The 60,948-nt window shown below is 55.3% G+C and overlaps 1 protein-coding gene across 1 annotated transcript; it reads left to right on the forward strand.

The window, feature by feature from the left end:
• Window positions 1–47,721: 47,721 nt before the first annotated feature.
• LOC144720407 (olfactomedin-like protein 3) lies at window positions 47,722–60,445 on the forward strand. Its single transcript, XM_078597165.1, has 7 exons — window positions 47,722–48,101; window positions 51,931–52,068; window positions 53,576–53,883; window positions 54,474–54,580; window positions 55,349–55,712; window positions 57,115–57,278; window positions 58,862–60,445. The coding sequence occupies exons 1-7, from the start codon at window positions 47,961–47,963 to the stop codon at window positions 59,284–59,286; spliced, it is 1,647 nt and encodes a 548-aa protein (XP_078453291.1). The 5' UTR covers window positions 47,722–47,960; the 3' UTR covers window positions 59,287–60,445.
• Window positions 60,446–60,948: the final 503 nt, after the last annotated feature.

Genomic DNA, 60,948 nt, shown 5'->3' on the forward strand with positions numbered 1-60,948 from the left:
TATATATATAACATTTATATAGTTGTTCAGCTGGAACATCACGTTGCCGACAGCAAGACAATTAAAATAAAGTGTCAGAAATAAAGCGAATGTTTTTGGAACGTAATACGAAGATCAGGAGGCTCTGAGAAAGAGCGATCGGCTCGCAATTTGAAGGTTGTGAGCTCAAATATTGTCTGGCACGTGGACTCTGCACATCATCCATGCCGTAGGAATGTGGAATTTCCACCACTGGATTCAGGGATGTAAACAGGAGAGGAGCACTCCCTCCACGCACATTTGAGCAGAAACCCGTTTTGACGTTTGACCTTTTGAATAAACAATGGGGGTTGGAGTGGTGGCGCAGTGGTTAGCGTATTGCACTCTGAACATTGCAACCTGAGCTCAATTCCCGACCAGATCCAACATCAGTGGCGAGTCATATCTGAAGGATCTTGGTAGCACCGTCCCCCCCTCTTCACTAGTCCACATTGGCCAGCATGATGAAGGACGGTCATGCAATCCCCTTAACCACCGCACCAGCGGTGGAGTGATCAAGGATCACAAGTATACACGTCACTAATAGTGCCCAACAAAAACCAGCAACGCACCAAGCAGAGTATTAACACGTTAGTGATTATACATTTGGGCAGGGGTCACGTGGAGGTTGCGACCTCTGACCCCACGGTGGTCATTAAAGCGCCGCGTCGCACGGAGACGGGAGGGTAATGAGTGCGCTGCCCACGCCGTCCCTCAATCAGGCGAGCGGCAACACCGACCGTGACGTGGGCTTCGAATCCAGCGGGGAAGTTTGATGGGTCACGCAGAGATCGGGACAAGATGTGCGAGATGCAACCCGCCTGCACGGGCAGTAGAGTAAGTAGGTTCGTTGTCTGAGCCGTCTCGTGTAGAGTTCCAGGCCTTCCTCCACCCCTCAATTCGTGTGCGGGGTTTCTTCGGGCACTCCCAATTCCTCCGATCAGCATGCGGAATGGATACACGGAGAGAGCACAGCAAAACCACGCTCTTTAAAATTGTATTCTATTATTATGTTGTCTTTCCCCCAATGCTATTAGGATCGCGCTGTCGGCGTCGCGAGACGAGAATCCATTTGGAAATCTCGCACGGCAGTGAGAGCCTCCGTGTTGGGATGGGTCACACAGGAGTTGTATCTGGAAGAAAAAAAAAACATCCCATCTGGGATTCAGTGAGGCCCCCGTGGCTTAAGCGCATCGTTGTTTAGAGCAAAAAAACAATCATGCGTTACAGAATTAAACGGTATCAGCACTTGCAAGCTTCAGCTGTCATCTTAACACGCCGTTTAGCTGGCGGTCATGTGGTAATTTGGGCAAATGCGTCGAATCCGGAGAGGCCTCGCGTGACTCGCGAGACGGCTGAGCGATGGCGAGAGGCCACGAGCCGTCATCCTGGCAGGCGTGGAGTCGTCCCTGGGCTGCCTCACAACGCACCGCAGACTGCCCCTTTGATCAGCGCTTAATTTATGTCTGAGAAATATTAGTACGAGTCGCGGGTAGGGACTGGAGTGGGACGAGACTGATGGTCGCGTGGCATCAGAAACAAGGCGGGGAGACAGCCACAATAATTATCCCTGCTTTATGGTCCTATATTTGGATGTTTGGCCCAATCCATTAATTATTGTCTTGTACACGAAGCTGGCTAATCACAGCGACACTGCTGTGCTTTGGGTCCGTATATAAATGCGATCTTGATGAGACAGACAGAAAGCGTATCGCCTTGGCGACTTGCCCTGCCCTTGGCGACAGGCAGAGTGGCGCATTTCCGTGAGGATATTGGACGCGTTCTGGTCACGGGCGCGCAACTGATTGCATCTTAAGAGGCACGTGTAATCAAGTAGCCTTGACTCCACCAACATTGTATTGTATTATCCACCGAGGAGACGGAGCGATTAAATCAGTTCGTGCCCCGGTGCTAAGAGAGATCGTTAGATTGCAGGATCGTGAGAGGCGGTGGCAGCTTTGGGGAGGCCTTCATCCAGCAGGGGATTGACCATGGCTGACGATATTGATGATTGTATTCAATGTACGGTTGCATCTTAAATATCAAACATCTTCCATCGGGTAATTGGCCGTGCCGTTGGCGGCTTGTGGTTGAGGGGGTGGAGCGGTGGCACAGTGGTGAGCGCACTTCTCTACAAACTTGCCCCCCCCTCCCCCCCCGAGTAAGAGTCTCAGCCACGACCGGTGGTGTGCGATAGCTGCACGAGCTCCTGGCCCTGCCTGCAGCAGCACGGTGAAGTATGGCCGAGCAACTCCTGATGGATGCACCGGGGCGGGGGGGGGAGGGCTGCAATGATCGCCTTGGGCCCCTGCGTCTGTCTCTGTCTGCTGCCCCTGACCCAGCCAGCCAACACGTGCTTCCCTCCAGTCCCCTCCTCCTCTTTCCTGTGTGGGGGCAGGGGGGCAGCGGGGGGGGGGGCAGGTGGACTGGTTTATCTCCGATGAAGGAAGTCGTCTGGATGTAGGTTGGGGGTTGTCATGGAGACGAGGTGACGAGAACGAGGTAGGAGTAAGGGGCGGGGCCCACCTCCACTCCCTGTCATCGTTAGAGCACACCACGCTGATTGATGCGAATTAGCCGAGCTAAATTATTGAACCCTTTCATTAGGAGAGAGGGAGAGGAATGGTGGGGGGGGGGTGTGAAACAGAGCGAGCTGGCGCGCTCCCCCATTCATCTCCATCGTTCTCCCGGTGTGAAAAATCACCTGGCGCGGACACTCTGACCTCCGCGTCTGGAGCCCTTCACACGGAATGGGGCGAGCGCCGTGCTGCTGCTGCTGTAGCTGTAGCCCGTGTAATTCCACCAACGCCGCTGCTGCTGCTTTATGTATATTTTAGTGGGATGTCTGTAAATACCGCGGCCGTGTAGAGCCGCCTCGGCGCTTGCTTACAAGCAGAGGCTTGTTTGGTTTATTGAGCAGCTTTGTGTTTGCGGTGCTTCTGTTGATCTGTGTATAATTCATTCGCCGTGCAAGCTGGTTTATAAAATTGCAATGCGTCTTGACTCTTGAGCAATGCCCAGATGAGTCTCACAAAGAGGCCGCATCCATCGATTTGTCGGAACGTTGCGGCTGATGTTGCTACTGCTGCGGATGCTACGGCTGCTGATACTACGCCTGATGATGCTACTGCTGCGGATGCTACGGCTGCTGATGCTACTGCTGCTGATGCTACGCCTGATGATGCTACGGCTGCTGTTGATCGCGTTCTCAATTGTATGGCTTTCTGCTGGGCTTAATTTTTCAGTGAACATTTGTGTTTTCAGATATCCGGAATACCGTGGTACGGAACTAGTAGCCGCAGCTTTCGCGTGGAATATACTGGATGTGGTGTGCCGGATGTGTAAATATGTTTTTGGGGTCGTCGACCCACATAGAGCCGGCTGAAATTAAACCTTGGCATTCGTAGACGATGATGACGAGTAATGACATCAACGTTCGCTCTCTATGCATCCTCCTGTGAAGTAATCCGTGTTTATGTTGCTACAATGGTTTGACACGATACGCCAATCTTATTCCAATTGTGCTGTGGGCTTCATGTCTTGAAGTGTCCGTACGGAACTCTCGCTGAGTCGCGAATCGTGCCACGTGTCAGCGAATGAATGGCCCGGAGATGCCACCTAACTACTGCCATGCTAAGGAGACATGTTCACATTTTTAGTGGTGCAATTTGGACAAATTAAGTGAATGATCGAATGTAATGTGCGCGTACGCCTTGGTGCACCAGGCTGAGACTGCAAACTCACGGCACTCGAGACCCCAGTTATAAACCACAGGTGGCTGAAACCTCGATTCGAACTCAGCTTCTCAGCGATGTCAGTTGAGAGCTCGGAGCTCCGAGCCACTGATGCCACCTCCCATCATCATCGTCGTCAATCTGTTCCTCATCTAATCCTTCTGTCCCTGTGTGTGCCTCTCGGTGTATTCTCACCGTGCAATGTGGCTCTGCCCAAGCCCACTCTACTCCCCTTTACAATCAAATAGGATGTCTCGATGTGCGTTCTCTGCTCCACGCGTCCCCCTCTTTGCTGTGTCTCACCGCACTTCTCAGCGTTGACGTTTAATACACCGAGTTGGAACAACAACAGCAACAACAAAAAGCAATTTAAATGTGCCGTGCGGAAAAGAAGTTAAGAAAGTATCTGGCAAACGTGTGATTTTGTATCGGAAATGTTCTCAGCAGCAGCACTGGGAGGCGTGCGAGTTAGTTGGGGGTAATGGAATGGATGCCACTCGCGTGTGCGATGAGCTACCACCTGCTGCTGCTGATGATGATGCATGAGTGCGGATCGCTGGTGGTGCATGCACATGTGCAGCGCACGTGTCAATCCAATTGTTGTGTGACGGCCTCCCAACCGCACTGACCGCGCTGGTCAGTGCGGCTTGGTGAAGGCACACAGACGTGACATTAGTAATAGGAGTACAGTACAACAATTGATTTTGCACCCACTGCTGTGTGCTTCACGCTACGTGCCCCCCCCCCCCCCCGCTTCAGCCTGTAGCAACATGTGTGTGCCCTGTGATTGCCCATCCATATACTGTCCAGGCTCAAGGACGCTTAGCTTCTGAGCCCAGGCCCATTCCGAGTGATCTATTCATAGGATTATTCTACAGTAATTTTGACAATGAACTTGAATTGTTAAAATCTGCATTCCGCGCGACGCGCATATGTGCGTAATGACGTCACACACACAGCGTATTCGTGCGGGCTGACGTCACGCCCCCCATTGGATCGCGGGTTGGCAGTAGAATCCAGGAAGGCTGTGAGCCACGTGCACTCGAGGGGTATTTTTGGCCTGTTCTTCCATACCGGCCAGACGTTTTGTCCGCGCCCGGTAGATCTCGCGATGGTTCTGGCTGTGAGAGCCAAACGCCACCGACTTCAGTCTGCCAGCGGCAAGCAGAATGTGTCGATGCCTGGCACACCACGTCCACTATATATACCACTGAGCAGCGCTGTGGCTACGACTCGTCACGCGCTGTCTCATCACGTCTTACCAGCGACCCTTTATTGTGGAGGGTGAGCGGCGGGGGTGAGCAGGGGGAGGGTGAGCGTAGGAAGTGAGTGGGGGGAGGGTGAGCGGGGGGAGAGTGAGCGAGGGGAGGGTGAGCGGGGGGGAGGGTGAGCGGGGGGAGGGTGAGCGGGGGGAGGGTGAGCGGGGGGAGGGTGAGCGGGGGGAGGGTGAGCGGGGGGGGCTGTGATGCTCCTTAACGAGGGAATGCTCCGTGACTCACGTCGCCCTCAATCATCTGTCCCGTCAGCCGCATGACTTGTGCCCTCAGTGCAACAAACTCGACCAAAACGTGTTTTTACGTAAAATAAAATAGCGTTCAGATCTGTCTCGGTGTTTGTGTTTTCATCTCGTGCAAGGCGAATATGACAAATATTAAAGAGGGCATCGCCAGCTCTCGACGTGGGGTTCCTGCATCGTGACGGATGGATGATTTCCTCATCAGGTATTTGAGTTGTTTAGCTGCACGTCCCCGGGAGCCGTTCCTCATAACGCACCGAATGCCCAACTCCTCAAGACTCCAATTGGCCAAGAAACCCCTCAAACATCCTCCCATCTGTCGCCCCCCCCGCACCCCCACTACACCCGCCTCTTCCAAATCTCTCCTTCGTCCGCACTGCCAACTCCACCATCCGCACTCCCCGCGGCGCCCCCCCCCAACTCCCCTCCGTCTACTGCCCGCCGCCGTCACTCGCGCATTCCCCCGGCACCTCCGATTTAGAGCCCCCGCCGAAGAAGACGACGAAGAAGACGTCAACACAGCGGCGATGGTGAACTCTGCAGTGCATTGTGGTTATTAACGCCGACGCATCAACACGTGTTAGCGCTGTCTGGTGACGTGGCCACTATTCAAATATAATTGGTTCTTTCGGTAAAGTCACGTAGAAGGGAAATAATAAAGTAATAATAAAATTCTCACGACGTTTCGGCCACAACGCAAGCAGCCGTCGAGACGCTGTCTTTCCGACAGCCCTGTTCGTCACCTGAGGACGGCTGCTTGCGTTGTGGCCGAAACGTCGTGAGAATTTTATTTTATTATGTTTTATTTTATTTATTTTATTATTTCCATTCTACGTGACTTTACCGAAAGAACCAAGAATATGAATATCTGCAGTCACGAAAGCTTTAATCGATCACTATTCAAATAGTTGTGCTCGTCGCCACTTCGATTCAGCTTTACATTTCGTACGTGGCATTACAATTCGGAACGGATATAACCAAGGGGGCTATAACGTGGGAGAGGTTGACATCATGAGGAATCGAGGGTAGCGAAACAGTCAAGGAAAGCTATTGAATAGACAAAGAGAGGGGACCCCCCAAGACTTACAGCAGTCGTGTGCCCCCCTCAATCCGGCCCTGGCCCCACATCCGTACCGATACTGCCCGTTCGTGCACGCGTGTGTTTGTGTCGTTTCAGCACTTGCCCCTAAAGTCTGTGTGTGGAGAGAGATTGTGCAAGTGGTTCGGGCACTGCACTACGAAACCGGCGACTTGCGTTCGATTCCCACTCATGGCTAACATCGATTACGAATACATGCACTATGTCATGGGCTTCCCCTAGGTTGACTCAACCTTTAACGAGTACCTGGTTCGAGTTCGTACACATGAGCACTGGGGAAACAAAGGCGGCCGGGCCTGGTGCTGAACACCTCACTCGTGTACCGTGCCGCCCTCCATAGCTGCGTGCTAACAGCACTTGCCCCAACAGTCTGTCGAGGCTATAAGGGGGGGCCTTTGTCTTTGTCTATCTTCACCGCGGCTGCCGAGCGCATCCGAACTTCATGGGGACGAGCAGACCCAGCGCTGAGCCTCGCTGTGGACCGCGCCCCGTGGTTGACGCTGCGCGTGACCTCACACCGCTACCTCCTCGCAACCTCGGGACGGCGCGGCGTCGAAAGGCGGCGACGCGGCCTGGATCCAAATCGCCTCCTGCTCGCCCCCCCCCCCCACCATCTCCGCCGTGTTTACATCGCCCCCCCTAACTATGGTATGAACACATTGATGTTGAACGCCGCAGGGATTCGGCAGGCTGACGCAGTGGTCAAGGTGGTGCCTCACGGCAGGAGGTGCCCGCGGTTCGATTCCCGACTCTGGCGCGTCTCCGCGTGCGAAGTTTCTGTTTCGTCTCTCTCCGCCTGCTCTGCCTTGGGTTTGCTCCGGGTTCTCCGGGTTTCTTTCCAAAGCTGAAAACTCATTCAACGTCACCGGCGTTGGTCAAACAAGTCCGGTCGCTACGTCCACAGTGCGGTGTGCCGCTGCTCCAGCCTTATGGAGCACCGTGAAGGGTCGAGACTTGTATTTGATGAGCGTTCAGATGCCATAGAATCTGCAAACAAGCCGCAGCACAATCCTGGTCCATGGGAGTCCACGAGCCACACCGCGACCCCCCCCCCCCCACATCTCCCAGCGAACTTGCAGCTGCGTAGCATCGTGAGCAGTGGCCACACACGAGGATCTGTCGCTGAGACAAGACGCGCCGAGACAAGACGCGCTGAGACAAGACGCGCTGAGACAAGACGCGCTGAGACAAGACGCGCGTGGCTCGCGCAGGGCGCTGCGCACGCTGCGTGCGCGAGAACGACCCACGGAAGTGGATATATCGCCTCTGAGATCACATTCTACACGACTGCACTTTCCCACCCGCCCTGCGATAGGCAACAATGCTCTTCATGTGGAAGGAAAATAGCTGCAACTTTACCAAATTAAGTGCAGCAGAAAATGTAATATGATATATAGCCAATGATGACATGGCTCAGACAATCATAAACTCACTCCACTTGAGAAACCCGCTTCAATCACTGGCGCCTCTGCCTGATTCGAACCAAGAATCTCGGCGGTGAAATCATTCTGCATGGCGTGTGATGGGAACTTTGTCGCTTTCACTGAGAATGGGACTGGCGATGTTATATGCCCGCAGCGGTACCTCGTTATATTTTATTAATATTATGTTTTAGCAGCTCCGGGGTCAATGGGGCCCAATCTCCGAACCATCAACCACCTCCTTCCCTGCTCTGTGGATACGGAGCTGTTAGCCCCGGCGGTAGGCACTCATTCATAATCACTCATTCATAATCACTCATTCATAATCACTCATTCATAATCACTCATTCATAATCACTCATTCATAATCACTCATTCATAATCACTCATTCATAATCACTCATTCATAATCACTCATTCATAATCACTCATTCATAATCACACCAAGCACGAGGCAGATACAACAACAACAACAACCGCCATTCGCCACTAAGTGGCGGTGACGTCACCACGACGCTTGTGCCAGGCCATGTGCACCTTGAGGCCACGTGAAGTGTCGAACGCCCGCTGGCAGGAGGTCACGGGGCAGACCCAGGTGCCACGGGTCGACTGACCGAGATGACCGAGATGACTGGCTGATGCACCACCTGTGCCCCCTACTGTGCCAACTTGCTGTGCTTTAGCCACCCGGCGCTCCGCTCGTTGTTGTGAGCGTCGCTCCTCCGCCCTCCGTTGTTGTTGGAGGGCGACTGCCTCCAACTGCCCAGTAGCGTCCTTCACGAGCCTCCTCCACTGAGGCCGATCTTGACACCGCTGGTACCAGTCATCGGCAAGTCCACTCAGCTCCACGTCCTCCTGTACCACATCACTCCATCTCTTCTCTAGCCCGTGCCGCGCCCGTTTAGCCCCCTCGATCCGGCCGAACAAAAGCTGTTTAGGCATGCGGTGGCTGGGCATGCGGGCTACATGACCCAGCCAACGCAGCCTTGCCTGCCGGAGGAGCTCACTGATGGGACTTTGCCCAGATCTTTCAAGGACTTGTGAGCTCCTCACACAATCCAGCCTGGTTAAACCCAGGATGGATCGTAGGCAGGCCAGCCTAAATGTTTCCAACCGGCGAAGATGCTCCACTAGGGGGGTCCACGTTTCGCAAGCATAGAGAAGGGAGGGAATGACCGTGGCCGAGAAGACCTGAAGCTTCGTGCGGAGCGACAGACCAGGTAGCTTCCACACAGCGTTACGCAACCGATGAAAAGATATTGCCGCTCGACTGATTCGGAGTGAGACCTCTGCTGATAAACTGGAGCCGGTCATGAGCACACTGCCCAGGTATGGGAAACTCTCTACTCTCTCCACAACTGCCCCATCACCGATTGGGAGTTGTGGGGGCGGAGTGCCCGATGGTACAAAATACCCAGGCAGGTGCTTAGTTTTGGTGGGGCTGATGGTAAGGCCCCACCTCTTAGTGGCACGCTCCAGTCTCAGCAGCAGCGTCTCCAACTCCTCTTCTGAATGAGCAGCTATTACCAAATCATCGGCATACATAACGTGGTTGACCAATAGGGAGCCATCCCTTGATCGCACCCGGGCGTCGATCAGCCTCCCATTGTATCTGTACCAAATGGTAATTCCCCCGGTACAGCTATTGAAGGCTTCACGAACTACGCAGTCGAAATAGATGTTAAATAATGTGGGAGCCAGAGGACATCCCTGTCGCACCCCAAGGTGTACAGGGAAAGGCTCCGACTCCCGGCCACGTAGTTTTACCCGGGCCCGCTCACCATCATGAAGGTCCTTAATGATCGTGAGCAGAGGGTCAGGGACTCCGAAAGCACGAAGAACAACCCAGAGCCCAGTCCTACTGATGGTATCATAGGCCTTGACCAGGTCAATAAAGCAGAGATGTAGGTCTTTTTGGAATTCCCTACACCTCTGCTGTAGCAGACGGACAGAAAATATGGCATCTGTGCAGGACCGCCCTTTCCTGAAACCACATTGGGGCTCAGCAAGCCTCTCCTCAGCATGCCTAGCAAGGCGATGTTGAATAATCCTTGCCAGGACCTTACCCGGCACACTGAGGAGTGAGATGCCCCTGTAGTTGTTACAGTCGGTACGGTCCCCCTTCTTAAAGAGGGGGACCACCAGGGCATCCTTCCAGTCCTGCGGAACCCGTCCAGTGGTCCAGACTGTTGTTATGATGTCATATAGGGCAGTTTGTGCACAAACGCCACCCTCCCTCAGCATTTCGCCTGGGAGATCATCTCTGCCCGGTGCCTTCCCTGGTCTCAGACTCCGGATCGCCCTCAGTACTTCCTCAACAGCCGGTACCTCAGCCAGCCACTCACAGGGGGTGACCTCTTCCAATATTTGAGGCACCGCAGCCTCAGCAGGGTTATCCCCACTTTGTGCCATGATGTTTTCCTGGCTGAGAGATTTTCCCTCCCCCAGGACCTCACAGAAATGCTCAGCAAATCTGCAAACCTGTTCCTGGGGGTCGGAGATTGGATCACCGTTTTTTCCTCTAATGATGGTAATAGGTGTGGCGCTGCAGGTTACTTTTTTGATGGAGTTAAATAGTGATTTGTGATCGCGGGCCACTGAGGCAGACTCCATCTCCTCAGCAACCCGCGACCACCACCCATCCTTACAGCGCCTCACGGCTCTCCGAACCTCCGAGCGAAGACTGCGGTAAACCTCCTCATTCTCTGACGTGGGATGCTGTAGGCGATGAGAGTGGGCCTGTCGCTTTTTCTCAATTAACCTGAACACCTCCTCTGTCAGCCAGGGTTTCTGGGGAGGTCTGGACCGCGTACCCAAAGCAGCCATTGCAGCTGCATGAGTCACAGTCTTAAACCTCGCCCATTTACCCTCGACATCAGGTGGAGTGGGGGACGATGCCAACCCCAGCTGCAAGCGATGATGAAATTCTCGCTTGCAACTTTCATCAGCTAACTTAGACCAGGCCACTTTTGGTTGGAATGGGATCCTGGGTGTACACCCACCACCGGAGTGGAAGAATGGCAGGCGCATCTTACAGATGACTAGTCGATGGTCAGAGGGCAGATCAGCTCCACGGTAGGTCCTGGTGTCAAGGACATGGGCTCGCATCCGCTGGTCCGTCACTACGTAGTCCAGCAGATGTTCTTGCTTGGACCCGGCATGCATCCATGATGTTGTGTGGATGCGCCGATGCCGGAAGAGCGTGTTAGTAATTACAAGCCCATGGGCTGCACAAAAATCTAGCAGCCTCCTACCGTTATTATTGAGCTGATCTGGCCCATGCCTTCCAATCACTCCAGACCAGGTGCCAGTATCATGACCAACTCGGGCATTGAAGTCACCCAACAAGATGACTCTGTCCCGAGTGGCCACTTTAGCCAGCACCTGTGACAGGAGGTCATAGAAAGCGTCCGACTCATCGGCTTTGCCTGCATCCCTCCACAGATGTTCGTCTTCGGTGGGGGCATAAGTAACCACGACCACCACTCCTCGCCTCTGGTTGATGGGAAGGCGAGCCCAAAGTATCCTGGGGCTTACAGCTTCCCACACCTCACCGCCACGCTCCCACGCCCCCTTCATTCTTTTGTTCAGAAGAAGAGCCACACCCTGTTGTTTGGCAGTCTCCTGCCCCGAGTAGAGGACTGTCCACCCCTCATGATGGCAGGAGCCAGAACCGGTCCACCGGACCTCCTGAATGCCACAGAGATCCAGGCGGTACCGGTCCAGCTCCCGACAGAGGAGTGGCAGCCTCTCCTCCGCAGTGAGCGTTCGAACATTCCACGTGGCCATCCGCAATGGTTTTTCGTTGTTTCTGGAGGAGCCCCGAGGGTTAAAATTCAATCTCCTGGCTCCGCCAAATGGGGTTTGGCCAGGAGACGTCATAAAAGCCTGACCCCCCGGGGCCTCCGGCACAAGCTTATTAATTACAGGTTTATGTTTACTTCGTAGTTTAGTGGTGGTTAATTGAAGGTGGAGGGGTTACCAGCCCCTCGCACCCGTCCAGAGCCCCCGTTTAGCCACTGTGGTGGTCACAGACGCCATGAGGGGAGAGGCCAATGGGCATTGGCCCTCCCCCCACAGCACTGCCCACGACAGTGTTGCCCGTCCGGCACCGCGAGGAGGTAGGAGGTTGTTTTGCCGGAGGCAGATACACACACACACTCACACACACTCACTCTCACACACTCACTCACTCACTCGCACACACACTCACTCGCACACACTCACTCGCACACACTCACTCTCACACACTCATTCATAATCACATCAAGCACGAGGCAGATACACACACTCACTCTCACACATTCACTCTCACACACTCACTCACTCACTCGCACACACACACTTGCACTCACTCCCTCGCACTCATTCATAATCACACCAAGCACGACGCGGATACAGACACTCACTCGCACACACACACTCTCACACACTCACTCGCACAATCACACACACTCACTCACTCGCACACACTCGCACACACACACTCTCACACACTCACTCGCACAATCACACACACTCACTCACTCGCACACACTCGCACACACACACTCTCACACACTCACTCGCATAATCACACACACTCACTCACTCACTCGCACACACTCGCACACACACACTCTCACACACTCACTCGCACAATCACACACACTCACTCACTCGCACACACTCGCACACACACACTCTCACACACTCACTCGCACAATCACACACACTCACTCACTCGCACACACTCGCACACACACACTCGCACTCACACACTCACACGCTCCGCGACAAGCGACAAACAATTATCGCGCGTCGCCGTGCGTTTGCTCTGCGGGGCCCCCGCGCGAATCGCGCGGCCTCCGGGGGAGGATGCCCGGCGCACGGGGTCAAACGGGCCGCTGATGGGGGTCGCCCCTGCGAGCGACGCGTCAGCCGCCGCAGAGGCGCGCGTCTTGGCGCGAGCGGGGCCATGAGCGGCTCAGCGGGGCACGCCGGGTTCGTGGCGAAATTAATTTATGGAGGGTGCAGCAAATATCACTCCAAATCTGGGTATTTACCGTGACAAGCCAATTAACACGACACGCGGAGGGAGCTCTCCCGCCTCTGTCTGGTCTGTATCTCACTTGGCGCACTCCACCACGCGCAGTCGATATTTGTCTACAATTCTCTTATCTCACGACCTCTATATATTCTGCCCTCTCGCTCGGAGTGTATACATTTGAAATGGGTTTTGGTCCGAGTATAATGTCTTTCAGGGCTCACAATGGACCCCAATGGATCGCCACGGGCCCCCAATGGGTTGGCACCACCACTGTGCGTGGGTGCCGCTGCTGTCGCCAGGCAACGTCTGAATGCAAAGGCGCAGCCCTGCAATTTCTGTCTCACGCCGCTGACATCATGAGCATGAGTGGTTCCCTCGCCCTTGCCCCACAGGCGGGGTGCAAGTGCGCCCATTGGGAGATCGCTGTACGTGGAAGGCCTTGTAAAAGTTTGGATGCATTTTTTTTTTAATAACAACATCAACAGCAGTAACGACAGCTTCAGGACGGCACAGAGCCAGAGAACATGGCATCCAAGCGACGCGCGCAGGTCACAATGGCTCCCAGCTGTGAACCCCGGAAACAATGGGAGAGCGAAAACAAGGAAGAGAGAGAGAGCGAAGCAGAGGAAGAGGTGGAGGAAGAGAAGGGAACGGTAGTGGTGAAACTAACGCAGTGGTCCCCGACATTCAGAGACTCGTGAGCCACAACGACAGCAAGGACGCGTTGGTAAAAAAAACAATTGCCACGTACGCTCATTACGCTTAGGTAAAACATCTTGATATATACAGGACTGCAGCGCTTGGGCATTGCTGGTAGCGCCGGCTCACCGCCCGGCTGCAGGCTGCCGGTGGCGCTCGTGGTGGTTCCTCGGCGATTGTGCGACGCAATGCGGAGGACGATGCCGCGATGTGAACAAAAGTAAACAAACAAGCGAAACGCTTCCGCCACGCACGTGACGCTTGGCCCCGGGAATCGAGGAGCTCGTGAATCGTCCGCGGCGATGGCGCGCTGGGGCGAGTCACGAATGGAAACGCCGAAATCACGAGAGACGGAGAGAGAGAGACGGAGAGAGGAGGAGACGATGTCGCAGAGATATGTTTACCACGGTCGGCGTGTGATCACTGCGCTATGTCGCTGTTCACCGAGGCAACATGGACATTGCGATCGGTGGGTAGCGCTGGGGGGTCCAGGTCGGCAGTGCGCACCCCTGCAAGCGTGACCTTGTTCACAAGTTGGGGGAGGGGGCATTGCAGCTCGCGGGGGCTACGGCACATTCGACGGTAAACCCGAAACAGAATGTGCCACGATGCCATCTGCTTGTGCCCATTGTGCATTCAACTCCAGCTGTCACCCCCCTGTGTGCACGGGCAAAGTCTGCAACGCTCATCGTTTAACTATAGTCCAAGAATTTAGAGTGTAGGGGGGGGCTAAGTCTTTGGCGGCGGGGGGCACTCAGCCCCCCCCCCCGTGATACGGCTACACTACTGGTAGAACATCGCAGGGCATGGCATGGCTGAGTAGAACAAGGCAGGGCATGGCATGGCTGAGTAGAACAAGGCAGAGAGCTACAGATAACCGCCTCTGTGTCCACGCTGCATGGAGATCCTCCCAACAATTACCACGGCGTCTCTCTCTCTCTCTCTGCTTGGCGGAAACAACTCCAGAAGCCGCCGCTGGGATTGTCCCGAGCGGAGCTTCATGTTCTCACACAGCCAGTGGTTTCATTTGGCACGGGCTACAGTCAGCAATTGCAGAGCTGCGCCTTCAGCTCTACACTTGACGAGTTTCGCCACGAGGTCGGTCCTGTGCCCATCGCGCGGGGCGATTGTTCAACGTGTCATTCACGTGATCGTAATCATCGACAACCCCATCAGCATGATCGATTCACTGCTGGATGAAGGCCTCCCCCCGGAGTATCGCGACGCTCCACGCAGCTCGTCCCACCGCTCCATCTCCGCGAGGGGCGCCCCCCCCACCGTCCCTGCGCTGCCACTCACTCGTGCCGCCGAGTCGCTGTCACTGCGTTTGTGATTCTTCACGATGGTTTACGTCTCTAATAATGCAACCTTGTGGGTTTTTCTCCTTCTTGTTGTTGTAAGTTGACAGAGTTACATGGCGAGAATGTCGTAGTTTGTGCACGTATATACATTTCGTGGTATTGTTATTTTATTCTCGGCTTGGCCAAGGGGAGCAAATCATCCTGTGCGGAATGCTTAATGCATGGAGGGGCAGCTGGGCGAGCATGCTGATGAGGCCCAGGGTGAGTCCAGGGCCTCATAGAAGCCCCCCCAAACCCCCTCGGGGGCAGATCCCACGAGGAGTGGACCGTGAGCCGGCACCGCTGAGATTCGGGGCTTGAATAGATTCTGTGATTAAACTGGGATCTCAGGTGCTGTGAGTTGATGGTCGCAACCCGGTCTCCAGTGACCTACTGGACATCTGCGACAAAGAGCTTCATAGCTCATCGGATTCCTCTGATTTACGCAGAGATCTATAGACTCACATAGAGACCTGTAAACTCACATAGAGACCCATAGACTCAGATAAACCGAGTTATGGTTAACCTGGGCTGGGCTTCCAAGCGTATTGAGGTGATGGCCTCAGCCCAGTCACCAATCTCTGTCGACCGGCATCTGCCAGGGCACCATGCGTCTGTACACGAGCTTGTTGTCCCTTCGCTTTGCTCTGGTTTGTGTCTCCAAGCTTTGGTCAACCTTTGGATGGACTTGTCAGTCTCCCTACTGGATGAAGGTCTCACGAAGCGTGCTGGTCATGGCGATTGTTTGACCCTTCTTCACCACGCCGCTCAGTACGTTTGGTGAATAGGGGGGGGGGGAGTTCTGGTGAGATCGGGTCACCATCATCTCGCGTCACTTTCGAGCCATCAGTTCCTCAATTTAATCTCTAAAATTGGGGCACTGATCTGTGGCGAGACACCCTCTGCAGGAGCATGAGGAGGAGGAGAGGGGACATTGGCGCTCGGCGAGCCGTGAGTGTCCGTGATGAACGAGCGGTGTAACGAATAATGCGATTCGAGATGAATACAAAAAAAGACCCCAATACAAATTATGCGCTCCATCCGAATATAAATGTCAGCAATGATTAGGCTCAACGTAATGCGGAAAATAAATGTTATGCGTGTCTGTGGACTGTGCCAGGATGATTTTCGTAAATAGATTTATTATACATAATTTTTATATAAAATATGTCTTACGTAATATTTAAGTGCCAGGGAAGATGCTGTCATTTCATCCAACGCACCTCCCGCAAGCTGCCTGGGCATATACAAAGCACCTGCACCTGATGATGAGCCACTGGATGTTGAAACCAGCCCACGGTTTAATTTACTGATTCAGCATTCGGCCAATGCTGCTGAAAAAGTCAGGTCACTCTCAGAGGGCCGCGTGGCCGACAGGATGTGTAAAAGGATGCCTGCGGTCTTAATGTGGATAGACAGCGATGGGAAGGAGGTGAATTGTCTGAGTGTTTGCTACGTTGCTCAAAGACTGAGATCATGAGGTTCGACAAGACCAACACGTGCTCAGTTTTCATTTTAGGATCGCACATCCCAAGCTCGTCAGATCTCGGAAGCTAAGCAGAACTGAGCCTGGCTATGTCACTAATGAGGCTGTAATGTCACTAACGAGGCTGTGACGTCACTAATGAGGCTGTGATGTCACTAATGAGGCTGTGACGTCACTAATGTCCGCGTGTTCTCTCATCCACGTCCTCCTCGCGTCGCCTCGCGGCCATCATTCCCAGCGTGCACCTCCAGCACAAACACAGCGGAGTTCAACATCATCTCAACTCTGCAGCCGTCTGACATTTCCGTCACGTGCTCTCCGAACGCGCTGCCTCGTGACGCACGCCGCGCGTGTGGGCATGCGAGGAGCGGTGGCGCAGTGGTTAGCGCACCACGCTATCAAGTCTACCGCCCGGGTTCATTTCTCGCTCACCACCAATAACAGCGGTGAATACCTTAACACGTGATGCGCCTCCTCTAGGGCGACACATCTCTACCTGGTGCCGCGGGGATACAAAGGCGGCCGAGCGTGGTGCCTCATAGGTCTGCCGTTCTGGCATTCGTCGATGTCCGCTAACGGAATTGTCGGCAACAGTTTGTGAAGGCTGTGCGGGGGGGTCGGTGTCTTTGTTTATACGCGTATGAATAATCTGAAGATGCTTATATAACCACGCGTGAACGGGGATCTGGGAAGGTGAACGCGCGCCGTCTGTTCAATCCCTCGGCTGTCATCTCATTGTTGGGAAAGTTGCACCTTCTGTGCTTTCTGACGCACAGAGGACGTGCTCAGGTGGCTCAGGCATGCTGAGTCGGCACCGCTGAGATTCTGGGATCGGATCCAGATCTCAGCCGCTGCCTGTGATTAATCCTGTGATTAATCCTGTGATTGATCCTGTGATTAATCCTGTGATTAATCCTGTGATTAAGCCTGTGATTGATCCTGTGATTAATCCTGTGATTAATCCTGTGATTAATCCTGTGATTAATCCTGTGATTAATCCTGTGATTAATCCTGTGATTGATCCTGTGATTAATCCTGTGATTGATCCTGTGATTAATCCTGTGATTGATCCTGTGATTAATCCTGTGATTAATCATGTGATTAATCCTGTGATTAATCCTGTGATTAATCCTGTGATTAATCCGGTGATTAATCCGGTGATTAATCCTGTGATTAATCCGGTGATTAATCCTGTGAATAATCCTGTGATTAATCCGGTGATTAATCCTGTGATTAATCCTGTGACTAATCCGGTGATTAATCCTGTGATTAATCCTGTGATTAATCCTGTGATTAATCCTGTGATTAATCCGGTGATTAATCCGGTGATTAATCCGGTGATTAATCCGGTGATTAATCCGGTGATTAATCCTGTGATTAATCCGGTGATTAATCCTGTGATTAATCCTGTGATTAATCCTGTGATTAATCCGGCTTCTCCAGCATCCCGACTTAATAGTATCGGCCCTGGCACGAGCGACTGTACTAAAAACAACCCAAAGCGCTACATTCATTATGAACTTCACTTGGCTAAATGCCAATTCTGGGAATTGAAACCAATCTCCCTTTGACTGCCAGGCCACGAGAAACTCGATTGGATGCTTCGTCTCAAGACAACGGGGAGAGCGTCTTTGAACAATTTACAGCCATGGAACGCGTCCGAGAGAACGTGGCACCGGGAGATGGAGCGATGAGATCAGTTAAAGTGCAGGAGCCACATTGAAGATTAACATCGCAGGATGGTGAGAGGTGCCAGTGGCTTGGGGTGGCATACATCCAGCAGTGGATCGACCATGGCTAATGATAATGGATGGCAGTTCCCTTACAGTGTTCTGTGGGACTCAACACTTACCACTTGGGGGCCCCGGCCACACAAAGAAAGAGGCAAAGATACCCCCTATAGTCGTAGCAGACTGGTGGGGCAAGTGCTGTTCGCAAGGGCCTATGACGACCGGCACGAGAAGATGGGTGGTCAGCCCCACCATGCTGATGTTGACACACCCCACCAGGTACTCATTGAAGACGGAATCGACCTCCTGGAGGAGGCCCAGAACACGTTCGGATATTTCATTATCGATGTTGGCCATGAGCGGGAATCGAACTTGGGTGGCCGGGTTAGTAGCGTAAGTGCGCTAACCACTGCGCCACCGCTCCTGGCCTCGCGCACACACAAATACAAAGATTCCCCCGTGGAGATGTTCACGGACTGCTGGGGCGAGCGCCATTAGCGAGCGCCCACGACGGCCAGAACGGCGCACGAGGGGGTGGCGTGACCAGCACGAGAAGCGCGGCGGTTCGGTGGTGACTTCGAGCGAGATTAGCCCCCCCACCCCCCTTAGACCCCCCCCCCCTTAGACCCCCCCCCCCCCCCGCGCCCAGCCTGGCGAGGAGCCGCTGTGTCTCTCTGCAGGGCGCGCCGCCGCGTAAATCTCCTCGCAACATCGCTCGCTCGCCCGCGCACTCCACGATCGCTCCACCGCCTCTACCGGCACCACCGGCCGATCGCCAACACATTTTCACATTTCGCTCAATGGGCGGTGGGAGTAGAGGGGAGGGGGACCCTCGTAAAATAAAAATATAACATCTCATGTGAGAGGCGGGGGAGGGAGTATCTCTTAAAGAAAATAAATACCGCGCAATTCTAAGCTCGTCCACCACGGAGATGGAGCGATTACATCTTCTCATGTCCGCGCTTGGACTTATACCGAGATGTGAAGAGGAACGCAGCGATTAGAGGGCACGTGTAAGTCGGAGACGTCACATGGCCTCTCCATGGTGAGCAAATGGGTGCCATGAGGCCACGTCGCGAGAAGGAGTGGCAGGCAGAGGGGGCGCAACGCGGCGGGGAGGGAGCGTCCGCCTGCCGGGTGTGTCCTCCTGTGTGTCCCCCTGTACCCCTGTATGTCCTCCGATGTGTCCCCCTGTCCCTCTGTGTGTCCTTGTGTGTCCCCCTGTCTCCGAGATGCGGCGGTGGAATCGGCCCTTGTCGATTCCACGTTGCATCGCCGCAAGACCGCGCGCCTTCATCGAGCGGCGGATAAATCACGGCTGAAGGTGATGGATGATAACGATGATATATTCCACCCTAGTCCGCCGACGATGTCGGCTCTCCTTGGACGCGGCCACTGCGCTCCGCTCTGCTGTGTCGGCGTAGCTCGGCGCGCACACGGCGGGGTGCGGGGAGGAGGGTTCGGGGACATTTTCCTACCGCCCGCCGCACTCACGGCCCCCTCCTCGTCCCCTCTCTCTCCCTAGCCACGCTGTGGAGCCCACATGCCGCCGTCAGGGCTGGACATGTCCCGCACGCGCCACTGACCAGCGCTCACTCACTCACCCACGCATCCACTCACTCACTCACTCACCCACGCACCCACTCAGCCACTCACCCACTCACACACTCACCCACGCACACACGCAACCACTCACTCACGAACCTACGCACCCACGCACCCACTCACGCACGCACGCACCCACTCACCCACTCACCCACGCACCCACTCACCCACTCACCCACGCACCCACGCACCCACGCACCCACTCACCCACTCACCCACGAACCCACTCACCCACGCACTCACGCTCCCACTCATCCACTCACCCACTCGCTCCCCGGGGCGCGCGCACACGTACGCGCATGGACGAGCACGGAGCCCGGGGCGCGCGCTCCATGCGATGTTTTTATTTCGCGAATGTTTACATCGTCGTCATCAGCCATGGTCAATCCACAGCTGGATGAAGCCCCCCGCCCCCAAGCCGCTATCTGCCACCTCTCGCGATGCTGTGATAGCCACAATCCACCTAGCAACTGCACGCGGGATGATGTCATCGCGCCGTCTCCTCGGTGGATGAATCCCCATGAGTTCGTCGTCTGTCTTCACCGCTAGCAGCCACCGTCTCTTCTGCCGATGCGTCCTGCCCACAGCCACTCGCTACTCGTGACCGTCTGAGCGATGCAGCTCAACCCGCGTGTGCCCTCGAATCCACGCGCTCCTCTTTCCGTCCCTCGACGCGATTCGTGTTACAGCAGGCGGTAGTTCGCCCTCCTTATTGAGGCGCCCTGCTGTTGTTGATTCTCGTCATTCTGTGCGTGTGTGTGTTGAACTTAATTCGCACCGTGCGTAGCCAACCGTGCTAATCGGAGGTGCGGGGGAAGGACAACAAACTAAACGCAAAAAAAACTGTTCTAAATAAATACATTTTTCAATTTAGAAGTGCATAGCTCCAGTGGCTGCCTTTGATCGGAATGGAAGAGCGTTCCAGACGGCCGCAGAAGCGCGTCTGAAAGCGCGCGATGCGGTGACCGCCGCCTTCGTTCGATGTCGAGCCGTGCCCATGAGGTTGAACATCCCCAAGGCCAGCGGCTTTCCTCAAGCGCTCCCACCTCGTCTCGTCGCCCTCTTTGTTTCATTACTGACCCCGACCCGCCTTCAACATCTGTCCTTGGTGCACAACACAGAGACAACGACCCCCGTTTGGCCTGTAGCACACTGTTGGGGAAAATGCTTTTAGCGAGAAGCACCTATGAAGGCCCAGACGCACACACACACACACACTCCCTCCGCTGTTTGTCATTAATGGCACGTGTTGATTGTAGGCAGAAGACATTCACACGAGAGAGAGAGATAGAGACGCACGCACACAAACGCCGTGCCGATGCGGTTGTAAACACTGTAACGAGCTCGTATTTGTCAAAGGAAAACAAAAATAATAAAACAGATGATGATGGTGATGCTGCTGCGTCAGTTTTGTTTGTTCACGCTGAGCAATATGGCGCGGTTATGTCGTTATCAGCGCTTGGACCGCGGGCTCATTAGTTTTTATGTCTCGCTCGTTACCGTGGAATATTATTTTATACATATTTATATATGTTCATATAAAGTGTCCTGCTGCAGAGAGGGCCTGTGGTCTCCCCCGGCCTGTGGGCCTTGGTGCACCCTCGATACTCGTCCGCGGGTCTCGATGTGGACGTGTGGATCTCTCTGTAGGTGGATGGATGCCTGTGCCAGTCGTTTGTGACCACGCTGGGGCCGTCAGCTCGCGACGATTGGTGACCTCGTTCCATCACAACCAAGTCCGTGGGAGTCTCTGGCTCTCTGTGCGAGTGTTCGTTTGCGGTGCTGGGCGTCACGTTGACGAGATGTCAACTACCTCGTCTGGTATACAGGAGGGTCGTGAGTTCCATCTAGACCCTGGCGACTGTATATTTGCAGTTTGCATGTTCTCCCCATGGTCACGTGGTTTTTCCCTCCACCTTTAAAATCAACACGCGTTTCGAATATGTGGCTGCTATAAGTTTCCACGTGATAAGCCACTTCGTTGAACTATGATTTTGTGGCTAGGTTGCTTCTGAAAAAGAGCCATAGAGCTCCGTGGGCCTTATTTGGTCAAATAAAATGTTTAAAAGTTTACGACGACGATGCGTTCGTATCCCTGGCGACTCGGCTACCTCTGCCCGTGGGAGCCCGGTGAAGTTGCAGCTCCTGCGCACTCGATCATTACGCCGCTGGCTGACGTGGCTGAGCAGGCGCCCGCAGGGAAGGGCGGATGGATGGGTGCGTGCAGGAGCGCAGGCGGACACAGCCCAGAGGGAGGGACGGAGTCCACCAACGCAGGAAACGGGAAAAACAAAAACAGATTTGCAATTATTGCGATTTATTGGTGCGGTGCGCGACATATCTTAACCACATCTTAGGGCGCAACGTTAAATGACAGCACAAGTATTCATGACTATGCGACGGTGTGAATAGGCGCAAGAGAGTGAGCGTGTAGAACGATACATTCATATTTTGAAATATGTATCAATATTTGTATATGTATATATTGTGTATTATGATCATGCCACGGGCAACATGATGGCGAGTGATATCTGAAATGGACCTTGAGGGAACCCTTCCCAGTAACCTACCCACATTGACCAGCATGGTGAAGTATGGCCAAACTAACCCCGTGGCCGACACGGTGTGGGGAGGCGTCGAGATGTACCGCATGGGAGGCGTGGCATAGAACATGATGATGAAGCCCTCATCCAGCAGTGGGTTGATAAAAGGGCTGTAAATGAATGCATTGTAATGATCTAGGTTGTTAATTCAGGCTCGCATTTACCCTGCGTTGGGAGGCAACGGGCCCTGTTGCATAGATAGGCGGCGAGAGACGGAGACGGCTTGGGGAGGCCCTCATCCAGCAGTGGATCTATCATGGCCGACGATGATGAGGATGCCGAATATGAGCGGAATTCGGGGTAGAGCGGCGATGCCGCCGCCGAGAAACAATGAAAAAAAAAGAAAGAAGCCTCGTGGGCGAGTCCCCGGCGCGACGGGCGGTGGTGGAGTTGCCGAGGCTCACGGCCCCCCCCCCCTCCGGCACCCAAGTCACCAGCACAAGAGGCGCGCGCGTGAATGTCAAAGTCAAACATTGGCTCGGTGGTCCACGCGCTCTCTCGTCCGGAGCAGTCTCGCAGGCAGACAACTCGCGTCGCGTGAACGCGTGCATCGCCCTGACGCGCGCTTCAGGGGAAAAAAAACTCCTCCTCTCGTGTTCCGTCACGGGACACTCCGTGCCACGCGTTCCGCTAGCGGCCACGGCTCAATTAACGGGGCGACGGAGCGACGCTCACATCCACCGTGCTCGCGCCAGTTTGGCCATCACTTCCTTCCCTCTGCCAGATCTCGCAGCTCTTGATCGGTCGACGCCACGTGATCTCCTTGGGATTACTCTTGGAGTCTCAACATCACCGCCAGGGCCACGGTTGCCACTGAATCATTTCTGTGTGATTCAAAATGGATTTAGCCACGCCCATTTATAATCAACATGCGTTTAGCATATTTGGTTGCTATAAATGTCTAAATAATAAGCTACTTGCGTTGAGCTATCATTTGTGATTGCCAGGTCGCTTGTGAAAAATATCCTCATAGCTCAGTGGGCCTTACCTGGTAAAATAAAAAAAATGTTTAATTTTAGTTTTACAGTCTCACCCTCATTATCATCGCCACCAACTGGCTCCTGGTCGTCCCCATGGTTCCCGACCTCGGGGTGCCACTCCAGTGCCCGTCTCTGTGACCTGTACCCTCCTCCGCCCTGCACACGGAAGCCACTGCGCCGTGAGAGGTCGTGGAGGTCGCAATTTCTCTTCTGCTCCACAGCCTCCAGCGATGTGGCTCGTGACTGCCTGACCTTTGGACCATAACATGACTACTTCGAATGATGAGAAAATAATATATGTTTATCACTTGTGGCAGTTATAGCAACACAAACTCAGCTACAGCCCGGGGTGAAAAGGACCATTACACATATTCTCTCCGATAGGTCAGTAGATTTCATTAATACCCGAAGGCTCTGTGCACGGAAACTTGGAACGCGTGGCTGTAATATTTTGTTTTAATGAACGAAACATAAATGCCTCTGCCACCCCCACCCCCGCCTCCTCCTCCAATCCCCCACTCGTCTCTCTCCCTCCTTTCCACATCTCTGCTCCCTACATCCCTCTCCAGCTTGTGCGCTGTGCGTGGCTTGCGGAGTGTGGACGCACGGCGCTGATGCTCGCGATATATGCGGATCGGCTGACACCGTTCCGATTGCATTCACATTGGGGCGGGGCGGGAGAGTGGTGGCGCTGCGGTTAGCGCGCTGCGCCTTGAACCAAGCGACCTGAATTCTATTCCTGAGTTCGATTGCATTTCGTAGGAGCGGTGGTGGTGCATTCGTTAGCACACTGCGCCACAAACTCGATAACCTGAGTTCAACACCTGGCCACAGATACCATCGGCAGTGAATGATATTTAAGACATATATGAACCTCTCCTGAGTCGATAGGTATCAAATGCAGTGCGTAAGCATGACTACTTGGGTCACAAAGGGCACAGTCCTGGCCACATCACCCCTTTGCGCACCGTACCGGCCTTAATAGGTGCTCGCTAACAGCACTTGCTCAAACCCCCTTATGTGGGCTTCACGGGGGATCTTTGTCCTTGATTACGTGCGAGAGTAGTGTGGGTCGGGCTTTCAATTCGTCTTGACTGCGGCACGTGCTCTCCAGTTCAGCTCGTGACGTTCTGCCAAACATCACTTCGAGGTGACATTTACACGGTTCTTTAGTAAATACATCGACAGGCTTACGGCGGGAAATACAGAGTTCAAACAGGTTTTGTCTTTCATTTAAACTGCCCTCATCATTGATGCCGCGCATTCATTTTTAATGCGGCGTGCTGTGGCCAAATAAAAAACAATATTTACCTTCTTTTTTCTGAATGAGCGGTAATAACCAGAGCTGTATGAAGCCTGGCAGCACGTCACTGTGCCGTGCTTAAGGCAGCGCGGTGGCATAAATATATCGGGCTATGCAGCCGATGTGACCAACACTGCCCGTCAGAGCCCAGAAAGCAACGCATCCTGGGATCCACTCGAGGGCAGCCCAACTACGGCAAACGACTCGGCCACTCACGCACCGAGGCCCACAGGACTACAGGGCCCAGGTGCTGGGCCACGTCATGTCCCCTCCCCCACCTCGTCAACTCCTCGTAGCCCAGTGACGAGGTGCCTCCCGGTACAGTTACACGGCACCTGCACACTGCATGGCTATGCCACTGTCCACCCGTTCCCCAACTTTTCCCACTGTGATTTGACCCATCCCGGGGTCACTGCACCCTGGATTAACCTCGCACTTACCGGTCTCATGGTGACCCGCCTGGACCTGCGACTGGCTGACCCGTCCTACCCTCGCAAGACAAACGAGGGCCGCACTCGCCGCTGCGCGTTTGCGCGGCTGGACTGAAATAACGCGCAACGTCGGTTTGAGATCGGAGCGTGGCATTTCAGCGCAGGCTGGGAAATGTAATCCTCTGAACGCCCATTAATTTGGACACAATTGTACCGGTGAAGATAGATTATCGATTCAACGAACCAGGTAATCAATAAGCCTAATGTAATTCTTCACTAAAGAGCGCGCGTGTGCCGTGTGTTTGTGTGCGTAGCGGTCAGCGCGCTGCGCTACAAATCCAGCGACCGGAGTTCGATTCCCGCTCACGGCCGCCAACACCAGTGACGAATATCTGAACCGGTCCTGGGCCTCCCCTAGGTTGGCTCAGCTACAAATGAATGCCTCGTGCGGTGTTAAAACATCGCCACTGGGGAGACAAATGCGGCCGGGCGTGGTTCTGGCCACCCACCCGCGTGCCGTGCCGGCCTTCATAAGTGCTCACTAACAGCACTTGCCACTAACAGTCTGTTAAGGCTATATGGGTGATCTTTGCCTCGTGTGTTTCTGGAATTTATGTCCTGCAGTTCGCTTGAGCAAACGCAAAGGCAGTTTTATTCGATATCACTTAAGCGTAACGAGCATTTATGAATGGTTCCTTGGCATCATTGGAACAGCGATTTTCCAGGGCGCCAACCTCCCCGTGACATAGCCTCCTCACTGGTCCCTGCCAGGGATATATTTTCTCACATATCCAGCTACAATTAAGCCTTGATCTGAACCAACAAATATTAGAGTCCTACAGTTTCTAATCATTGAATAGGCAGTAGTGGGGAGCGATGGTTGCAGTGGTTAGCACGCCGTGCTATGAACCAGCGACCTCACTTTGATTGGCAGCCACGGCTAAATACTCTGAACACGCTGCTTGGAGAATTTGGCTGCTAATCAACTTCCACGTGATAAGCCACATCGTTGAGCTATCATTTGCGGCCAGGTCGCTTCTAAAAGAAGAGCTATGCAGCTCAGCGGGCCTTACCTGGTACATAAATAAATAAACATTGTTGAAATATTGTCTAGTTTAGTTGATGAAAACTCGTCTAGTTCAGTTGATAAATTAACTCTGTAGTTTAGTTGATAAATTAATTCTGTAGTTTAGTTGATTAATCCAGTGGCGGTTAACACCTCCACCAACCTCCATTGACCGGCGCAGTAGAAAATGGCGGCGAGATAACCCCGCGGGGCTGGCGCGGCAGTGCGTCCATGGTGAACACGCTCACGGTGGACTTCTCGTGAGTGTGCTCACCCATCTCATTCTCTCTTGTCCTGAGTGTGCTCACCCATCTCATTCTCTCTTGTCCTGAGTGTGCTCACCCATCTCATTCTCTCTTGTCCTGAGTGTGCTCACCCATCTCATTCTCTCTTGTCCTGAGTGTGCTCACCCATCTCATTCTCTCTTGTCCTGAGTGTGCTCACCCATCTCATTCTTTCTTGTCCTGAGTGTGCTCACCCATCTCATTCTCTCTTGTCCTGAGTGTGCTCACCCATCTCATTCTCTCTTGTCCTGAGTGTGCTCACCCATCTCATTCTCTCTTGTCCTGAGTGTGCTCACCCATCTCATTCTCTCTTGTCCTGAGTGTGCTCACCCATCTCATTCTCTCTTGTCCTGAGTGTGCTCACCCAACTCATTCTCTCTTGTCCTGAGTGTGCTCACCCATCTCATTCTCTCTTGTCCTGAGTGTGCTCACCCATCTCATTCTCTCTTGTCCTGAGTGTGCTCACCCATCTCATTCTCTCTTGTCCTGAGTGTGCTCACCCATCTCATTCTCTCTTGTCCTGAGTGTGCTCACCCATCTCATTCTCTCTTGTCCTGAGTGTGCTCACCCATCTCATTCTCTCTTGTCCTGAGTGTGCTCACCCATCTCATTCTCTCTTGTCCTGAGTGTGTTCACCCATCTCATTCTCTCTTGTCCTGAGTGTGCTCACCCATCTCATTCTCTCTTGTCCTGAGTGTGCTCACCCATCTCATTCTCTCTTGTCCTGAGTGTGCTCACCCATCTCATTCTCTCTCTTCCTGAGTGTGCTCACTCATCTCATTCTCTCTCTTCCTGAGTGTACTAACTGATTTTATGTTATGTTCTCCTGATTGTGCTATTCTATGTTCTCCTGCGTGTGCTATTTCGTGTTATTCTCTCCCCTGCCGTGGATGGGCTGTGCTGGGCTCACCTGCACTTGATTCGGGTCAGTGACGTGGTGACACAAGTCATTGCGAGCTGACATTTCCACTGGCGTGAGAATGATATGTTTACAGCCTCGCGCGGGGACGACCACGTCCTCCACAACGACTGCCGTTCACAGGGAGCTGCGGTGCGGTGGAGAGTGCTCTGCGCTAAGACCTCGCTGACCTGAGCTCGATCCCCTGGCCATGGCTGTACCAGCAATGGCGAGTGATGTCTGAGCTCGCCCTTCCACCCACACTGATCAGTGCGATGGAGCAATGTCAAGCAACGCCCTCCGTAAACACGGTGCAAGTGGGGGCATCGTTCAGCAGCGCATTGACAAAGGGCTTGAAATGACGATTGTTGTCATTATTTTTTTATATTTTCTGGCTGGGTGGCACCGAGTCTCAGTGTCTGGCACCTGATCCAAAGGTTTGGACTTCAGCTGCAAGTTGAGAGTAGACTAAACTCATAATTCATCTGCAGTTAATAAAATTAAAACCTGCTTCGTGGGAATTGAACAGTGGCCCTCCCACACTAATCCTTGCCGCGAGAACGTGGAATTCCCAACGCTGACGACAGAGAAGAGCTCTCGTTGGGGAAGGGAGATAGCCACTGTGAGTTTGCCGTGACTTTTAACATTTAAGCGTTATGTCTTCAGCCATTATAGACGTCAATGTGATCGTCATCCACGCAGACTCGTAACGGGCCGCGCAGTACCCGCTAGACAGGGTCGCAGAAACCCGCAGACAAGCGGGGAAGGCAGCCAAAGACAGCGCCAATAATCGCCCTGTCTCTGTGGTCCTGCAATGGGGGGATGCTTAGCCAACTCAATTAATAATGATGAAACAATAGGAATAGGCTTCAGTCATTGATAATGTGTGTGTATACGTGAGAGAGGTACTGTATACTGGAGTACCCGGAGACAACCCACCCGTGATCTACCACCATATATCCACTGCTGGATGAAGGCCTCCCCAAGCTGTTGCCACCTCTCAGGGTCACGCGCTACAAACCCATCCCCGCTCCTGCACGTGGGTGCCGTGCGCACGCCGGTTTCCCTGCTCGCTGTTTGTGCACCTGCTGTGCCAGCAGCATGCTGTGCCGTCTCGAGCAGCAGCCCCGCGGCTTACTGCCAGTGCCGTATTTGCTCGTGAGCGAGCGTGGAAGGGACCTACACTGATTTAGAAGTCTCCAGAATCCGCCGTGACTGCCTCTCTCGTGTCTCTCCATGTCTCTCCATGTCTCTGCATAGCTCTGTCTCTCTCTATCTCTCTGTCGGTATCGATTCACGTGTCTGTACATATCTCTCAGTGTGCGTGTCTTGAGCTTTCTGTCTGTTTATACCTGTCTGTGTCTGCGTGTACATCTCGAGATGTTTGCTCGTCTCCATGTCTCACTTCGTGTGTCTATCTCTGTGCTTGCCCTCTTGGTCTCTTTCCTCACACCTCACATTGTGTGTCTCTCCCTTCGTCTGTCTCCTTGTCTCTCTTTGTCTCTCCGCACTGTCTCCGTGTCTCACTCCGTGTGTCTCTTCCCTCTCCGTCGTCTCGATGCCTCCTCTGCTCGAGGCTCTCGCTTCGTTGTCTACGACATCGCCGCTCTGGCCGCGCGTTCCGCCATCCGTGCCAGCTCCGTGCGTCAAACGCCGACTTCCGTAAACGCTCAGCTTCTGTCTGTTGCGTTATTATGTTCTTTCTTCTCTCCTAGCCCGGAGAGATCCACAGAGCCGTGCCATCGGCGCCAGTAAATGACCCCGGTAGCAGAGAGCGAGCGGAAAGCATTGCCCGCCGCTGCGTAATTGCGCGCGACGAGAGAGGAAGGGGAGAGAAATCGACTGCGACGTTTCGCAAAATGAGTCGCGGTGCGCGCGTCGGGCCCTCGCGCCCACCCAGTGGCGTGTCCGCGTGGTCATTTGTCGCCGCCAAGAGCCGGAGAGGTTGCTTCCGGTGGAGCCCTGTAACCGGTAATCAGGGCTCGCCACTCAGCGGCACCGCGGCTGGCGTTGGGGAGGCGCGGAAGGGATTACGGGGGAGTCGCTCAATCTGACTGCCTCGTTTAGAGCAGCGAGCCTTCGAATGAATTCGAGCGGCGGCGGGAAGAACTTCATTGCGCGCTTGACACTTGCGACTCCGATGCTGTTTGTGGGTTTTTTTTTTATTTATGTGCCACCCGACCAGACTTGTAAATTACTATTCGTGAAGTTCCACGTGCACCGCCGGCCTTGTCTCTGCGGGAACCCCTCACCCTGACCTTCTGTGTGCTGCGAGCGCTGTGTCAGGGTGGGATGGGTCAGGAAGTCACAGGTCACGATGGTAGGTTCATTCATGGTGAGGTGACCATGGAATGGGTCGCGACACAGTGGAGACGGGTGGGAGCGGTGGACAGGCAAGGGGCGGGTAGCGATGGAGGGTGCGGGCCGTGCGACCGCGCGGGGCAGGAGGGACCCGGCGCTGGGCTACGAGGAGGGACTCACGCGACACCGCTGCCACGGACTCACGAAGAGATCCGTAGACTCGCGTGGGTTGTGGTTGCAATGGGTTCTCAAGTGGAGCGAATTGATGGTCCCAGACTGGTCACCAACCACTTGCAGAGAGAGCCATAGACCTCCATAGAGACGCGTATTGTACATCCTCACAGACGAGTGGCAGCAATATCGAGTGTGCAGTCGGTGCAACTGCACCGTGGCCCACGGATTGGTGGGGCCCAGCTGCCTGGCTATGAAGGGGTGGAAGGGGAATTTGACATGAGGCCTCATTTTATTGAGGCGTCGCGGTGGCGAGATGTTAACTACCTCGCCTGGTATGCAGGAGGTCGTGGGTTCGATCCTGACCCTGACGCCTGCTGTATATTTGGAGTTTGCGTGTCTCTCTCCCCGTGACCGCGTGGATTTTTCTCCGGGTCCTCCGGTTTAACCCTCGACACTTCGAACCAACACGCGTTTAGACTATTCGGCTGCTACAACTTTCCACGTGGTAAGCCACTTGGTTGAGCAGTCATTGATGGCCAGGTCGCTTCTGAAAAAGAGCTGCATAGCTCAGTGGGCCTTAGCTAGTAAAATGAATAAAAACACGTGTTAGTATAGACATGCGGCAATCGTCCAGGCGCTCTGCTCTAAAGAATTAGAAAAAACAAGTTGCGCAGGTGATTTTTCCAATAATAAAATGATTGGCCGCTCAGTGGCTGTATAATTAATCAGGCCGGATTAGTTCTGCATGCAGAGAGAGCCGATCATAGTCTCCACTGGTGTAAACGATTGAACCTCACAGGTGATGGATCTCATCGACCAATGGGCTGGGATCATTGAATATCCTTCTTCTTTAGTGCTGCCTAACGGCGTGTGCCACTTCACGATGATATTGGTCCCGGTCTAGCACGGCGTGTAGAGTTTGTGCTGCTGTTGTTAATTGTAGCCATGTTTTGATGTTACTGAGCCATGTCGTTGTTGGCCGTCCTGGTCGTTTTTTCCCTTCGATTTTTCCTTCCAGGATTTGCTTTAATAGCTGGTATTTGTGGTCGTTTCGGGCAATGTGGCCTAGGCAGTAACACTTCCTGCTAATGATGGTCTTCAGCAGTTGCCTGTCAGTGCCCATATCTTGCAGAACTGGTGGTTTTGGCTGTCCATGGGATTTTCAGCAGGAGAGGTATATGTGTGTGTGTGTCTGCTCAGGGAGAAGGATAATCGCACTGGGTCCAAGGTTGCGGGAACTGGAGCGCGGCAGCACGACGGGCAAGGAGGACACGAGGTGACCCAATCAGGATAACGACCAGAAGAGAGGCGTTGGTGTTCTAGGAAGAACCAGTCAGAGAGTTAGACTAAGTAAACCTCTCCACCTACTATAGACGTTGAGTGTGTTCATGGGCAGAGGGAAAGCCTCATGGGGTCCCCGCTCCGTGATTCGGGGAGCCTGGTGGGGGAGCCAACCGAGCAGCAGAGGCGAGCAAGCTCGGCAGTGGAAGGGCGCGACCCGAGTGCCTTGCCTTGCGTGTCCCGCTACAGAGCCTCCTGGGAGGAAAACTGGCACCGGTTTTGTGCGACAGAGCGTTGTAGTTGTACTCTTAGTCGAGCGTGCGTGCGCTGCTCTTTAGTGAGAGGTGCACGTCCTGAACCGTGGGTGATTTTCGCTGAGCTATGGACACGGGAGACGGTAACTGTGGACGCTTGGTGATAGTGGCACAGAACGGTGTGGAACGGATTGTGTCCGGTAGCTAACACGGGGCGAGTGCCCGGTGTGCGAGTGGGACTTCGAGCTGGTGCGTAGATGTGAGCCACAGCGAGCCGTCCCAGGGCTTCCCAAGTCTCGGTCGATGGGGCTCTAAGATGTATGAAATGCTCACACCAGGCTCCCAGTGTCTAAGCATGAGAGCCTCGGGCGGTGTTTGCGTGGCTAAACATACAATCTCATGAGTTGATAACGGGGCTAGTGACTGACAGCCTGTGTACCAACTGGCGGAGCTTGAGGTTGTGATGTGTGTGGTGTGTGAGCGCGCAATCGCGTCTGGGGTTGTGTTGGCGTAGCGGGGGGCTCGGGTCGTGCCGCCACTCTGCCCGTCTCTCTGTGTCGTGCCACGGGTTGAGCTCCGTCGTAGACGTGAACTCGGACCCCGAACTCGTCTCGGAACGCGGTTCCCATCCTCGCACCCCATGGTACCGACCTCAAGACCTCTTGGTGTAAACGTTGGATACATGAACGGAGGGCAAGGCTCCAGAGGACCCCTGCATTATCCCTGAGGTCTCGCACCCGAGCCTCCTGTGACGGCAACGCGTTTATATTATTTGTCCGCTCCTCTTAAATTCCCACGTGTGGTGCTAAAAGCCACTTTCACGAGCTGTCGCGTGTCCCAGGCCGCCTCTAGACGAGACCTAATGACTCTGAGGGCTTGCATGGTAACGAAAACGATTTGGTCTGCCGTGGGTCTTGACGTAGGCTCCTTCATGCGAGCCGTTTGGTAGGGATGGGAATACTGTTTATGGGAGGGGGGAGGGTGTCTGTTTTGATTCAACACGTGTTTCGGTTTCTGAGCTGTCGTCGGGATGAGAACATCCTCTGCCACTTGCGGCAGGAGCAGCATTGCCTCCCTTTCATCGTTCTTGCATTCCACTAAAACTTTAAACTTCACGCTGGGCTTAATTTTAATGCAGTGCGGCATAGAGTTTCTCGTTTTCAATAATCGCAAAGGCGGCTGCGACTTCCCACGTTAACGCGGAACGCTTAGGACTGCCTCGCCTAAGCACCACCACCACCACCACCACCCTCGGTTTAGAATTCAGTCCGGGCAGATTACGGAGCTGACAGCCATTACCTGTGCACCGCGTCAAATCGACCTCGTGATGAAGCCGTGAGTGCTGCATGTGCTCAGAGGCAAAGGTCCCCCGTGTAGCATGCGCCGACCGTTGGGGCAAGTGCTGTTACCGGGTGCTGGCCACACCATGGCTTGTCACACCGCACCAGGTACCCATTGAAAGGCTGAGTTGACCTGGGGGAGGGCCCTGCAACCCATTCGGATATCACCCGCCACTGATGGTAGCCGTGCTCTTCAACCAAACACTGGTTTCCCAGAACTGTACAAGCACCAATCACAACACTCATGCATACGTGAATGACGAGGTAAGTGGACTGAGTGACCGTGCGTGTGCGTGTGTGGTCGTACTATCGGTAGTGCTTTAAGAGGCTTCTTGCGGGATAATTGCGGCCCGGGGTCGCGCGAGGTCGGCCGCGCTCCGTTGAGGCCGAGGGATCTCCCCCAGCGCTCCGGTCCCGACCCGAGGAGGGGGATCGTCGGTCTGCGCCAAATGCCGCTCCGTCGCTTTCTCGGAACGAGAGCCCACAACGACAGCTCTGGGAACTGGCAGGATGAAGGAAGCGGTGGCGGTGATGACATCCATGGCATTGCCCGTGATCACCACGTGTGTCTGTGATCTGTAACGTGGTTTATCATCGCGCGCTTGTTAACTGGCTCTCATGGATTTGGGCATTTTGACGAGGCCCCAGGCTGTTGTGTTCGCTGAACCTGCCGCACCGAAGTGTAAATCCACTGCTGGATGAGTCGCCCCGTCGCGCCCCCACCACACCAATGCCGTGCGGGTCGTGGCTTTAATTTTGGCCCAACTTCTGTGCACGACTATCAGAGCGGATGGGTGAAGGGTGGGGAGCATTAGACCTGGGGAACCACAGAATGACGGTTTTAGAAAAAATGTTCTCCATAACACAGTTTTATTTGGGTTAGATCGCGTAAATATGTAATGTGTCGTTAAACCCGCCACCACCCGACACAGCCCACTAATAAGGGTTGTCATGTAAACAGAACGTGCCAATTCGTTACTAGTCCAGCACACCGGTTTGTTGGAGAGCCAAGCCACAACATTTACAATCTTAGTACGACGTTTCGACAGTAATTACAACCAGCTTCATCAGGCGACAGCCAGATTTGTGGAGAGGTCCACCTGTTTCGTTCCTTAGAGAGGTCGATGTGGTGACAACATTTGAGCACTCTAATTGCGCCAAGTGGGGGGGGGGGGGTTAATGAATACATATACATTACTGGGTAACCATTGCCATTTGGGTTATGTGTTTGGTAATTAACTTACATTATGCGAATCCATTGTTTTTGTACTTCCTGTCGATTGCGTGTACTAAAATAACCGTACCAACGGTAATCCCAATTGAAGTATGGTGACCTGTATAGGCGCGCGTTTAAACAATGTCTTGTTTGATTGGCTTCAAAGCGGCACTAAGTCTAGCTATACGAAAGGTTACAATTATTTGTATTTCCCTCTTTCGATATATTCTCTAATTTAGCCTTGGCCAGTAGAACTAGTTTTGCACAAAATTTCAACGTTATCAGAAATCAATCGAGTGTCCTTGTCGGCACGCGTGTTTTGCCACTGCTGACTGATGTATTTGGTGAAAATGTTCTGCCACTTCCCGCTGCTGACGAACCCCGAGCATCGCCTCGTGCCCTCCCATGGCGGCCGAGCTTGCGTGGCAGTGAACTCCATCGGCGACTGGTGGGGCGACGCTGTGGTCATCAGAGGGCAGGGCAGCAGCACAATCCGCTGTACCGGGCTCTGCCCTCACTGCTATGCTCCACCCGCCTCCACCAACCAGCAAGGAACTTGCCGGATAACCCCGGTGACCTCCGAATGTCGTGGGGAGGCCCTCATCCAGCAGTGGACCGACGGGAGGCGTGCTGCTGTGCGTGCGTCTCTGATAAATATGAATATCAATACTAATACAAACAATACCATTTGTTCTATATAGCCTCGTCCATGCAAATTGCAACTCCCTCCATCGCTGAGTAGGAAACATAGACCGAACTGGAAGGCTGCCAGGCGGTGAGTGGGCGCTACCGACAATTGCTCTGCAGTTTGTTTTGCCGATTTAGTGAGCGGTGTTTAGTAAACGTGGGAGGAATTCGGATCACTCGGAGAACCCACGCATGCGAGGGGGCAACACTCTATCCCATTCAGACGGGACAGTTGATGTTAGTAATACAATAATAATAAATGAAAATAAATCAATTAAATCACAGCTAAATTTAGCTGTGACGGTCCCACCTGAAGACGAAGACTTGTGTTGCCTCCGAAACGTCGTGATTTAATTGATTCATGTTAATTTATTATTATTTTATTTCAAGTTTTTACCTACGTGACTTTACCGAAAAAAACTAAGAGTATGAATCCTTGCAGTCACGAAAGCTTCAAATCTAGAAGAAGTTGATGTTAGTCCACATGTTGCTCTACTGCTTTCTTTTGGCAAAAAACCACGGTGATGGCTATTCGTCTGCGCTCACGGGAAAGCGATTTCGCAACATCTGTGCGATGACCCACCAATCCTCGCTGATCCGCCAACCCTCAATGCTGTCTCTGGCGCTGGGTCACAGGCTACGTTATTCGCCACCCTCAAGAAAGGGAGGGGTGTGAGTATCCGACTTGCTCGCACCCTATAATCGCATGCAATTATCTTAATCAGACTGACGTTGCCTCCTATTATTCCTGTTCATCAACCTCCCATTAGCAGGCGCTCGAGTTAATGTCACAAATCGCGTTTACCCCACAAAGAGCACGCGGCAGACTCCTCGGGCGACGCGCGCCGCTTCACATTGCCACCAAAGACGCTTTGTCGGACAGTGCAGTCACGTGACCTCGTCACATCGCAAAAACAAAAGTCATTGAGTGACACACGCGATCCTCTGCTGCTCGAATGAGCGTTGAAGCATTGTTGTCTCGTCTCCTCTTCACAGCCCTGCGGAGCCAGCGGTGGACATTTCACATTCATGTGGCGGGGGTGAGTCTACGATATCACAACCACTGACTTCCTCACAAAGTGGTACCTATTTTGTCGACACCAGAGGGCTGATGGGCTGAGTCAACCCCCACAACTCGGATTTGAACTCTGACTGCGAGCCGCCCGCTTTACCACTGAGTCACCCTTCCATTAGAAGTCCCACCACAGGGATATCCATCGGAGACGCACAAAGTCACCCTGCAATTGTTGTTTCAATATCAAATCGTCATAACTACCATCAGCCACGGCCCTCGTGCCAACAGGCCTCTACATAAAACGATTAAACGTAACAAGTTTAGATTTTACCAGCTAACCAACACCGACCTATGTAGATTTTTATTTTTTGCAGAAGCGTCCGGGCTCCAAGCGAAAGCTCTCTCTATGTATCTTGGTGATATCTGTCTGCTTATATGTCTGTCTATAGTTTTCTGGTTAGATTTTTTGTTGCTTTTTCATTTATACCTGATGATGATTGCTTGTGTTGCAATCGAAACGTCGTATGCTATTATTTAATTTATTATTTTATCTTTACACGTGACTTTACCGAAAGAACCAAAGAAGAACTAATATTTTGTGCTTAACGGTGGGATCGACGGAAGCCCGGTAGCTTCAGGAATTCAGGAGCGGGTCACATTGTCTCTTGCATCTTTCATATCCTGCCCTGGGCTCCATGCCACATGACGCATTCGAGCAATAACGCGCGGCGTCGTAAACCCCCCTCCTCCCTCCCTCCCTCTCTCTCCATTCCTATCGATGATGCCCCTTTTGTCATGCGAAGGGAGCGTGGGAGAAGATGTTTTTTGTTTGTCACGAGAATTCGAAAGATTCACAGAACTGGGCCATTGTTGCCCCCCAAGGCAGCTATTGGAAGAGAAAAAGAATCTGCACTGACTTGGTCCGCCGTTCTATCTGCGCCCTCCCGGGAGAGCGGCGCCTCTATAACGGGAGGCGATCGCTAGCGAGCCTTAATTGCGAGGGTGGAACGTGGACAAGGGCACGCGTTAATTATCTTCGACGACTTCGCGTGTCCTCCCACGCCTCGTCACAGAGCCCTGTTATTCAAATTCCGAGCGTGCTGCGGACAGGGGTCGGGGGTTGGGTCTGGGCAATGGTGACGGATGGGGGTGTCCGGGTTAGGGTTGGGTCATGGGTGATGTTAAGGGATGGATAAGTGTCGGGCTGGGGCCTTTGATTGAGATGGGATGAGGTTGCTGGATTATGGTCGGGGTTAATGTGTGTGAGCCTTTGGGTTTCGGATTGTGATGGGAGCAGAGGTGCTGGGTCTGGATTGAAGTTCGGATTGAGTGGAAGCGTTGGGGTTAAGGTCAGGAGTTAGGGATTGTTGCGAAGTGCGATGGGCATGGGTCTTTCTGTAAAAAATAAATAATGAAATTGGGCCCCTCTAGGCAATGCCCCCCCCCCCCCTTGCAGTATCACCGCCTGCACCCTCAGTAGCTACGCCACTGGGGTGTGGTTAGGGATGAGGCATTAGAAATGAGACTAGGATGGAGCGTCTTGGCCGCGTTAATCTGGGTACTGGAGGGGGGATTGTATGGATGGGTGAATGCTTGGAATAATACGGACGGATCAAGGGAATCGGCACAAACATGAGACGCCAATGAAATGGGTTTGACAAGAACGCATCGCAAGACGAGATTATGGACGAGACTGGTGACGGAACGATATCCAAAGGAGAGGGGGAATGCGTCCAAGAGGACCGTGGCGATGGAGCGATTAAGTCGGCTCGTGTGCAGGAGTGGCGTGGATGACGACGCTGGGCCATGAAGGAGGCCTGCATTCGGCAGCGGATAGACAATGGCTGATGATGTTGATGCCATTTTGATCAACAGTTCAGTGGTGCCCTGACAAGGCTTCCTTGCCGTCACGTGGCTCGCACGATGATTGCGAGGCAATGAATCGCCGCGCCGGAGAGGGAAGTTGCGCGCTCATTGCGCGCACGCCGCGCCACGCACCGCACGGGCGAGTGCGGCCACGGCTCGTTGATTGCCCCCTCCCTGCGTGGCCCGCACCTGCGACAAACAACTCCGCGACTCGCCCACGTGACAGACAGGCTGCCCCCACGTGTGCCACCACCGCAAGAGCCGCCACAGCATGCGGAGGGCAGCCTCGTGGCGCAGGGTGTTGTGCTGCAGGAGGATGTATGTCCGCTCATGATTCGCTCGGCTGAGCTGGGTTTTTTTAGAGGGGGGGGAGGGGGGCTGCTGCACGGATTTCTTGGGCGATGCGGATTACCAGAAGCGCTTTTCCTGGAACTGGCGATGTATTGCTCGGAGCCCGGCAAGGAGGCTGGGGTGGGAGAGACTCGCGGATTTACGAGCGCGTGAATGGAAACAAGCTGGCGCGCCAGTGCTGTGAGCGAGCCTCCTCGCCGTTCGGACCACGAGCTCCGGTCCTCGCGATCCACATTCGGAGAGGAGGGGGGGGGGTCAGCACCGTAGCGTCGGGGGGAGGCGGGTGGAGTGGGGTGAGGCCCCCCGACTGCAACAAGCTGAAATTATTTATAAAGTAAAAGCAGCATCGGTGTAACATCATTTAACACCGGTGGCAATCGTGCGATGGACATCGCGGCCTTTCCTCGTCTGCACACGAGGCTCGCAGCAGCAGCAGACCCCACGGGGCGCAGACCCCACGCGGCGCAGAGAGCGCTGCGGCGACTTCGTCCGCGTGGCGTCTGCGTCGTGACCCCCCCACCCCTCGCCTCGTCTCCCTGCGCCCCTCGGGTTGGGTTCGCCTCTCCGCGTTGACCGCCGCCTCCGTTCAAGTAGCCGATGCACCGAAACACGTTGCCTGGTGACTGAAAAATCAAAGCCCCCCCCCTCCCCCCACTTGATGTGGAGACGGCGGATTTAAATTGAGTGATTTGCATATCTTTAATAAACGGGGCAAGAAATGGGTGTCCAGCACCACGCCGGACCGCCTTTGTCTCTCCAGTGTTATTGTTCGCACACTGCACCAGATGCTAATTTAATCCCGAGTCAACCTAGGCAAGACTCGGAACCGGTTCGCACATTCGTCACCGATGTTGGCTGCGAGCGGCAATCGAAACTCGCGCCGCCGGGTTCATGGCGCGGTGCACGAACCGCTGCTGTCCACTTGGTGAGCTGTTGGCGAGTTTATTGACTCGAGGGTTTTGTCGTCTTGCAGTGAACTCGTGGGCAAGTGGCCGGGGCCACTGCTGCAAGGAAGTTGAAGGGGCCCCGTCGCGTTAACCTTCACGAGCCCAGCGCCGCGGCCGCTGCCGCTCGCGAACTGCGCCGCCGGGCGGCTTTACGCTTGGACTCGGGGTGAGAATGTCCCTTGCTACAACTTGTTAATGAAGGAGGTCCATTGCCCGACGCGTCGCCTATTGGATGTATATTCCTTTTTTGAAGGGCCGTGTTATTGACGAACGCGGTGAGCTCGGTGTTTGTGCCAATGCCGTGGTAGACGACTCATTTGTTTACGTGCTACTCGGCAGTCCGGCGCCTGGGCCCAATGTGACCCCATGTGACCCCATGGGGCCCAATGTGACCCCATGGGGCCCCATGGGACCTACACACTGCACTGCTGCACCACCTGCACTCTACACTGCTGCACCGCCTGCACTCTACACTGCTGCACAACCTGCACTCTACACTGCTGCACCGCCTGCACTCTACACTGCTGCACCACCTGCACTCTACACTGCTGCACCGCCTGCACTCTACACTGCTGCACCACCTGCACTCTACACTGCTGCACCGCCTGCACTCTACACTGCTGCACCACCTGCACTCTACACTGCTGCACCACCTGCACTCTACACTGCTGCACCGCCTGCACTCTACACTGCTGCACCACCTGCACTCTACACTGCTGCACCGCCTGCACTCTACACTGCTGCACCACCTGCACTCTACACTGCTGCACCGCCTGCACTCTACACTGCTGCACCACCTGCACTCTACACTGCTGCACCGCCTGCACTCTACACTGCTGCACCACCTGCACTTTACACTGCTGCACCACCTGCACTCTACACTGCTGCACCGCCTGCACACTATCTATTGCTACAGCGATGCACGGTGCCGCGCATTAGAAGACGCGGGCGGGCGGGCGAGGCGGGGGGTGTGTGGCCATGATGAAAGGAGGGAGGGAGGTGCGGACTCCCGGGCGAGGCTCGCGAATTGATCGCCGCTCTGATACCCCGGGCCGCGGGTTGACTTCTTAATAACCGCGCCCGCGAGAGCCGCGGTTATTAATATTGTCGGCCGCGGCACTCGCTTCAATTTCGTCCGTTTCGTCTCCTCCTCGTCCTCCTCCTATCGCCCCCCCCCCCCATCTTTCGGGAATCGCGGAGCGCCGCTGCCGCTTGCGCGGAGCCGATGTTCGTCAACGAAGGTGGCGGGCGCCTCTTCCCATCCGGGGGGCTGGCGGGCGACGTGGCGCAGAAAGGAGACGACGCCGAGCGAGTCGGAGTGGCACGTGCGGGAACGTCGCCTGCACGGGCGATGGGGCGGGCAGGTCCGAGCGCCCGGCCGTGCTCACTGCGCGTTCATGGCTGCGGTGCTGCAGTTAGTGAACACCTCGTCAAGCATGCTGCTGGGGGCAGGAGACTTGTCAGGAACGCTACTGGCCAGTGCCTGGCTAGGTGCATGTTGAGGCGGCTGGGCAGCAAGGGTGGAGCGAGCGACGCTCCCAACAACGGGCAGAGCGCCGGGCAGCAAAACCGCAGCGGCGGCACAGTGAGCAGTGCAGGGGGTGCATCTGCCAGTCATCCCAGGCGGTCAACTCATCACAGCTGGGTCTATCCCGGGACCTCCTGCCAGCAGCGAGCCTTCCACACGGCACGTGACGGTCTCAATGTGCACGTAGACTGGCACGCGCGCTGTGGTGAGATCACCGTCGCTTCGTGGCGAATGACGTCTGTTGTTGTTGAGCCCCCCCCCCCCATCTCCGCGGCGATAGCAAGTGGCGTCAGCACGACGACGACTCGGTGGGCTGGGGAAGGTCTCGCGCGTCACTGATGTCGGCTGCGGGTGGGAGTCAAACTCAGGATTCCACATTCACGTCACAACCTGCTGACCACTGCACCACCCCCCCCCCCCCTTTAATTTGATTGTCAGGTACTAAATCTAAAAGCGTGTATGTTTTGCACCCTTTATTAATGATAAACTCCGTTTGCTATCGCGCAATTAAAACAAGGCCTCAAAGCGCTTTTGCATAAAGCGTGGGTTGTGGAGAGAGCCCTGCAATTCGAACGGGTGAGTCTTAAGACGCGATTTAAGAAGTGTCACAGACTCGGAGTCCCTAATGGACTGAGGAAGGGAATTCGACAATCGCGGAGCTTGGCTGCAGAAATCTCCCACAGAGGAACAAAGTTGGCTCTTTGAATAATGATCAGAAGAGCAGAAACTGCGGATCTTAAGTTTTCAGTGGAATATACAACTTGAGCAGATCGGTGGTGAGATATTTAGGAGCCAGCTCATTCAAGGCCTTAAACGTGGTAAGAAGAATCTTAAAGTCGATGCAGTACTTCGCAGAGAGTGCCAGTAGGACAGAATAGGAGGTATATGGTCACACGATTTAGATCTGGTTAAAACCCGTGCAGCTGAATTTGGGATATTGTATATTTTAATATCGTGGAAGAGTAGGCGAAAATCTATTTTATATATAGAGACTGTCTATCTCCAGTGGAGGTCCGCCGCAGTGGCGTGAGCAGGCACTTGCAGGGCCGCGCTTTTACCTCTAACATATTTTTTGCATATCCCAGTATGCCGCACACAACTGGAAGGCAATGACATTCTCCATGAAATTAAAAGAAAATTAAAGCTTCGCCGATATTGGGGTCGTCATTATATCGCTGTCATGCACGTTTGTGATGAGTGCGAGATTATCTGCTCGGTTACGGCGCAATGGGCAACTCCGCTAATTACGAGTTGCGGTGATTGGCACCTCCTGCCCGCGAGAGACACTTCTCATTGGTGGAACAAAAAAACATTCTCCGTGACTGTCCGCGAACAATTTGAGCAGCAAGAGGCGTGCGTGACCGAGGAATGAAATGTCATTAACTGCAATTTGCTTTGGTGCAAAGGCAGAGAGCGGTGAGATGTTGAGACATGCCCCTCCCCCCCGCCCGTCCCATTCTTCCACAGCCCCTTCCCCCCCCTCCCCCCTCCCCCCTCAACACGTCGACCGAGTCCTGAGCAGCAAGGTCACAACTTTGCATGCGGTGGTCAGAGCAAAGTCGTTCGATAGCTGCAAGTCCAACGCTTGCTCGGAGTTGGATTCGAAGTGCGGGGTCTCTCGCGCGCGACGCTTTGGGCGTCTGCACGTGGAGAATCTCTCCCCCCCCCCCCCCCCCCATTAATGCGGCACCGCCCATCGCTGCGTGTGAGTGCGTTGGGGGAGCGGTAGTGTCGCGGTCAGCGCGCTGCGCTATGAACTCTACGACCCGAGTTCGATTCCCGCTCACAGCCAACATCAGTGTCGACTATTTGAACCGGTCCTGGGCCTGCCCTAGGTCAACTTGGCCTCAAATGAGTACCTGGTGCGGTGTGCGAACATCGCCACTAGGAAGACAAAGGCGGCCGGTCGTGGTCTTAGCCGCCCACCCCCCTCGTGTGCCTTCCCGGCCTTCATAGGTGCTCGCTACGAGCACTTGCCCCAACAGTCTGTGAAAGGCTGCACGGGGGGGGGGACCGGATTTGTCTTTGCCTCTTTTCCGCGAGCAAATGAATGATCTATTCCCCGCGTCTCCAGAGCGGCGGCAGCCGTGGCGAGGCCGGGGAACTGGGGGCCGACCTCGATGAGACGTCGATGCGAGGCCTCGGCACCCGAGGCGGCGCGAGCCGCGATTGGATCGGACGCCGCGCTCGAGTCGAGCCGCAACTTCACCTTCTCAAATACATCAGAGGAACGTAAGATTGCAAATTAGAAAAGCTGAGAGAGAACATCGCCGATCTCATTCCCCTGGACGCAGCCTCGGATATGATTGCGCGCGTCTGAGCGCATCGCTCAGATGGGTTAGTTACATTTCCCTCGTTTCGAAATTTTGAAGCCATTTCTATTTATAATGCAGAAAATTAAACCGAGTCGACGTGCATCAGCTGCCTGTCAATGAGACGGTGTTGTGTGGGGTTGTTTCTGACTGGTGCTGAGCAGAACTGGCCCTCTGGAAGGGCGACTCCGTGGCGCGAGCCGCTGGAACGTGACGGCGAGAATGAGAATCGGCACGCGGCTCGCCCAGCAGGGCTGCAATGAGTCTCGGTGACAGAGTTCACGAGAGTCTCTGTGTGTGTGTGTTGTGTTTGAGACGAAATACACTATACCGTAAGAAGCACAGTGCACACACAAGAGAATGTCAACTTGAAATGGATAACATTGTCAGCAACCCACTTTCCGTACTGCCCCATCTACTATCCATCTCCATGTCTACGAATCGCCAGTTCCCGATTCTCATGGACCTCTTGCCACTATAGGTGGTAGGGTGAACACATTTTTGGAGGGTAGTAGCAGTGAAGCGGGGGAGGGGTGAATAGAACATCTTGTTAGATTAAAACATTTGTAAAAAAAGCCATTTATTTAGTTAGTTATTTATTTTGAATATGTATGTCTGGAAATGAGAGAGTTCAAGGTGTTGCCACTCGCGAACCACGTGGTTAACCCGACGCGTCCCAGGTTACGGGTCCACCGGTCACGCCGGCCTGCCACGTGCTCCGCCAGTTGACCGTGACCTTGTGACCTTGTGACCTTGTGCGCCGAGTCCGGCTTCGAGGGGGCCGCGGGGGGAGGGGGGGCGCGGGAGGGGGCGGTTGGGGTTGCGATGCGGGCTGCGCGTGATTCACGTACGCCGGTGAATAGATGGAGGAGGCTAAGGAAGACCCGCTACGCTCTCGCCATCCGCTGGCCACGATTACCAGCGAGGTTTCTCGTGTCGGCGGGCACTACCGCGGCCGGAATACAAATCGCAACGAATCTCCATCCTCCCGGCGGGCGCGTGCGGTGGGGGGGGGGGTGTTAGGAGGGGGCGGGGGTACGTGGAGGATGCGGCTACTGCCGTGGCCTCGTGGTTTCGCGCCGACTGCCTCTGCCGAGGAAGCTGCGTCCGTCCGCCCAGTGAGCAATGCTGCGCGATGGAGATTCTTCAAAGTGCCCGCAAAAAAAGTCTGTCTGATGTGCGTGCAGATCTTACCGCATTCTCCAGACTATAAGACACTTCTCAAAGTAAGACTCACCCCACCCAGACCTGTGGTCCATGTGAGCAAAGTCATAACAATATGGTCAAACGACAAAGGGAAATGTCGCCCGTATAGCCATAGATTGTCGGGGCAAGTGCTGTTAGCGAACACCTATGAAGGCTGGCACGTCACACGAGGGAGGTGGGTGGCAAGAACCACTCCCCACCGCCTTTGTCTCCCTAGTGGCAATGTTTTCACACCACACCGCACCATTTGAGACCGAGTCGACCTAGGGAGAGGCCCAGGACCAGTTCAGATAATTGTCACCCGCGTTGGCCGTGAGCGGGAATCGAACCGCCGGGTTCGTAGCGCGATGCGCCAACCACTGCTCCACCGCTCCCCGAACATAGTCACACACGCACATACCGGATTGTAAGACGCATCTCCATCTTGTGCTTTAAAATACAGGGGGCGGAGGGTAACGGTTAATCTTGCACTCCGCAGAAGGCGTGTTGTGTCATGTGCAACCTTCAAACATGGGTTGGCGTGTGTGTGTGGCCGGGTGTTCTCCGGGTGTCTATAATGGCCATGTCAGAGACCCGGAGTCAGTACCGTTGGGATTGAATCCCCGTTGCAGTCGCTGATCGCGATGTAACAGAGGACGATCGAGCGTAGCGAGTTGATGACTCGGCTCGGTCGCCAGCGACGGCACGCAAGACCCGTCCTCATTAGGCGTGGATTGTCGCTGAATCTGGCCCAATTGTAGCTCAACATTGTGACCGGCACCCGCGTGACAGGCCTCGTAGGGCGGCGAGACACGCGGCGCGGCTCGGAGCAATCTCAAGGGACCACAAGCAGTGGTCGCGGTGGCATCCAACGTGGTCGCGGTGACACGAGGCGATGTCACGCCGCTCGCTGTGAGGGTCCAAGTACAAATGTCTTTGTCTTTTGACTTTACGCTCGGAGCACAGTTGGAATATAATAAGTATTACTCTTTGGTTCTTTCGGTAAAGTCGCGTAGGTAGAAAAATAAAACAATGTTTTATTTCTGTCTCCGTGACTTTGCCGAAAGAACCAAAGAGTATGGATTCCTGCAGTCACGAAAGCTTCAAATGGAAGTAATAAGTATTATTATAATTTACAGTCGTGTATCAATGCACTGCTGGATGATGGCCTCCCCCACGTTCTGTCGGCCATGGGGGCTGTTTGCCTGTGCTTCGCCGTGGCTGGTCAGTACGGGTTGGTGAAGAGGAGGGAACCCGGTCTGGTTCAGATATCACTCGCCACTGATGTCAGCCGTGGGCGGGTCGAAATTGAACTCGGGTCACCGGGTTTACGGCGCGGTGCACCAACCACTCCGCCCTCACTCAGTTTTAGTCAAATCTCGCCAAAGAGACGCAGAAACTGGGCCAGCGTGCGGGCGTGAGCCACAGGCCACGATTCCCAACACAGCCGTAAGAACGTCCTCCGTCTCCGCGTGATCCCGCCGGCTATCAGACAGCTCACGTGCCCCCGCACGACAATACCCATGTTTAACGAAAAGCACGTGGCCTTCAGCATGTGGCTCTCTCTGAACAGAAACAATCCGAAGTACTCTCTTCAGTAAATATCACATTTGAATGTGTCCCTTACAAAGAAACACAATCTTCCACCGTCCGTTATTCCCCCCCCCCCCCACCAAGACATCGTCCCCGCCTCGCCCTCTCTCCTCGACGTCCGACCTCCCGCCGGCACAGCCCGCGGCTTCTCAGCGTAACGAGGGGCGCGTGGCAGTGGCCACGCTGGCGGCAGAGTCGACGCAGTTCCACTGCGGGCCGCGCGCGCGCGAGTCCCGTGACGGCGATGGTGGAGGCGCCGGCCGCTGGCCCCCGCAGCCACGCGGCTTCCAAACCTCACGACGACGCTCGCTCGCTCGCTCGCTCCCACAATGCTGGAATATTCCCCGCTTGGCTCGTTGGGCCACGCCGCCACCCCCATGTCTGCATTCAGGGCCGGGTTTTTAAAGTGTGGAGTTATTTATCGAGCGGCCTCGATAATGACGACGCGTCGATTTGTCGATTCGTCGTCTTTGCATTCTGTTATACGGCAGCAGGGAAAGGCAGCGGTGGTGGAACGCGTTCGAGTCGACGAAGCCAAGGAGACGCCGCTGCGTGGATCGCAACAAGAACAAGAGCAGCAGCAGCAGCGTCTTCTAGAAGCTCGCGGCCTCCCCTGCCACTGCAGACAGCACAACCAACGTCAACAAATCGCCGGCCGAATGTCCAACAAAGGATGTCCCTGCCTTGGTGAGTGAGCAGCGGTGAGCACGGGGCCCTTCTCCCCAGGGCCAGCGTGATGTGAACGTCGGCCCTCGACGCCGCGAACGATGCAGACGAACAACGAGGGGTGCATCTCTGGTGCAACATGCGATTTATTTCGTCGATTCCGTTGTGAGTGCTAAGGCATGCACTGCACTGTGCGTGAAGATCGGGGACAGCGGGCAGCGCGTTGCGCTACAAACCTGGCGACCCAAGTTCGATTCCCGTTCACGGCCAACGCTGGTGATTCTCTGAACCGGTCCTGAGCTTCTACTAGGTTGACTCGGCCTCAAATGAGTACCTCGTGCGGCGTGTCAACATCGCCACTGAGGAGACAAAGGCGGCCAGGCCTAGTGCTGTCCGCACCCCCTTGTGATGCCGTGGCGGCCTTAGGTGCTACTCGCTAACAGCACTTGCCCCAAAAGTATGTTGAGGCTACACGGGGGGTCTTTGTCTTTGTATGGGGGATGCACAATGAAGGTGCGTTGTATGGAGATGATAATGCTGCTTATGATGCATTTGGGCTGGAATGAAATGAAGCAGCCAGAACAGCTAAGGCAGTAGAAATGATAATACAAACGAGATGAGAAACACGGAGATAATAACATGTATAATGCTTCAATCAAATTGCGCCTCTTAATCGTAATAAGTCGAACACACGCATGCAGTGTGTGTACGTACAGGGGAATGTAGCGGGCAATATTTGTAGAAACAAGACGAAACAAAACAAATACGCACGACACGTTGGGTCTTGAGTCGAATCGCCAAGGTGTGTGGACCAGGAGGTGGCAACCGTGAAGAGACTTCCGTTTAGCGGACATCGGCGAGTGACGTTGGTCGTGAAGGGTTCTAGTTCTGCTCGGTGTTTTGTGCTATGAGATTGTCATTGTTGTCAACGGGATAATATTCAAGATCACTCGTTGAATGGAGCATTAGCAATGCTCACGAGTGAGCAGATTATATACTCACAAGACTCAGCCCATCACCACTTTCGAGTCGGTAAAGTCACTCCAACTTTGTAAAAAGCCCAAAACTGAATTTTCTCTGGAGGTGCCTCGTCCTGTACAGCCAGGTCCGCCCCTAGGGGCTGCGGGGCCCGGGGCAAGTCCCACCGTGCCCCCCCCCCCCCCCCCCGACTTCAGACTCAACTTGAAGTATTACATCGGAGCGCGCGGCCCCCCGAAACACAGGGCCCGGGGCGCTCGCCCCATTCGCCATACTCTCGGGACGGCTCTGTGTACAGTCCAGTCCCTGTTGCCTCTCCACTGCAGATGAGGAGTTCCCCACGCGGTGCGCGTGGCGACGGGGAGTTTGTTGACCATTCTTCACCCGTACGTGACATTGCCACCCATGACTCTGGACCACCAACAGCGATGAGTTGAACAGGGAGCCAATGTCACTTGGATCCTTGAGACGGCCCCGTCCTTCACCTCATCCACCGCCCTCCTCCCTGTCTCTCTCTCTCTCCTCCCCCACGCCCCATGCTTTCCACACATCTCCTTCCAAGCCCAGCACTCTGCCAAGCCACAGGCATCCTTAATCGCAAGCAGACATCATCGCGGGCTGATATCTGCCGCCAGACGATGGAGAAGCCGCCCTCCCCACGGCGCCCCCCCCCCCCCGCTTTGTTTAAAGTTCGGAGCTTCTCCAGCGGACGGTGGCACAGGACGCCGCGACACGGACGAGGGGAGACGACGTCTGGCAGCCCCCCGCCACCCCGTCCCCCCTATTCGCGCCCCCCACTCCACTACTACCCCCCGCACCCCTCCCCCAATCCAATCGCATCATGGAGCTTGCAGGGGCTGCTCCCCGCGGGACAGACGCTGCCGCTTGCCTCGTGTGACTCCCACCACCACCACCACCCAGCCAACTCGCGGCCCGAGTCGCCCCGTGCGTTCTAATTGCGTTGCTGACAATCACCATCATCACATCATCATCGTCACATCGCCGTCGTAGTCACCCTGCAGTGATGACGATCGCGCTGTCCGCGATGCTGGCGGCCGCCGCCTGGGCCGCCGTGGGGCCCGCAGTCTCGGCCCGCCGCAGAGGAGACGCGCGCCACGACCTCCTGGTGGCGGACCACACCGAGCAGCGACTCGCCACCCTCGAGGTTCGCTGCGCGTGGCCCGGGTCCCACTCGCAACCGTCACCCGCGATGGCATTCGACTCGCGAATCCGCGTCTCTTTTACACTTCGGCGCGATAGTCACCATCCTCTTGTATATCTGATTTTGTGTTTCTGTAACTTGATTGTAAATGTTATTACAACCGATCGGTCTCAGCAATAGACACCTTACGGCTGCAGGAGCGCGTGTCCTATTATTTAACATCGACTATGTCCACGCGGCATTCTCCGTTTGTCGCGCGACGCAGTTGTTCTGCCTACGATTCTTCATTGTTTCGCTGCCGTGCTTAACTTGTTTAGCCTTCGTCATGTTGGTGGCCCAGGCCCCCTCTTACTCCATCCCCGTCTCTTTGATTTCGCAAGCTGGTGACACAACAGCATCTTAAGACTTAGACACGGGCTGGTTCGTGGCGCCGCCTCTGCAGCCACTCGAGTCGCTAGAATTCGGACATTCGAGGGGAATCGTCGATTCCTGAGCCGAGTGGCACGATCCTGAGGGCCGTATTCTCAGCCCACGACTCGGCTCAGCCCCGAGTCGCTCAGCTGTTTCTAAGGACGCGCGACTGAGTGGCTCGGCTCAGACTCGGCTCTTGGAAACTCTGAGCACGGTTGGAACAACGCTGACAGCTCCGGAACAATATTGATTACTATCAACCTATGTTTATTTTACCAGGTAAGGCCCACTGAGCTATACGGCTCTTTTTCAGTAGCGACCTGGTTATCACAAATGATCTCTCAACGAAGTGGCCCATCATGTGGGAATGTATAGCCGCCAAATGCTTTAAACGCGTGTTTCTAAATGTGGAGGGAAAAATCGGAGGACTCGTCAGGGTCAGGATCAAATCCGCGACCTCTTGTATACCAAGCGATGTAGTTAACATCTCGCCACCTGGATCAAGTTAAGCGTGGCTTTGAGTCATGACTCACTTGAGCCAGAACCCGGCCTGAGCCGAGCCATGGCTCAGAGTCGGGCCCTGGCTCGTCTGGGGGGCGGCGTCCAGGAGATACCGGGCAAGGCCGTGGTTGTGCAGGGACCCTCTTGAACAAGGAGTCTTGAGACTCAGAGAGGCTTTCCTGAGTTCATGAAGTCAAAGTTATTTACTGCTCGAATGAGCATTGGCGCGGTGCTCGTTTCATGTTTACAGCCCAGAGCCAGTGGTGGAAACTCCTCCCTCCTATCGCGGGAGCGAGTGTTTGCGTAGGTCAACCACTGTTGACTTCCCCCCACAGCCTCCTACTCACTCTATGATGGGCTGAGTCAACCCCAAGTCAGCATTTGAACTCGCGACATTCGCCCAGGCCGCTGAGCCACGTGACCTGTTCATGAAGTGCGCCGGTTCGGTCTTTGTTTACTCCGTTTCCAGGAACTGTGTGGGCGGTGCAGTTGAATCCGTGACCATTGTTAATGTCAGAACAACACAATAGCGGGGCGATTTCATTATTTACCGAACCTGTGGCTACGCAATAGGCGCGTTCGTTTAGACGGCGGTGCCTTCTCTCTCTCTCTGGTCAATGTGGTTTAATTATCCGCGTGCACGCTCGGACCCGATAGCAGAGGTCGAGAATAATGACGGAGTCGCAGCGAGGCGACGCTCGCGCAGGAGACGGAGCGGGTGGCTTCTTACATCACGGGGTGGCGAGGAGATGGTGGCGGCCTGGGGAGGCATTCTTCATCCAGCAGTGGATTTATCGTGGCTGCTGATGATGATGATGATCGTGTCACGCCCAGTTCGCTCGCTGGAGAATGTTGGCAAAGACGCGACTCTGTTCCCATCACTGACCAGGCTTGCGCCTGCTTAACTTCGACAGCCATCGACATCCGGCAAATAATTTGGATATAAGCGATAGGGATTCTATATTTAGTGTATGCTCATATATATCCGTATGTTGAGGGTATCTCTAAGTACTGGAATGCACAGGCTTTTGTAATTCCACGACTGAATGAAGGCTTCTGCAATTCGTGTCAGTGGTGGGGTGTTTGGCCATACTTCACCATCCCGGTCAGCACACGACGAGTTGGTTAAGTGGGCATGCTCAGAACAGGTTCAAATATCACTCGCCACTGGTCAGCCGTGGCCAGGAACATAACCTACCAGGTTCATAGCGCGGTGCGCTAACCACTGCGCCACCGCTCCGTCGGGTGAATTGATGCTGCGGCGCTGAATTGAATCCACGGGGGGGGGGGGGGGATGGGTTTTGGTTTGGGCGTCGAGTGGGCCGGTCTCCATTGGCTGCACAGCCTCCTTGCTCAGTAGGCGAGTCACACGCGCACGCGCTCGCACGCGCACGTGCGCACACTCGCAGGCACGTAGACACCCGCACGCACGCGCACACATGCACGTACGCGCACGTGCGCACACTCGTACACGTGGGAGGGAGCTGTGAGGACCAGAGGTGCACGCAGCGTTGGGGGCAAAATAATCCGTTGCACCCGGTCATCTCACCTCTGGCATCGTTAAACAGCCCATCATCCCGCCGGGGTCGATACAATGGGTACCATTCTGTGGGGAAGTCAACAGTGGTTGTCCTATGGATAAACTCACCCGCTACCACAGGAACGTGGAATTTCCACCACTGCCTCAGGTCCGTAAACAGGAGGTGAGCACCGCTGCCTGAATGCTCATTTGATTCAGAAATCGCTGTCTCTTGATTGTGTGTACGTTGAACTTTTTTAGCACCGTACGTAGCCAACCGTGCTAATCAGAGATGCGGGGCAAGGAGCCATCGTGAATGTTTACCTCTGGGTGCGCCACTGATGTGGGCCGCGGAGGACGGAAGGGCGGGGGGGATAGTGGCTCGGTGCTGGTGGCGGGGGGAGCGCGCGGGGGGGGGGGGCGGTATCCCCACTGCCCCCCCCCCTCCCCCGCGCCCCCCCTCCTGGGTTAGGTCGAGGGGCCGCCGCCGCGTGCGCGAGCGGCCAATGTGAATAATTGAACGCCTCGCAGTCGCCCGGGCGACGCGGGTTCCGTCTCCCATTGGCTGCGGCCGCCGACCTTGGTGTTGAAAATCTGGGGGTGGGGGGCCCGGGGGGGGGGGGGCTCTGGCAAGGAAGAGATTTTATTTTTCCGTGCCCCAGAATAACCCCGCTTCGAAATGAAATACTGTGGTTTATATACTTATATTATATATATATAAACCTGAGCTCCCTTCGGTGCAGAGATCATTGCTTCCTCTCGAATCACGCCACGGGTCATCATTCCACTGCGTGGGGAAGTCCGAATTGGTTGTCCTATCTCCTGAAATCGACACCCTCCACCATGGGAATATGGAATTGCCGCCACCGGCTCAGGGCTACGAACGGGAGATGAGCACCGCCACAATGCTCCTTCGAGTTGGAGATCGATGTTGGCTGCGATGCCACGTGGGGCGGATCCATTGGGCCTTGACAACATACGGAACAAAATACAAAAGGGTGCACAGAGAAGCGTGGATATGTTCACGCGGGAAGTTGCACCGAGGGACAGGAAGAGGGACACGTGGATTAGACGACGCACGCGAGTCGCATTGACCGCTAAGAAAAATGGGACTTGGGCAGGACGCGTCGCCCGGGTGGTGACCGGTGGTCGAGTCTCGCGACGACGGAGCGGCAGCCAAAGCCATCTCCACAAAGGATGTCCCCTCTCACGTCTCATGCTGATGGCCACGATGAGTGACTGTGGTAATGAGCACGTGGGCCTCAGTGTCACCCTGTCCCGTGTGTCGGGGTGTTCACTCTATCCCCGTGTGTCGGGGTGTTCACTCTATCCCCGTGTGTCGGGGTGTTCACTCTATCCCCGTGTGTCGGGGTGTTCACTCTTTCCCCGTGTGTCGCGTAGGACCGAATGGACAAGGTCTACCAGGATGTGGACACGGTGGTGCGGCAGTACCGCGACTTCGAGGTGGAGATTCTGTCTCGCCTCGAGACGATGTCCCACGAGGCCCAGCACGGCAACCACTGGTGGGACGGCATGCAGGTAACCACACGTGGCAGGTAACCACACGTGGCAGGCAACAACACGTGGCAGGTAACCACACGCGGCAGGTAACCACACGTGGCAGGTAACCACACGTGGCAGGCAACAACACGTGGCAGGTAACCACACGCGGCAGGCAACCACACGTGGCAGGTAACCACACGTGGCAGGTAACCACACGTGGCAGGTAACCACACGTGGCAGGCAACAACACGTGGCAGGTAACCACACGCGGCAGGTAACCACACGTGGCAGGCAACAACACGTGGCAGGTAACCACACGCGGCAGGCAACCACACGTGGCAGGTAACCACACGTGGCAGACAACCACACGTGGCAGGTAACCGCACGTCGCAGGCAATCGCACGTGACAGGCTGGGAACCACACGTGACAGATTGAGAAGGCGCAGGTGGGTTAATGAACGCCGAACGCGTGCCTCCGCGAGCCAGTGCCTCGGCGCTCAATCTGCATCCGCGTTTCGTGTCAAAGGTGACGCACGTGAGCGGGACACCCGCAGGCCGCTCCCGTTTCAAACGATATCGGCGGCACGCGGGAAGAGAGATGCGGAGGCCGCCGTGGCGAACACGACGCGTGGGCTCGCTGGCACGGACACCTGGAACCCCACGGCGCGGCTGCTCGTCAGCTGCGTCAGCAGCGCCGTCGACTGCCGCACGGCAACTTTTTGCGTGGATGCACATCGGGCTTGGAGAGCACAGATGGTTCGCTGAGAGCCGTCACCGCGGGAGGATAACAGATGAGGTGGCTGGGTGGCTCAGGTGGTTCCCAACGGACGTGTCCCAACTCACCGAACCGCCTGCACTCAATGCAGGTTTCAGCCGCCCGTGGTCAATCCGGGTCCTCGAGTGCGGCGAGTTGATGGTCTCATCCCGGTGACCCAACGACTGCACGAAATGTTTTCTTAGAATTCGCGTGCGGCTTCGTGTAGGCGATTTGAGTTATGCGAGTGGAGCATCTGGGAATTGATTGATATGCGGTAATTACTCTTTGCAGAGGACAGAGAGGATGTGTCCCGAGTGTGACTGAAGAGGCCTGCTGAGTGACTTCCTCATTTCAGCCGAGTCTGTCCACGTTGGCGACCACAGCTGGCACACCACATCCAGTATCGTGTCCGCGATGGCTGTGGTGACGACGAGTCACGTGCCACCTCCTGCAGTCGACCAGTGACCCAACACATATTTAGTATAACAAATCATTAGTAAGCCCTGCGCATAAGTAAACGCTCAACATCATATGTTAGGGTCGTTGTTCAGCACTGTGGCCACACGTGAACATTCCACATTAAAGGGAATCAAGCAGAAGGTAAACGGCAAAGTAATCACCAAGAAGAGTCGCGAATTAACGCGACAACCCACGGGGCGTGGTGTGCAGGCCAGGTGAGTGAGTTGACCCACTGGGCGTGGTGTGCAGGCCAGGTGAGTGAGTTGACCCACGGGGCGTGGTGTGCAGGCCAGGTGAGTAAGTTGACCCACGCTGCGTGGTGTACAGGCCCGTCTGAGCGAGTTGGAGAAGGCGATGGAGGGAATGGACAAGAGGACAAACTGCGACGATGTTTGCCGGTCACGTGCTCGGCCGGACGGCGCCGGGCAGCCGGCGTCACGGGCGGGCAGCAGCGGCGGCTCTCCGGCGCCGCGGCAGGAGCAGAGGCTGCACCAGCAGAGTCCCGGGCAGGGGGGCAAAGGGCAGGGGGGCAGCGTCTCCCTGCCCGGCCTCACCATCAAGCTCGGCTCACCCACCAAGGCCGATGGAAAGTTTGCAAACACGACGCTCGCTGGACCGGCAGACGTTTCTAAGAGGTTTGAGACTGCGTTTGGCGGTGTCTCTGTGCACGATTCATCGACCCTAATCGATCGTTCTCACGCCAGGCGCGATACGCAACGTGTGGTGCAGTTCACTCGACAAGACGCAAACGGTCGGCTCGCGTTACGCGAGGCACTAAAAACGCGACGACACAAACGAGATGCTAAAATTAGATAATAACAACGCATTATTGAGTCAGATTGACACCCAGAATCTGGGCCATTCGGGGGACGGCTTAAGGAGAGACTCGCCCAGATGTCTAGAGCAAACTGCGGACCTAGCTCGTGACTGACAGCAGATGCTGTCGTGAGGGAAACAAAATCTGACAATCCACTGCTACTTTTCCTGTTTGATTGATGATAGTTTGTGGTTTGTATTTTAAAAAATATGTTTAAGAGAAAAAAATGTCCCTGCCTACTAATAAATCGGGCCCTATTTGTGTTCATTATCCATCGCCGAGTCGATAGATGTCTGTGGCGCGGTTCTGCGATTCCCAGATTGTTGATTTCCGTCTCGCGCATCTGCCTCTACGCACTTGCGGTTCCCGCTGCGCCACGTGTGCTCCTCATTCCCTTCGCGTCCGCAGCTCCGCGATCCAGAAGCCGCGGTCGGGCCCAGGATCGACGGGCAAGCAGCCCGCCACGGCCTCGTCGCCCGCCATCCGCATCCGCCTCGCCTACAAGCGGGACTCGGGTGAGCGCAGCGCCCGGGGGGGTGGGTGGTGGTCGCGTGCCCCCGAGCCCCGAGCGCGCCTCGGACGCGCTCTCCCAGGGCTCCGCGAGGGCTCCACGAGGGCGCGCTCGATTATTTACCGTTTGCCGCTAACCCCCCCCCCACCTCCGCGCCAGTGACAGGCGGCTCGAACGGCGTCACATTCGTGTTATTTTTTTGCCGGGGGAGGGCGGCCACTTTTATTGTCGAGGTCAGGAGGTCATCGCGATCGGCGCTGTCGGTGTCACGACCCTTCGCCATCATTTCCTTTCCTCTGCGTCAACACATTCTGATGTCGACTGTAAAACCAGTAACCGGGGAGGGACAATGTGCCGCAGTTGTTAAACGCATACACACATCATACAAATGTAAAGGTTCCCCGTATAGCCTATAAAGGATGTAGGGGCAAGTGCTGTTCGCGAGCACCTATTGAGACTACATGGCCCACAACGGGGTGGTGTAGAACGGAACCACACCCGGTCGCCATTGTTTCCCCAGTGCTGGTGTGTTTCACACCACACCAGGTACTTATTTAAGTCTGAGTTGACCTAGGCGAGGGCCAGGACCGGTTCAAATTTTGCCACTTTATGGGTCGTGAGAAGGGTTTCAAGTGCAGTGCACTGACCACTACGTCACCGCTCGCCATACAAACAAATGTCTCCACATACATAATGGGTACACACATACAATCAAAACGCGCTCGCCGCAAGCTGCGGAGACAAACCGAGTGCGTCGACCCCGGCCTTGCAGAGTGCAACGTGACGCTGGCGAGCGTCAAGTCGGTGAAGACGGTGAAGCGCTGGGGCTCGCCGCACGGCGCGTGGCTCAAGGACCCCGCGGTGGACGTCCACCGCCTCTTCCTGTTCGACGGCACCGAGGGCGACACCGCCACCGCTTACGCCAGCGCCAAGGAGTTCGCGGGCCTGCACCGGGGGGGCACCGCCACGCGGCCCGGGCAGCGGCGGCAGCAGGGGGAGGAGGAGACCGCGGCCGGGAAGCTGCTGCGTCTCCCGTCCGGTTGGCGCGGCACGGGCGCCGTCGTGTACGCCGGCTCGGTCTACTACCACCGGCGCGGCAGCATCAACGAGATCCTGCGCTACGACCTGGCCAAGAGGTGCCAGCGCCGCCGTGCTTTGTGTCACCGACGCGTCAGGATCCTGTGCGCTGTGCCGCTCTCCCGTCGTGCCTTAAGCAGCTCACACAGCACGTGGAGCCAAACGTCGGGCATCGGTGCCGAACGACACGCGGCAGGACCCAAAAGCGCATCGGAGAGCTGTAGAGCAGCACAACCGCGACAATTCACACTGCGAGATTGAAATGCTGTGTGTAGCGTTGAGGTTTATGATATTGTTGAGGTTAGATTTTGGGGCACAACCAGTGTTTGATCTCTCAGCAGAATATGTTTTGGCTAGCTGGAAGACTCGAGTCGGTGGCACGCAGCGAGCAGCCACGGCCCTGGCCAGAGGCATGGCGGATGTGGCATGCCAGGTGCCGATATAGTTTCTGTGTTGCTATCCTGGACACACCCGGCTGAAGTTAAGCTCTGGGTTTAACCGTGGCTGTGGTGGTGAGTGGAAGTGCACTGCTCTCTCAACCACGAGATCAGAGTTCGATTCCTGGCGGGGGACGAGATTTCTCATCCAGCCCTAGGCCTTCCTCCCTTTACCACCGCGCACCAACGAGGGTGATAAGCCACGGGCAAACAGACACCGAACACGGACACGGCGTGAGAAGGCCTTCATCCAGCAGTGGAGTGACAAGGAACTGTAATTATCGTGAGAGTTACAGGCAGACTTCCACCCGTTAGAGGAATGTGGAATTTCTACAACTGCCATATAGCCTTGACTGAAAGCTTTCGTGACTGCAGGAATTCATATTCTTTGGGTCTTTCGGTAAAGTCACGTAGATAAAAACGTCTTGGATGTTTTGTGCTACGTGACTCTACAGAAAAACCCAAATAATATGGCATATAGCACTCAATAGAGATGAGCAACATCCCATCATTGCACATTTTAGCTGTTGTTTTGATTTTTATTTGGTTGTTTTTGCTCTGATTTCCATTTTCTTCCTTTTTGTTGTTTCTTTGCGATTGCATTTCTCGTTTCGGTGCCGCAGGTCACTCTTGCTATTGAGACTCTGTCCTGGTCTCTCGAGTTCCCACCCTGGTCACACAAATACACTTGAAACATGGAACTACACGGTTAGGGTTAGGCGCGATCGCTATGGTTAGGCATCGTATTGATAATTTTGATCACGGTCAGAAATATCTGTCCGTGCGTCATCGTGAGAGCTTTCAGCGCTCCGCTCATAACTCACGTCCCTCCCTGCTCCCCCCCCCCTCCACGTGGCCCCTCCATCCCCGTACTTCTCCCCGTCCATACGGCTCCCACGAGCCTCCATCCCCCCGTGGCCCCTATCCCCATGTGCGGCCCCCTTCCTCCCACGCACCCCCGGCCCACCCCTGCCTCGCCCCCCCGCCTCACTCCCCCCCCGCCCGCCCCACTCCCCCCGCGTAGTGCGGTGGTTGGCCGTGTTCTCGTGCGCGGAGCCGGGAGGGTCCCCGTGTACGAGCTCGCCCCCTTCACGGCCATCGACCTCGCGGTGGACGAGCACGGCCTCTGGGCGCTGCACGCGGTGCCCGCGGAGAGCGAGGACGACGACGACGCCGCCCACACGGACGGTAACGCCGCCGCGACGCACACAAGAGGCAAAGGTCCCCCGTATGGCTCACACGGGCTGCTGGGGCAAGCGTCGTTTAGCGAGCATCTGTGAAGGCCGCAACGGCGCACGAGGAAAGTGGTGGTGGTGGCCAGCACCACGCTCGACCACCTTTGTCTTCCCAACCACCCGCATCCAGCAAAAGGAGTCCCCACGTGGCCAGTAGATGGCAGTGCTGAGTGCCATCCCTCATGCATGGACTTTCTTACCTCTCGGTGCAGGACGAATCTTTGCTAGCAAGATATACAGTATGACAGTATTATTATCACGGCGATTGGTTTAGGGGCTCCTTAGTTTTATCGAAAACACATCAAACATCCAAGACATTGCAATAAGTAGCCAATCAAAGGCGAACCCACCAGCGTGGCATTGTGGGTCTCTTCAACACGCAACGGGGTGGCATCTCGAGCCTCGCTACAAACCGTCTCCAGTGGCTCTCCCACGCGCCTCCGGGTCGCGCCGCGTGCACGCTGTCCGACGTTTCCTTACACGCTCCGAGAGCTTCTTCAGGAACTGGCAATCGAAGAGAAGCTGAACAGACACGCAGGTCAACCTAAAACAAACAGTTCCTGAGGAAGCTCCGGGGACGTGGAACGAAACGTCGGACATCGTGCCAAACGACCCGAAAACACGTGAAATCGGGGGAAACGGAAAAGAAAAGTCAGACTTAAAGAAGTTAAAAAACATCAGATTCACGACACGCTCGCACAGCGGCTGGGGGTGCCACTGGGTGACCTTGCAGGTGCGTGGGTTTGAACCCTGCACGTCTCGCATTGCGTAGCGCAGAGATTCCTCGCTGCCGTCATGGGGACCCTTGCCTGGGAGGTGAGGCCCCACGAGTGCTTGAGGGGGCCCTTCATGCATGGGGCGAGTGGCTGAGTAGCTATAGGAGTCGGCGCGGCTGCCGGAGGGAGTGTAGGGGACTCCTCTACTTACGAACGAGTTAGGTTTCAGAGGTCTGTTCGTAAGTCGATTTGTTCGTAAGTCCAACTTTACTCCTGATGAGTTAATGAGTTAATGATGACGTCACCCTGCTGCTGCTCTATATAAGAACGGGAGACACAGCAGAGCCTCACCATTCTGGCGAATTGCCCGATGATGCTGGATGCAATTACCAGCGAAACGTCGTACTCAAATTGTAAATTGTTGTGGTTTCACGCTTCAACACACTGGTGAGCTAAAGCAGTGAACTAATTGTCTTTTGTCAACGTGACACTTTTTTACTGATTGGCCGTGTCGGGTGGTGGAGGGTTACGACACATTTATAAATAACGCGATCTAAACCCAAAAACGTTGATTATGAATAATATTGGTCGCGAAAGCCTACGTGTTAAACATATTCCAAACATGTTGTACGGCGTGTACATTAAACACGGGGAATGGCTTTAAACGTTGTATAATCTCCTGTAGATGCCACTGGCTTTGATAACGAGCCAGACGCTGAGCACGCAGCCCTGCTGAGGCTCCCAGAAAGTGGTTATCGGTCGGCTTCAGCCCTGACACGAGGGTCGCCTCCATCTCCTTGTCGCGCGACCCCCACCGCAGGAGACGACGGCGGCGGCGACGGCGACGAGCCGGAAAGCGGCGGAGACCTCGTGCTGTCCAAGCTGGACGCCAGCTCCCCGGCGGGCGGGCTGCGCGTCGAGGCCAGCTGGCGCACCCCGTGCCCCAGCCGCGGCGCCCAGGCCGCCTTCGTGGTGTGCGGGAGCCTGCACGTGGTGTACGCGGCGACGCGAGACCGCGGCGCTCCCTGGGTCGCCTGCGCCTTCGACCCGGAGGCGGCCACCACGGGAGGGGGTGGCGGTGGAGGGAGCGACCGGGCGCACCTCGTGCCCTTCCCGGCGCCGACCGCCGGCGCACCGCCGCTGTCCTCGCTGCACTACAACCGGCGCGAGCGGCAGCTCTACGCCTGGGCCGACGGCTACCAGGCGCTGTACAAGCTCGGCCTCGCCAAGAAGACGGGGCTGTGAGCGCCGCGCGGCCTGCGCGGGGCGTGGATGGCGCGACTGCCCGTGCGTCTGCGTGGACCGTAGGGCCCCGCACGAGCAGTCGGGTAGCGTAGCCACGGAGTGTACAGGCGGTGCAACTGCGCCAGCGCCCACGGGCCGGCTGGAGACGAAGACGGGGGGAAGGCAGGGACCGAGTGCTGGACAGGGGGGCCTCGTGTTTTTCCTTTCACCGTGTCCCCCCCCCCCCACCCCGAGTGCCAGAAATCGCCTCGGCAAGGACTCTCCGTGCTGCGCGGTGTGGGAGGCGCCCAGCGAAATCTCGCATCGCCCTGCGGCAGCGCCAGCCGCTGTGCGAATGTGATGTTTATTTTTATCTCGTAACATTTTTTAAAACTTTTGTAATCTTAGCTTCCTTATATATTTGTCCCCCGATTTCATCCATCTCCGTTGCCAATAAAACTCACGAGGAGCAGAAGAAGAAGAATCTCTGCAGCCTTCTCGCAGGGCGGTGTCCGAGTTACAGGGGGGAGGGGTGGGTGGGGTGCAGGAGCCGGACTGCGAGTAGCGGGGGACACCCAGGGGCTGGCGCGCACGGAGCCAGCGGGGCCGCGCGTCTCCCCGCCCCACGTCTCTCCGCCGTGGAAGTCCTTGCCGCCCTCCCCGCCTCGTGCGTTCTTGTTCACAATTCACTCTCCCCCCCCCCCCCAAGCTGAATTCAAAGCTGTGCGTTCACACTCTGTATGCAAATGTTGGGCTTTATCCGCATTAAAGGATTCATAAAAGAGGGAAGTGGTTAGCTTGCCGCACTAGGAACCCGGCAACCCGAATTTGATTCCCTGCCGCGGCTCACATCCGTGGCGTGCGCCATCACACGCGCTCCAGCTCCTCCCTCACCCGTTCCCAACCCGCACTGGCCCGTGTGGTGAAGTATGGCCACAATGGCGAGGTGGATGGGGAGTGGCTGGGATTTGTATTTCGACGTTCACCCCCCCTCCCGCCCCCTTACTGCCATGAGTTGTTGTTTATTGTCGATGCTTATTCGTCTGGATATATTTGGAGCGTGTTAAGTGTTAGGCTCTACCGTGTTTGTATCGGCCCCGTCTCCGTACAGCGACGAGGTTTTGATTTCCTGCGATGGCTTTTAAACGCTCGATTTAATTAAAGAGAGGGAAGCCTTTCAGCTGGGCAGCACGTGGTTATATTTTACCACCGCGCGCGGCACAACATCGGCGGACGCCGGCTCTTGTGTGTGCGTGTGCATGCGTGAGTGTGCATGCACGTGTATGCGTGTGTGTGTGTGTGTGTGCAAGCGTGTGTGTGCATGCGCGTGTGTGTGCATGCGTGCGCGCGCATGTGCGCATGCGTGTGTGTGCGCGTGAGCACGTGCGTGAATGTGTGCGTTGCGTGTGCGCGCCTCGACGCACATGTGAAAAGCAGCCACTGCGCGTGTCCTGCGGGTCCCGACGCCCCCGCAGTGTTTATCGATGGCTAAGAGGCACCCGCAACGCTTCAGACAAAAAAAAGAAACATCCACGGCCATTCTGAGTCGGTGCTTTCCCTCTTCAGCAAGGCGACGTCGACGCCGAGTCGGTGCTGGCCACGGAACGCTCGAGAGCTCGGAGTCCCGAGCCAGGAGTTGCGTGGCTTTGACGTCATCGTCGTCGTACAGCCGAGAGAATCGCT

This window comes from Lampetra planeri, chromosome 8 (genome assembly GCF_965212315.1).
Source record: "Lampetra planeri chromosome 8, kcLamPlan1.2.h2, whole genome shotgun sequence".
NCBI lineage: Eukaryota > Metazoa > Chordata > Hyperoartia > Petromyzontiformes > Petromyzontidae > Lampetra > Lampetra planeri.

Coding starts and splice junctions, on each gene's coding strand:
- LOC144720407 (XM_078597165.1), top strand. CDS start 47,961: ATGACGATCGCGCTGTCCGCGATGCTGGCGGCCGCCGCCTGGGCCGCC. Junction 52,069..53,575: donor ACTGGTGGGACGGCATGCAG/GTAACCACACGT, acceptor CGTGGTGTACAG/GCCCGTCTGAGCGAGTTGGA. Junction 54,581..55,348: donor CGCCTACAAGCGGGACTCGG/GTGAGCGCAGCG, acceptor CCGGCCTTGCAG/AGTGCAACGTGACGCTGGCG.